The sequence below is a fragment of the Pithys albifrons genome, chromosome 29 (genome assembly GCF_047495875.1).
Source record: "Pithys albifrons albifrons isolate INPA30051 chromosome 29, PitAlb_v1, whole genome shotgun sequence".
Classification (NCBI taxonomy): Eukaryota; Metazoa; Chordata; class Aves; order Passeriformes; family Thamnophilidae; genus Pithys; species Pithys albifrons.
Genome location: NC_092486.1, coordinates 410,919 through 479,371, shown reverse-complemented (window position 1 = coordinate 479,371; position 68,453 = coordinate 410,919). Strand labels below are relative to the sequence as shown.

At 52.7% G+C, this 68,453-nt stretch overlaps 3 protein-coding genes across 6 annotated transcripts in view; all 3 read right to left on the bottom strand.

Annotated features, from left to right (window-relative positions):
- Nucleotides 1-14,129, bottom strand: part of LOC139683632 (serine/threonine-protein kinase pim-1-like) — a 17,169-nt gene extending 3,040 nt beyond the window's left edge. The window contains exons 1-18 of the mRNA XM_071578951.1: nucleotides 13,906-14,129; nucleotides 13,677-13,827; nucleotides 13,359-13,565; nucleotides 13,173-13,223; nucleotides 12,600-12,966; nucleotides 11,773-11,949; nucleotides 11,361-11,495; nucleotides 9,807-11,113; nucleotides 9,073-9,145; nucleotides 6,971-7,212; nucleotides 6,436-6,506; nucleotides 5,993-6,124; nucleotides 5,711-5,819; nucleotides 5,437-5,565; nucleotides 4,007-4,106; nucleotides 2,945-3,087; nucleotides 1,882-2,017; nucleotides 1,212-1,273 (exon numbers count right to left, since the gene is read on the bottom strand). Coding sequence (XP_071435052.1) covers nucleotides 11,389-11,495; nucleotides 11,773-11,949; nucleotides 12,600-12,966; nucleotides 13,173-13,223; nucleotides 13,359-13,565; nucleotides 13,677-13,827; nucleotides 13,906-14,129 — 1,284 coding nt within the window. The 3' untranslated portion in view covers nucleotides 1,212-1,273; nucleotides 1,882-2,017; nucleotides 2,945-3,087; ... (7 more) ...; nucleotides 9,807-11,113; nucleotides 11,361-11,388. The remainder of the gene's footprint in view (nucleotides 1-1,211; nucleotides 1,274-1,881; nucleotides 2,018-2,944; nucleotides 3,088-4,006; nucleotides 4,107-5,436; nucleotides 5,566-5,710; nucleotides 5,820-5,992; nucleotides 6,125-6,435; nucleotides 6,507-6,970; nucleotides 7,213-9,072; nucleotides 9,146-9,806; nucleotides 11,114-11,360; nucleotides 11,496-11,772; nucleotides 11,950-12,599; nucleotides 12,967-13,172; nucleotides 13,224-13,358; nucleotides 13,566-13,676; nucleotides 13,828-13,905) is intronic.
- Nucleotides 14,130-44,289: 30,160 nt separating this feature from the next.
- LOC139683672 (protein transport protein Sec16B-like) lies at nucleotides 44,290-59,185 on the bottom strand. 4 transcript variants are annotated; one of them, XM_071579026.1, is made up of 12 exons: nucleotides 57,998-59,185; nucleotides 57,264-57,336; nucleotides 55,162-55,403; nucleotides 54,627-54,697; nucleotides 54,184-54,315; nucleotides 53,902-54,010; nucleotides 53,628-53,756; nucleotides 52,197-52,296; nucleotides 51,156-51,298; nucleotides 50,093-50,228; nucleotides 49,423-49,484; nucleotides 44,290-47,569 (listed from the first exon to the last, which is right to left on the bottom strand). In XM_071579026.1, the coding sequence occupies exons 3-7, from the start codon at nucleotides 55,220-55,222 to the stop codon at nucleotides 53,746-53,748; spliced, it is 384 nt and encodes a 127-aa protein (XP_071435127.1). In that variant the 5' UTR covers nucleotides 55,223-55,403; nucleotides 57,264-57,336; nucleotides 57,998-59,185; the 3' UTR covers nucleotides 44,290-47,569; nucleotides 49,423-49,484; nucleotides 50,093-50,228; nucleotides 51,156-51,298; nucleotides 52,197-52,296; nucleotides 53,628-53,745. The 4 variants fall into 3 exon arrangements, with proteins under 4 accessions (XP_071435127.1, XP_071435129.1, XP_071435130.1 ...); XM_071579029.1 differs by lacking the exons at nucleotides 54,627-54,697; nucleotides 55,162-55,403; nucleotides 57,264-57,336; nucleotides 57,998-59,185 and adding an exon at nucleotides 54,423-54,524; XM_071579027.1 differs by lacking the exons at nucleotides 53,628-53,756; nucleotides 53,902-54,010; nucleotides 54,184-54,315; nucleotides 54,627-54,697; nucleotides 55,162-55,403.
- A 29-nt stretch (nucleotides 59,186-59,214) lies between these two features.
- Nucleotides 59,215-62,308, bottom strand: LOC139683631 (serine/threonine-protein kinase pim-1-like). The gene is made up of 7 exons (XM_071578949.1): nucleotides 61,868-62,308; nucleotides 61,550-61,756; nucleotides 61,364-61,414; nucleotides 60,791-61,157; nucleotides 59,964-60,140; nucleotides 59,552-59,686; nucleotides 59,215-59,304 (listed from the first exon to the last, which is right to left on the bottom strand). The coding sequence occupies exons 1-6, from the start codon at nucleotides 62,306-62,308 to the stop codon at nucleotides 59,580-59,582; spliced, it is 1,350 nt and encodes a 449-aa protein (XP_071435050.1). The 3' UTR covers nucleotides 59,215-59,304; nucleotides 59,552-59,579.
- Nucleotides 62,309-68,453: the final 6,145 nt, after the last annotated feature.

Genomic DNA, 68,453 nt, shown 5'->3' with positions numbered 1-68,453 from the left:
GTTTTCAATGATGTTACTGCTTCCCCTTTGCTTAGATGAGACAGGGGAGAGAGACTGGGGGTGAAGATGTCGATCCTGATTCAACCAAACCAGCATATTATATGGAGATTCCCAAGTACCCTTTGGCACAAGTGGTAACCCAGAATCATAATTGTTTGGGTTGGAAGGGACCTTAAAGATCAACCCAATCCACCCCCTGTCGTGGACAGGGACACCTTCCACTAGACCAGGTTGCTCCAAGCCCTGTCCAACCTGGCCTTGAAAACTTGCATAGGATGGGGTGGCTACAGCTTCTCTGGGCAACCTGTGCCCGAGTCTCACCACCCTCAGGGGGAGATTTTCTTCCTAATATCTAATCTAAACCCACCCTCACTTTGAAGCCTCTCACCTTTGTCCTATCACTACAGTTCCTGATGAAGAGACCCTCTCTGGCTGCCCTGTAGGCCCCTTCAGACAATGGAAGGTGCTGTGAGGTCTCCACACAACCCTCTCTACTCCAGGCTGAACAGCCCCAACTTTCTCAGCCTGCCTCCATAGAGGAGCTGCTCCAGCATCCTTATCAACTTCATGGCCTTCCTACAGACTTCCTCCAACAGTCCTCATGTCCTTCTTATGTTGGGGACACAACTGTACTCAATGTTTCAGTTGGGGGTCTCCTGAGAGCACAGTGGAGGGGGACCTCCAGGACTTCTACCCAGCCTCTGGGTATATGCAGCTTTTTGCTCAGGAAATAGCTTTTCTTTTTCTCTTTGAGTGGCCAGAAACACACTGGTGTGACCAGTGCAATACAGACACAACTGGGTGCAACACACCATGGCCCACACTGGATGAAGGCACACATTGTGTCTGACCCTGCAGTGCTCAAGTCTCAGGAGACAAAAAGCACAGGAAAGCTTAACCACAGGTTGACCCAGGGCTTTAGACATACAAAGAGAAGCAAAAAAATCATTTTTTGGGACATCACTATCAAATAAGGTCAGACATACAAACCACAGGGAACCCACACCATATGAATATTCAGAAAAAAAACCCAAAACATCTCCCCTAATCCAGATCAACCCACACTGCATCAAAGGGGCTGGGATCCCACCCCAAAGTTAGATGTGGCCTCTGCAGATAACACAAAACCCCAGGTCCCGAGAGGCTGCCTTGAGCTCACATCTCCTCCAAAAGGAGACAGCCAGGAGGACACAGCTCCTGGACCTGCATACCTGGCCAGGGGCCCTGGGAAGGCTCGTAGCTCCTCCAGTTCTTTTGGGCCATGAAGGGTTGCCTGGGAAACAGAAGCCAGGTCAGCAGCTGGACTCCAGCAAGCAGGACAGCCCCAGCTGGGCGAGCTGAAAGCCAGTGCCTTGGCCAAGGGCTCAGTGGTGCCAGGGAACTCCTTCTCTGGGCTGTCTTAAGGTAACACCAGAGCACAGACCCTGAACCATCACATGCACCCAGTGCCAAGGTCCAGGAAAGAAACGCCTGCTGAGATGGCATCTGCCTCCTCTGGGAAGAAAACCAGGAGACTGGAAGGCTGTAGCAGACTCAGGGCATGGCTACGGCCTCTGCACTGGAGCACCTCAGGAAGGCGAGTGCAGTTGTCCCTCCCAGAGTTCCAGAGCACATCTGTCCCCATCAGAAGGGATCACTGGGAGCAGGTCACAGGTGCCAAGGGTTACAGAGATGGAGGCTGAAAGCAACATCCAGGTGCAGACTCCAAAGTCCATGTGGGATGGAGAAGATGGGAGCAGGGGACAAGAAGGCTGCTAAGGAGGCAGTTTGAGTGATCAATGGTGTTTGCATCGCTCAGGGCAAGAAAAGCCACTCCAGGGAGGGGACTGAGGGTGTTTTGGGGCTCCAGGTTGTGTCAGACCTGAAGGCAGTGCAGCTCACCGTGGGCCAGCTGCCCCTCAGCAGAGGGGTGGGGACATACCAGCACCAGCTTGGCCTCCAGCTCCGAAGCGACGTGTGCGGCTGTGAGAACGTGAGGGGAACCACCGGGGTCGGGGGGTGGACACCAAGGGACCCCCTGCAAGGACACAAAGGCCACTGTGAGTCCCCTCACACTGACCTGTAAGCACTTAGAGAGCACAGCTGCCTGTCTCCAACACTGTCAAGGCCACAGAAAGAACTTGCCAGAAGAGAAGCCACCCCAGCAGGAACTTGACATAAGCACAGGGCAGGAATTTGCCAGAGAAAGGGGTTAATGCCAGGCCTGGCAAGGGGAGATCTGCTTAGAAGATCCTGATCAATTCATTCAGACAAAAATTCCCACTGTAGCAAACTGAGAATGGAAGCAACTGATCACACACATCACCCCAGCTTATGGGAACAGCACCCATGACCACCCTGTGGGTACCCACAACTTGGACTGTATAAAGGTGCTACCCCCAGACGAACAATTGCAGGACCCCCACCACCCAGAAACCCAGGGTGAAGAAGGACCAACAGGACACCACTGGATCCACAGGTGGTGACTGTCATCTGCTTGGTATCTCTCTCTCTCCTCCCCAACACTCCCCTTCCTATGTGCTTCTCTTTCTCTTTACTTCACACTTACTGTTTGATAAAATCCACATTATTGACTCTGACATACAGTCTCCTTTGCACCTTCCTTCAGGCAGAAATGTGACTCAAGAATCCTATCAAAACATGACCTCACACCACATCCACTTTGGAGGACATGACCAGCTCCCACCTTATCCCACACCTTGAGCAGCCCTCTCCTGGCCTTCCTACGCAAGAGCGTCCTCAAAAGCAACAGACATGAACAACAGGTCTTGCAGCCCCCCGAGCAGAGCCCCCAGACCGTGCCACCACCCCACAGCCCCCCAGTCACGCCACTTGCCTGCACAACCTCCTCCAGGATCAGACCAAGCTGTGAGACAGCCAGTCTCCTCCCAACAGCCATTTATTCCCTTGCTGCCCCCTTGTCAGGCACCCCATCACGCCTCACCTCTTTGTTCTGCATTCCAGGTCCAGGGAAGCACAGGGACCATCATGGTCAGCACCATCACGGATGGACTGGCTGAGCTTGTGGCTGCTGCAGCTGAGCCCTGACTCGTGGCACTGCAGGAGCAGGCTGGGCTGGCCCAAAGGCTGCGAGGACAGGAGAACACAAACGTGCGTGAGAAACCAAGAACATCTCTGCTTTCCTCACTTAGGACAGTGGGACAGCTCTGCTGCTCCTGGAAAGTGCCCAGCAGGAGCAGAACAGCCACTTCCCTGCTCATGCCCTGCAGCACCTTGGGTTTATCCTGCCACATCCCTGCTCATACCCAACAGCTTTGAACAGTAATTTACATCAGCCATCTCTAGTCTGACAGCTCTCCTAGCCCTAACATGACCTCTTTTAAATTCCTTAAGGGGTGGTGACTCCACCATCTCCCTGGACAGTCTGTGCCAGGGCTGGACAGTCTGTGCCAGGGCTGGACAGTCTGTGCCAGGGCTGGACAAGCCTTTCGAGGAAGAAACTTTTCCTAATGACCGATCTAAACCTCTCCTGGCACAACTTGAGGCTGTTTCCTCCTGTCCTATCACTTGTTACTTGGAAGAAAGGAGAGTACAGCCCCTCAGCTGGGGAATGACAGCCCAGCAGCTGGAGCTCATAAACACTGACAACTCACTGTAATAATCCCCAGGGTCTGTCAGGCACTGAATGCAACACAGCAAAGTGGCCTTTTTCTCCTCAGCTGGAGTGGGGACACATGGATTGCTGCCCAGATCTCTGGGAAATCCCCAAGCCTCTTATGCCCCAGCCCTGCCCATGTTGGGGTTACTTCTTGGGACTGGCCACCAGCCTCCCCTCAACTTCTGAACTACTGCCAAGAGTTTCTCCCCCTGCCCCTTCCCTCCCAGAAGCCAAAATGTAGCTCTTCTCTCAGGAGTCCTGGGTCTGCATCCTGCAGATGGGAGCAAAGGGAGACACGCTGAAGGTCAGAGATTTTGGAACCAGCCGCAAACCTGCACATTTGGCAGCAGATGATCACAGCAGGTTGCCCAGACTCCCCACCCTTACCTCTCCTGCCCTGGAGGGTCCGTGGCCAGGTTGGGCCAGTAGCCCTTGGAGTAGCGCTGGTCCCGGTAACTCTTGCCAGAAGGCTCTCCCTGCCTCAGGTCTAGAGAGGGAATCAAGATTCAGCATTACCCCTCCAGATCAACAATGAAGTTGCAAAAGAAAAGGCACCAGTCGGGCAATCTGCCATGCACACTCCATTTGCTTCCAAATTATCCTGACATATTGGAGGCATAACACCGACCTGGACATGTTTGTCAACACAGCACTGATGTCCTTTCCTTTTTCCTCCCTCCCCTTCTGTTCAGCCCAGAAACTCCAGGAACAGCAAAAAGAGGCCCTGGCCACCCTGATCACATCATCAAGCTCAGCCTGGATCCAGGAACGACACAGGCTTTTAGCCATGGAAATGAAGATCAAACATCTCTTGGGTGCACCCGGATCCTGCTCAGATTTCCTGAATGCAAATGGCAGTCTGTGCTGGGCAGGTAGAACAACAGCCAGGAGTGTGGGCAGGAGAAAGCCCTGGATATGTGCAAGCCATGGCAGAAGAGCCCACCCTGAAGGAAACATCACTTATTTTGCAAGCAAGCTGCCCCCATGCCCAGAGGCCAAGGATAAGCTCCAACCTCTGTCACCATGCCAGGCCCCCCAGCCTGCTGCCAACAGGGCCACTCGCCGTCCCGAGTGCTCCCCGAGGCCACAGTGTGCGTGGGCAGGTTTGGGCACCACAGGCTGCTGCCCAGGCTCTGCCAGGCCACTGCTGCCGCCTCACCGCCACGCCCCCAGCTGCCCTTCTGACCAATGGGTGCTCGGACATTAACATAGACTGCAGTGCACCCTGGGTAGTGCTGGCGCCTCACCCTGACCTCAGGCATAAAGCCAGTAAGCCTTTATGTACCACCCAGGCACAAGCCACATGCAGAGGGACCTCATGGCTGAGCCCAGTGCAGGTCAGTGGCCTGGCCTTGGGGCACACCCGGAGGGTGAGTAGAGCTGTGAGTGTCTGTGGCCATGCAGGCACCACCAGCTCTGGGTGCACCACAACCTCTGGAAGCTTCGCCCCAGTTGTGTGTGACCTGCGGCCCTGCCTGCTGCCAATGGCACAAATAGCCCAAAGCACCCACAGCTGCTTTTTCCCACCTCTCTTCTATTCCTTTTATTGTCTAACACCCACAAAACCAGTGCACACCAAGCTCCACGGCTCCCCCTCTCTTCTTCATCTCCTGATACTTTCACACATTTCCTGCTCTGACACTCTGGGTCTTTCTCGACCAGCACAGAGTTTTCAAGAGAACATCTCTCTCCAAGCCCACCATCATCCATGTCACACACTGAGGACTTGCCCGGGACTGGCATGACCCTGCACAGCTGCAAAACAGCTTTGCCCATCCTTTCAGCTCCTCAAACCTGACAACAGTGCTGCCACTCACAGCTGCTGTGTTCCACTCCAGCCGAGGGCCAGCGATCCCAGTACAGCTTCCCAAGGGCTCACAGGACCTCCCGCATCAAAGAGGCTTTAGAAAGTTACAACCACTGTTTAGGAAGGACTCACTTCCAGGCTAAAAGAGCACAGAAAGGGACATGGCCATCAAGAGCTGGGCAATGGCACAGCCTCTGAACAAGTACAGAGGAAGAAGCAGCAGGTGATGGGGAGATGTGTCACCTGGGGTGTCACCAGGGCCAGGGCAGCATTTTGCCCCCTACCTGTGCTTCCAACATGGGGGGAGTCCAAGTCTGTCTCGGACGCGGCTTTGGAAGAAGTTTCCTCTGTGAGTTTCGACCAAAAGCAGCCAAACCACCTGAATCCAGAGCTCTGGACAATGGAGGTTGTCACAAAGCAAAAGAGAGGAAAAGCATGAGGAGGTGAGAATGCCATGGCCACCCAGACACCTGCTGGGAGTAGGCACCATTTTGCCATGGGCAGAGCTGGCACCAAGGACAGGCAAGCTCAGAGCATAAGGCTGACACCGGCTCCAGCATGTTCACCTTGGCCTCATGCGGCTTCTCCGCCTCCTCCTCGGCAGAGTCCTCAGCTGTGCTCTCCAAGGAAGGATGGCTGTCATCCAAGGAGACAGTGGAGGACTCTGGGACAGTCCCCATCCTCATCTTTAGCTCCTTCTGGCATCAGAGAATGAAGCTGCCACGTGCTGCTCCCAGAGGAGCTGCACAGAGCATGGTCAGAGTGCCATGATTAGGGGAGAGTATCCCTAAGGAACATCCCTTACATAGCTGGTGAGGAGCAGGAGCACACACAGCACGGTACAGCCAGGCACTCCAGTGGAGGGAGGCTGAAGAGGGCTCCCCTAATCTTTCAGGGACAGCTGACACCATGGATGGGAGCATTCTCTGTGAGTTCAGTGCATGGAATGACATGACAGCAAGTCCCAAATGCCCCCAGGACTCGCAATGGGATGGCCCCTCTGACTCACCTGCTCTGCTGGGAGGACTGGCTGCACCCTTCTGAGCAACAGCAGGTTACCACAGGGCTCCCCAGGTTCTCCTGTAGACCAGAGGGAAGGACACAGTCAGGGTATGACCCAAGGAGCCCTAATGTATCCATCAGAAGCATTTCCAGGGCTTCCATCATCCCATCCCACAGCATGGTCACCCTTTTACTGGGTAAGATGTTCCCCAAGAGATTCAAAAGGCCATTCTGGTCCCTGGTCCCTGCCAGCAACAGGGAGGTAAAGGCTGAACTGGTGCACCTTAAAGGCAAGTTCTAAAGTAGAAATCCTTCCCTGTGAGGATGGGGAGGCCCTGGCACAGGATGCCCAGAGAAGCTGTGGGTGCCCCATCCCTGGAGGTGTTCAAGGCAAGGTTGGACAGGGTTTGTAACAACCTGGTCTAGTGGAAGGTGTCCCTGCCCATGGCAGGGGGTGGAACGTGATGAGCTTTAAGTGCCTCCCCACACAAACCTTCTGGCATTCTGTGGGTTTTACAGAGAAACAAGGCAGCAACACTCACCTGCTGGCAGCACCAGCTGTGGAGGGGACTCAGCAAAACCCTCTCCTGGAGGGGTGGCCATCCCTTGTAGGGCTGCAGCTCTTGTCCAACACTGAGCACCAGCAATGCTGTGGCCTGAGCAGGTGCTGGGGACCAGAGGGACACATCCTCATGGCAGCTGGGTCCCTGGGGTGGCACCGGCTGGGACCACTGGTCATACTGGTAACCTTCACTCCAGGGAAGTTCATTGCCAGGCTCTCCATCTGCAAAAAGACCCTCAGGGATTTACAATTTTTATAATGCTTGTAATTCCATCAGGCAATTCTTGTCACATGCAATTCTCCCCTTCTCCCTTACACATCAGCAGGAGTTGGGGGAATGAGGAAAGACCACAGGCAGCAGGTGAGGGAGGAGGCAGGACACAGCACAGCAGCAGGAGCCTTTCAGAGGCTTCAAGGAAGGTGGGCTGGGAAAGACAGAGGGGAAAAAATCTCCTGGGAATGTGCCTGAGGTTGCAAAGGAACTCACAAGGGGAATGCCATGGAAAGAGCCCACGAGCAGCAGACACCAGCAGTTCAAAGGAGCCTGGGGCCTCCAGCCTGTTCCTCCATTCCTGTTGCACACCCTGAGCAGGAAAGAAAATTCACCAGGAAGCTTTATTGCTGTTCCACAGCAGCACCCAGGGATGGGTTGCTTGCTTGTAGCAGATTTATTCAGGGTTGGGTTTCTGTTTCAAAGGCTGTTTGAACAGGTGGCATTTGTTTTATTTTACACACATTGGTCCCAGGGGGGAATCCTGCTTATTCCAGCTTGGCAGCCTCCTGCCAGAAACATGCTGGGCACTGGGAAATTCCCCTCCCATTGCCTTGAGAAAAGGCAGGTAGGACCCACCCCTCACAGGGAAAGACTATGGCACCTCTTGGATGCAGTGCTACCAAAGCCTTTGCTTCACTGCCAGCATTGCCTCCAGCCCACTCAGGCTTGGCTTCAATGAGCTGCTCCCACATGGCCTGGAGATGCTTGAGACCCACAGGGATGTTCAGGGATATTCAACTTGATGCTGCCTGGCAAGCTCAGCTGGGAAGAGTCAGGCAGGACAGCCCAGGCTATAAGGATGGAGAGGGAGGTTGCCAGGTGGATCCCAGCTTGGCACCTGATTCAGGCTTTGCCTTTCCAAGATGGATGGATTCATCCATGGATGGCCATCACAAAGAACAAATGGGCCAAGCACTGGCAAAGGAAGCTGCAGAAACCACAGGGAGCAGACCTGACTGCTTGCAGAAGACAAGCCAATGGGATCATCACACCTGGGACTTCCTTCCAGGGAAGGAGGATCCCAGCCTCAGCCCTGAGAGCAGCAGAGGGCAATCAGGATTGATGACCCTTTTTACCGTCTGGCAGAGCTCTTTGAAAAGGAATTTGGCATCAGCAGGGAAAGGTGATAGTGGGATATTCCAATGGATGCACTGCCCAGCTGGGAAGGGAAAGCTCTCCTGTTCTTCCCTTGACACCAGAGTAGGATCATGTCCCTCATTGTGGTGTCTGTTGGCGCTCTGGGTGAACGGGCACTAGAGGGGTCACTGAGAGACAAAGCAAAACCATCAAAGAGGCAGCAGGGAGGGGGAAATGCTGGGGCTTCACCAACAGACACCCTGCAGCTCTGCACTCAGCAGGATGAGCTCCTTCCAAAATCCTCCACCCTCTAAGTGTGAAATCCCCTTACTCAGCTCCACTTTGCACCCTCACAGGACTGCTGAGAATGGGGCCAGCTCTCCTGAGGCTCAGCCAAGAGGCACTGCCCTCATCCAGCACCCACTCCCAGCTCCTCTTCTCCTCCCATAGCACCCACAGCACCCATCCCCTGAACCTCTGCTAATTAGGCCCAAATTACTCAGACTTTGCATAAGGATGTGAGGCTCAAGCCCTCACTTTTCAGCCCATGCCTGGGGGATGCAGCCAGGCAGGAGCAGCCTTTCAGCTCTTGGGGGGATGCAAGGAGCAAGAAGTAGCTGCTGGAAAAAAAACCAGGGAGTGGTGAGCTGCTTCCCAGCCCATGCCAGCACAGTGCCACACATGGAGAAGCCTCCTGGGGGGACCACAACCTCCTGCTCCATTGCCTTTACCTGCCATCAAAGGAATAGCACAGGAGAGCTCTGGCTGAGCAGGTGCCACCTCTGGAAGAAGGTCTTCTTCCACCTGCAAAGGAGTCAGAGGGAAAATGTGATAAAACAAAGAGAAAAAGGGTGGCACAGAGCAAAAGCTGAGGAAACCATAGAGCCAATGGAAAGGAAAGTGTGCTGCTTGTGGGTCTGGGGCTCACCGCCTGCCCCACACTGCAGGAGCCCAGGCTGCAGGTGAGACCCACACCAGCATGGACACAGCTCTGTCCCAGCAAGTGAGGGGGGCTGCAGCACCACGGAGAGCAGTCAGGAGGAGAAACTACATGAAAAATGCCACAAAACCAAAAGCAGGCAGGAAATATTAACAAGAACATTAATCAAAGGACCAGACACGGTCAAAGGACCCAGGAGTACACACAAACGGTAGCACCCCATCAGGGTCCTCTGCAACATCCACCCTGCAAGGGGAGATCTTCACTCACCCACCAGCCCCTGCCTGCCCTCCTTCAGCCAAAATAAGGAGGGTTTCTCCTCCTGTCAAGCTCTGCAGCCTTGGGCACTGTTAGCACTGAAGCTGCAGGTCCCACAGCAGAGACCACACCTTGGAGCTCATAGGCCAAGAGAGAAGACAGCAGGGCAACAACAAGCTTTGAACCTCCATCCCCATCCCCTCAGATTGAGGACAGAGGAGGAGGATGCTCCTGTAGACAAACCACAACACAGAACAGCTGTCCCACCTCGTGCTCACTCCTCCTTAACTCCCACTCCCGGCAGCAGGCTCAGAGCTTCTCCAGCAGGTCGGGCTCCAGGCTCTGCTCCTGCTCTGGCATTTCCAGGAGCAGAGGGTCAGAGAGCTTCAGCCATTCGGCCCGCTGAGGGTCAACAGGAATCATAACACATCAGATCCACAGGGATCAATAGCACATGGCTGGACACATGGGCTCAGGGAAAAATAGCTTCCCTTCAGAATATGGGGGTAACCAGCCTCTTGTGCAGGATTTATTCCCTCTCCCACACTGCCACAGGGGTGCTGACCCACCGGGTCTCAGCAGATCCACAGAAATGCCAAAATATCTGTGGCAAAGATGCTTCCCCCATCAAAGGGGCAGGTAACTATGACCATCCTTTCCTTTGACAAAAACAACTAGCTTTAATCCCACGTAACAGTCAGCCCAGGGCACTGCCAGGTTTGCAGGACACCCCACTGGGAACCCTGGAAAGAAGCCCAGCTTCCAGGGCTATGTATCAGCTCCTCACCTACCCCACCAGGATGGGTGGGAGCTGTTTGTCTGATCTGTACTTACAAGTCTCTGAGAAGATTTCACAGCCCCCCAGGCCTGTCCTGATGCTTAACATCCTTAGAGCTAAAGAGCTTAGTATCTTAGTGAAATCTTCTCTACTACCAAAGAAGCCCCTCTATACCTGCTCCCATGGAAGCTGCGGGGACAGCCAGGCAGCATCCCCAAAGAGCAGCCTCCTGCACCCACAGGGCTGTTATCACATCCCCTATACCCCTTCCTCCCTCCTGCATATCTTCCCTAGAAGAAATAACCCCAAGGCCTTCTTCAGAGGTCATCTTCCCTTCAATTTCTCATCCCCCCAACTCTCCTGTTCTGCACTCAACTGAAAACCAAACCAGCCGCTGCACAGGTTCTGCAGCCCCACCTTTGTGTTGGTTTCTGTCAGGCCCACTCCCCCTGCCCCAGCCCCTGCCCAGGGCTGGGTGAGGCTCTCGTTTCACAACCAGCCCAGACCACCCCTCCACCCCCTGCCAAGGAGCAGCTTGGCTGTGGGCTGAAGAATTAATAGCATTTCCCACCAGCAAAGGGGGGAACCTTCAATAGCCAGCCAGGCCCACATCTGGGAGCATCGCCCTGGGGGTGTACTTATCTGTAAACTAGGTGTGGAAGACAGCTTTGATGGTGGTGCCAGCTTCAAAGTCCATCATCCTCAGGTGGGCAGTGTCCAGGTCAACAAAGAGGCCTTGATGTCTCTGGCAGCAGGCCCACCCAATACAGCTTCTCCAAGGGCTCCTTCTCCATCCCTGTGGGCGAGACCAGGCTGTCAGCATTGTGCCAAGGGCTCCAGCTCTCAGCAAAGCAGGGCGAGCAAAACCAGGTTGGATGGTGGCCAGCAATGCATGGAAGACCAGGTGTCCAGCTCAGCTCCCACACTAAGAGGTGAGATGCGTGTTTCCATGTGCTAATCTACCCCTAGTGCCACACTTATGCCAGAAAAGTCTGGTTTTCTTTGCTTCTTATTGCCAGGAGATGTGTGGAGCGGTTACTTGCCAGGTCCCTCGATCAAACAAAGCACCTTCTAGGGCAGGTGCATGCCCTGCACCCAAGGATGGCAGAATAGGTCTTCCAGTGATGGTCTCTCTGAGGGGCGGATGGACAAACACCACTTGATGAGGTGTCGGCACTCTGGGGGAGAGAAACCAGAAACTGACGGTCAGCTGGAGAAGGATCCTGTCCCCTTTGTCCCACTGTCTGTGTGCCCAGGCCATTCTGGGGGCACTCAGAGCTGCATCCAAACTTCCCGATTACTTCTCTGTTTTGGAGGAGAGCAGGATGGCAGGACATGTGCCACCTCCTCCAGCCAACCAGGGGATATAAACAGCTTCAAGAGCAGGATCCACATGAGCCCGCTGCCAACTCCCAACACCATTATTCCCCCCATGCCACAAAGATGGGTATCCACCTCGAGAGACCGGTTGTGGGAACCGGAGCTGCCCCCCCGTGGTGCTCCAGCCTTGCAGGAAAGGGTGCTTCCCGCAGACCATCTGGTAGAGCAGGATGCCCAGGGACCAGATTGTTGCCCCCTCGCCGTGGTAGTATTTGTGGTGGATCCACTCCGGCGGACTGTATGACAGTGTTCCTATGGAATACAGACAGAGCTCACCAGGGGGATGCTTCCTGCTCCCAGACCCTCGCCTGAGCATCCCTGGGGATGTGGCACCTGCCCCACTGCCACACGCTGGGACCCGCTGCCTTCTCACCAGCACCTGACAGCAGCTTACAAACTCTGGGTTGTAGGAGAAGCCACCGGTGTCCAAGAGGGCAGCAGAAGTCCTGGGAAGGCCCAACCATTACCCACAAGGAACAAACCCACCCAGTGGTGAGGAAAAGCCTTGCCTTCTCCCTGCCCCACTGCACTGCCCTCAACAGTTAATCATAAGACAAGGCAAACAAGGGGAGCAGAGCAGCCCATGACCTTCCTGGCATGCACACCTAACCAGCTGCTGCAGGAGTTCTGAGCCCTCCTCTCTGCTACCCTCACAGGTGTTTTTATCAGGCTGGCTCCGCCCGGTACCCACTCCAGCCCAGGACGGGATGAGTGGTGAGGGCTGTCAGCAAGGCTGGGGACTGGCTTGCAATAGCTCACCCGCCCCATCCCAATCCTAAAGCAACTTGGCTGGAGAATTAATCCCATTCTCTCTCAGATTAATGGGGAATCTCCAGTGCAGCATGGCCATGCAATGCCTGAGGTGCCCGGTACCAGGAGCATCCCCCTGGGTGTGGGCTCACCTGCAAACTGGGTGTACACCCTGTCCCGAAGGAACGTGCCGCATCCAAAGTCAATGAGTTTCAGGTTGCCAGTGGCCAGGTCGAGGAGGATGTTTTCGGGCTTGATGTCACGGTGCAGGACGCCACAGCTGGTGCAGTGCTGTACAGCCTTCAGCACTTGACAGAACAGCTTCCAGGCCACCTCCTCTGGCAGGAACTTCCACTCCCGGATTAAGTGGAAGAGGTCCTGAGACCACTGTGGACGCTCCATCACCAACAAGAAAACGTTGGAGAGCTCAAACCACTCCAGGAGCTGGATGACACCAGGAAACCCAGTGGACACCTTGTTCAGCAGCACGATCTCCAGGGGCGCCCGGGTGCCGTCGGGCTGCGGGGGGACCACGATGTCGTCAGTGCCACTGATGATGTGTCACAGCTCTGTCTGGTACCCCTTACCCAGCCTGGGATGCTCCCGCACCGCACTGACCCCACGCCCGCTCTCCCTCCAAGCGTCCTGGCGGCTTCCACCCTCCCGGGCTCGGCTCCTCCCGTCCCGTCCCGCCCCGCTTGTTCCCGCTGGCCCCGCTCACTCACCAGCTTGCCCCAGTGCCGGATGCGATTCCGACGCACGAGTTTGATGGCCACCTGCGAGCCAAGGGGAGCAGCGGACTGAGCCCGCTGCCCGACCCGCACAACCCTCCTTCTCCTCCTCATGTTCCTCCTCCTTCTCTTCCTCCTCCTCCTCCTCCTCCTCCGCCCGCCGCCGGCCCCGCCACTCACCGGGGCTCCGTCCTCGAGTCGAGTCCCCGCATAGACTTTGCCGAAGCCGCCACTGCCCAGCAGCGAACCCATCCGGTAGCGCCTGTACAGGAGCTCCTTCGCCTTCCTTGCGGGCGAGACGTGGCCGGCAGGGTTCGACCCGGGGCCCGGCACGGTCCCCGAGCGCCCCTCGACCGCCTTGGGCTGGGTATCCCCGACCGCCTTGGGCTGGGTTTCCCCGACCGCCTTGGGCTGGGTATCCCCGACCGCCTTGGGCTGGGTTTCCCCGACCGCCTTGGGCTGGGTATCCCCGACCGCCTTGGGCTGGGTTTCCCCAACAGCCCCAGGCACCGGCCGCTCGCTGCTCGCGGCCGCGCTGCCGAGCGGCGGAGCTCTGGCAGGGGAAGCCGCAGACGAGGCGGCAGCGGCCGCGGCGCCGGTGTCCTCTGACAGCCCTGGGAGGCGCCGGGGCCGGGCCCGCAGCAGAGGCAGCGCTCGGGCTCGGGCTCGGGCTCGGGCTCGGGCTCGGGCTCGGGCTCGGGCTCGGGCTCGGACTCGGACTCGGACTCGGGATCGGGATCGGGATCGGGATCGAGGCCCGGGCCGGAGCCGGAGCAGGCGGAGCCAAGGGGCGGCGAGGCCGAGCCCGTCCCACAGCCAGCCGCAGATGCTCGTCCAGCAGCCCCGCAGCCGGCACGCCGAGACTCGGGCAAAGGCGAGAGCGCGCCGGGCCAGGCAGGGGCGGGGACGGGGCGGCCCCGACCCGGAGCGGGGGAGGGACACCGGGGCCATGGCCCGGGCCGCCAGGGGCAGGGGGAGACCGGGAAAGGGAGAGGGACACCGCGGGAGGGACAGCGGGAGAGGGACAATGGGAGAGGGTGCGGGACACCGGGAGAGGGACACCGAGGGTGCGGGGCACCAGAGAGGAAGAGGAGGAAAAGAGTAAAAGTCTGTGCGAGAGCGAATCGCTGCTGCCGCTGCTGTCGCTGCTGCCGCCGCTGTCGCCGCTATCGCCAAAGTGCCAGGGCCGTTTGTCCGTTTGTCCGTCGCCCGTTTGTCCCCGCGCGCCCCGGAGGCAACCCCTCCGCTCCGAAGCAGCCCCGGCAGGAGCCACCGACTTTTTCAGCTGCCTCTTCGCTTTATTAAATAAACTCTTTTGGCGGCAACCTTGCCCCTTGCCGCCGATGCTCAGCATCTCCCGGACCCATCCCGCCCGTTCGTCCTGCCCTGCCGTTGCTTCCTCCCATGCCAAGCGGACTTGTCCCTGTTCTTTGGGAAGGCATTTGCTCGGTGAGCAGCCCCGGGGCGTCTGGCCAGCGCCAGTCAGAGCAAGAGCCAGAGCCAGCCCGGGGAAGGGCAGAACAGGACGATGGGGAGGGAGAAATCCAGCCCCTTGGGGTCAGCGCAGCTCCCCAGCGGCACCAGGGCTGTTTGTGTTCTCCTGTCCGGTTACAGGGGGAAATTGGACACTGTGGAGAGAATTAAAAAGAATAGAAGTACAACACTGGTTTTGCTGCCATTTGGATGCCAGTCCATACTAATAAATCCAGGTTTAATTTGGAATGCACACGATTTAGCAGCTTTTGCAGTACACAATATTTAACAGCTCCCCTTCAAGGTACAATGGGAAAAGGGTGGGAGAGCAGGAGAAAAGGGGGACTGGGACCTCCAAACTGAGTGGGAAAGAAGGTGAGACTTTGAAACCGAGCAGGGCAGGGGGGAAGCAACACTCCCAAACTGAGCTGGGTGGGAGCTGGGGATTGTGGGGACGATGGGAAAGGGGTGCAAGATGGGAGAAAAGGGGTGTTGGACAGGGGGCAGGGGAGCAGAAGACAAGGGATTCTCACAGGGCTCCCCCCTGTCCTCCATCACTTGAGCCCAGGGGCTCTGTGGGGGATGGATCCACACTGGGGGGGTCCCCAAACTCCCTGTCCATCCCTGGGAGCTGATGGGCGTGTTCCCCCCACCCAGAAGTCAGTGCTGCAGCAGCTGTGGGGCAGAGTGGGGTGGCAAAAGGAGGTCCAGGGTGGGCCCCTGAGCTCCCACAATGTGCTGTGACAGCTGGGGGCTGCTGGGGGAGAGGAAGTGGCACCCCATGACCTGTGTCCCTGCACCCCCAGGCGTGTTTCAGTTCCCGGGAAAAGCTGAGTGTCACTTCTCAAAAGGCCCTGGCCTGGAGGATGGTGGACAGGTACAGCTACAACCAGGAGCAGCTCGGGCACCTCGTCAGTGATTTGGGAACTTTGGTGGGGAACAGCCCATGTGGGGAGACCCAGGCCAGGCACTGGAACAGCCAATGGGAATTTCTGGAGAACAGACAAGCTCAGGGGGACACGGACTGCTGACACAACTATGAGATCATGGCCATGTTCACCCAGCCTGGGCACCCCCAATTTTGGGGAAACCTCCCTCAGATCCCCCCAGAACAGCCAAGTCCTCAAAAACATCTCTCTGAATCCCCAAATTCCCCCCAAATCCCAATAACATGTTGGAGTTTACATGTCTTTGTCTGATTTCTTTATTTTTACCCCAGTTTGGGGTGGTTTTAAGGGATGAAATGAAAGAAATAAAAATCAAAGCCCAAAGAAAAGGATTTGTATGTCAGCATCATGTGAGTCTCCATGGGGTTGGGTTGGGTGGGTGCAAGAGCCTTTTTTGAAGAGGTTTCCACACCACTGTCTCCAAACTCTTGGTCTTTGCCCCAGTCTGTCACCCCTTGGCTGTAGAAGATGCTTGGGGGGCACAGAGAATTAGAATCATGGAATTATTTAGGTTGGAAAAGTCCTTAAAGATCATCCAGTGTTGCTTGATGGCACCAAAAGAAACAATTAGATGGAGCAGGAGAGACGTTTGGAGGTCAAAAGTCAACAAATCAGCTCTTCCCGATGAATTTCCAATGTCTGTCTGTGTCCCTGTGGATGTTTCTCCCTCTGTGTTCACCCAAGTGCCTACAGGGAACCAGGAGGATGTGGAGACCAGGAATGGATCCCAGTGTGGATCACCGGGAATGTGGGTCACCAGATCTGTTACCAGTGTGTGTCCTCCGATGGGTCACGAAGTTGGGGAGCAGCAAACAAAGCTCTTCCCACAGCCAGGGCACTTGTAGGGCCTCCCTTACTGGTGGCTGTGTCAGCATCTGGTCAAGGCACAGGGAAACTCTTCCAACACTCAGGACACTCACAGGGCCTCTCCACAGTGTGAATGCGCTGGTGGTTCATGAGGTTGGAGCTGTGGCTGAAGCTCTTCTCACACTCCCCACACTTGTACGGCCTCTCCCCGGTGTGGATGTTCCAGCGGGTGACAAGATTGGAGTTCTGGTTGAAGCTCTTCCTGCAGCTGGTGCAGCAGAGTGGCCTCTGCCCCATGCGCATGGGCTGATGCCTGAGGAGACACAAATTGATCTTAATCCAATTTCCACACTCAAAACACTCATAGGGCTGGATCAGGTTGGAGCTGCTGCTGAAGCCCTTCCCACATTCCCCACATGTGTAGGGCCTTTCCTCGGTGTGGGTGTTCTAGGGGCGGATCAGGTTGGAACTCCAGCAGAAGCACTTCCCACATTCCAAGCACTTGTACGGCTTCTCCCCAGAGTGAAGCCGCTCACAGACTTCCAGGTGGCAGCTCCAGCTGAAGCTTCAGCTGCCTTCCCCACACACGGTGGGTCTTTCACCCTTGGAGCACCCTGGGTTGGCTTTGGAGCCCCCACCACCACCCTACCCCACCCCCCAGGTATCTCCGTGGCTTTCCCTCCCCAGTGACTTCCTGCATCCTGGAGCTGTTCAAAACAGCCTCTGCCACCAGGTTCTGCTGGGGGGATTTGTCCTCTGTGCTCTCTGTGCTCAGCTTGGGGCCTGGGGCAGGAGGGAACAAGGACAGGCAGGGCATTTGCCTCCAGGCCACAGGGAAGGCCAAGGAGATCCCCCCAAACCCGGCCCCGGCAGGACGGCGTTGGCAGCGGGGCTGTCCTGCAACCGGGGCCATGCTGGGCTGGGAGATGCAGCGCAAGGGAGGGGCAAAAGGGCACTGACTTCCTCCTCACCTGCCTGGGGGTCCCGGGGCATCTTCCTCTTCCTCGCAGCCTCCTCCTCCACCCAGTCAAACTCTGGGACAGAGAAATTCTGGGTTTGGGGGAAAAAACAGATGTGAGCACATTGGGTTGGGGATTCCTCCTGCCCAAGTCCATCTCTAGAAGTTATGAGGTATCCTGTGTCCATAAAAACCTCCAAAACATCAAGATTAATCCCCAAAAGACCCTCCCAGGTGTTGCCCCTCTCTGGTCTCCTCAACTCGCTTTTCCTGTTCCAAGTGTCCATCGTGATAGAACAAAGCCTGCCATCCAGAGGGGTGGAAGACAGTCCTGAAAAGAAAAAGAGCTGTTCAAGGGCAGGAGATAGATGGAAATGGGATATGGCTTTGAGATCATATGGTATGAAATAAGGGGTGGAATGTGATGTGTTTGACAAACCCCACAACTCAGATTAAAGCTTTACTTTTATAGTAGGCCCAAGCCAAATTTAGTAGGCCTTGTAGGCCCCAGAGGCAGGATGGGTCAGCTGCCATTAAACAGCCTATGATGTATTTCAGATCATATGATGTCAAATCGGTATAAAAGCAATGGGGACGAGGAGTTTCTTTCTCTTCTCTTCATGGTCGCTGTTCAGGGAGGACATGCTGTGACCGTGTCAGAGCATTAGGCCTCACTGCCACCCCACTGCTACTTTATCTTGGGGAAGTGAACATTTTATTGTTAGCTTCTCTTTTTCTTCTGTTTGGGTATCTCTCGGGAGGTGAGTGGGGTGTCCAGAGTGGTGGATTTTGCCGTTCGGTGGGGAGGTGTAGAGTTGTTATTATCTTTTGCTTTTGTGGCTACGTGTTATATTGCATTTTGCTTTCAATTTTCTCTTTTCTTTGTAAATACAGAAACTCTTTCTGGTTTAAGTTTCAGTTTTTCCCTCCCTTTCCCTTGGAAGGGTGGGGAGAAGGCTGCATTGCTGTGGTGAATACTTGGCATTTTGTCAAGGTAAAACCACAACGCCTTGCCTTCCTTTGTCTTGCCTTGCCTTGCCTTGCCTTGCCTTGCCTTCCCTTCCTTTCCCTTCCCTTGCCTTGCTTTCCCTTGCCTTGCCTTGCTTTCCCTTGCCTTCCCTTGCCTTCCCTTGCCTTCCCTTGCCTCCCTTGTCTTGCTTTGCCTTGCCTTGCCTTTCCTTGCCTTCCCTTCCCTTCCTTTCCCTTCCCTTGCCTTGCCTTGCCTTCCCTTGCCTTCCCTTGCCTTGCTTTCCCTTGCCTTGCCTTGCCTTCCCTTGCCTTGCCTTGCCTTCCCTTGCCTTCCCTTGCCTTGCTTTCCCTTGCCTTGCCTTGCCTTGCCTTGCCTTGCCTTGCCTTCCCTTGTCTTGCTTTGTCTTGCCTTGCCTTTCCTTGCCTTCCCTTCCCTTCCTTTCCCTTGCCTTGCCTTGCCTTGCCTTGCCTTGCCTTGCCTTGCCTTCCCTTGTCTTGCCTTGCCTTGCCGTGCCTTCCCTTGCCTTCCCTTGCCTTCCCTTGCCTTGTCTTGCCTACTGTTCCACTGCCCTGCCTTGCTTGCCCTTCCCTTGCCTTGTATCGATGGATGAAAAAGCTACTAAATCAGGAATGCGGGTCTTCTGCTTCGAGAGGCACGGTGGCCATCGGCTAGCAGCTCTTTTAGGCCGCCTCTCGAAGGCTGGGATGGCTCCCTCTGCACCCAGCCCGGCACAGCCTCCCCAAGGAAGGACCACACTTGAGGCCAGGTGGCAGCAGAAGAAGCAAGCTTTATTGGGGTGCCCGGCTTGTAAAGGGTTCAGGGGATAGTTCCAGAAAATGGGAGGAGGAAGGGGAAGGGTCAAGCATCCTATTGGTCAAAACATGAGCAAAGGGGAGGTACAGAGAAAGGACCAATAGGGAACAGTGAGCCATAAAAGGAGAACTACTGCAGTGCACCAAACTGGGGCAATCAGGGTAGGGTTGGCAGGAAAAACCTAAGGGGGTTCTGGGAAGAAGAACTTGGATAGGGACTCCTATAGGGAAACATTATGGGTAGACCTGATGACCAACGCCATTAACAGGGGAGAAATCAATACATGAAAAGCTCAAGCCCACAGCCTCAGGCTCTCCAATTTCTGCGTCTTCGTCGACCCATCGCTTGTAGTACTTCTGCCACTTGATAAAGTCCTGGTCTATCCCAACATCTCCTCCTTTTTTATTTTCTATTACCGGGTAAGCCTGTGGCGGGGCCTGGAAGAACTTGATACTTTGAAAACACTTGAACAAACAAGGGAAAACACACATAAATAAGCAAATCACAAACGGAATTATCAGGAACCAAATTATAACCTTTTTAACAGTAGCTGACAAGCCCTAAAAAGGCAACCAACTAAACAAATCCTCTGGCCGTAACCCATCATCCTGCTTGATATCATGCACCAATGATTTTAATTGATTGATATGTGAATGGATGGAAGTGGAATGGTCCGAAAAATTAAGGCAACAAAGCCCTTCAAATTCCTGGCACCCATGGCCATTAACTAGAAGCAGGAAATCTATAGCTGCTCTATTTTGCAATAGAGCTTTCTTACTCTCTCGAGTATCCAATAACAGTTCCTCTAAGGCTTCACTAGTGGCATTGGCTTCCTTGGCAAGCCAACAACCCATCTTTGTTAGAAGGTCCAGGGCATGTACTGTACCAATCGCAGGAATGAGTGACCCCCTCCCAAATGTTTTTTCCTTTTGACCAAAACTGCATGTTAGAGTTGCACTCTGCTGTAAATTCATGCAGATGTTGCACACCTTCTAGCGGGTGAGGTTTAACTGTGGTTGCAACTGTTATCTTCGGTCAGGGGGTTGTCCTTGGTCGGGGAGTTGTCTTTGGTGGTGGTGTATGAAAGCTAAGGGGTGGTGCTAGCCCCTGGAAATACCTGCAGATCCTAAGGGACCTTTTGTGCAGTGATACCTGGGATTGTACATTTATTCCTTCACGGACCTGAGGCGGGCCCTCAGATCACATAAATACCGCCGGATTATAGAGTGTCAATTTTCCAAATGTACAAGGGCCCCCTGTTGCCATCCTAGGGATCATCTTCCATACTCTCTTACCACAGATGAGGAAAATCCCTTTGGGCAAGACCACTGATTCTGGGGGGACACGAATTCGATATGAGACCTCGTCCTTGCACCAAAAAAACTAAGATTGGCATAGGGCTGAGGTCACGTAACGTCCATCAGCTGTGCCTCAGCAATCTGCGACTGTGGTGTAAAGAAAAAGTGCAAAGGGGCCCTTACACTCCCCAAAATTTCCAGCTCCTCAGGCCTTTGCCATTGATACGTAAAGTTTTCTCTAATATGTAAGGTTCTATCAGGGCGAGTGAGGCAATCTATAAACGGGTTTTTAAAGTGGTCATGGTCATCACACCATGGGGCATATTGATTTCTAAACTCTCCCCATTCCCGTGGTGACCAAGGCAGACCCACTAGACACGTTTTAAATGGATTAGATGGATCTAAAGTTCATAAGCAAATGGAATCCGTATTCAGTGACTGTGCTAAACTCTGCCATATGTTCTGCTTAGAAAACATCACCCAAGTCGGAACCGGTGGAGTCAACAAAGTAGTAACTGTAGATGGGGTCGATTGTTGCCTTGCCTTGGCTTCATTCCACAGCAGCATCATGACTAAGGTGTAGATGAGAACTCTTTTTCCTCAGCGAACATAATGTCCAGGTGCCATTCCTCCTCTTCCTCTGTCCAGTTGACATTGGCGTTGTCCTGGTGCAAACGGACACAACGAGATGTTGCCCATCTTGGGCCGGACCCTGTGGAGACACAGACATGCCCTCTCTCCCATGTCAACAGAGGAACAGGGCCGACCCATTCCCCAGTCACCACATCTTTGTACCAGACCTTCACCTCATTCCTTTTCATCTTTCCCGCTCCAAAGTGTCTTTCAACAGGGGGAGCATCGTCGTGGAGCCCATTTAAGAAATTTAATACATACAGTGCCTTATTCAACCTCTCTTGAGGGGAGAGCCCTACCGCCGAATTCTCCTGCTTTTTTAACATGTTTTTAAGTGTAAGGTGGGCTCTCTATAATCGCCTGACCCTGTGGTGAGTGGGGAATTCCGGTGATATGGGAAATTCCCCACAGATTAAAAAATTTCTTCAACGAAGTGGAAACATGAGCCGGACCATTATCAGCCTTCACCCGTGTCGGGATGCCCATAACAGCAAATGCAAGGGAGAAATGCCGTTTAACATCCTTGGCTTTCTCCCCTGTATGCGCCGTGGCCATAATAAGTCCCGAACAGGTGTCTACCGACACATGTACTTAACGAAGGCGGCCAAATTGAGGTACGTGTGTCACGTCCATCTGCCAAAGGTCCAAGGGACTCAGTCCCCTGGGATTAACGCCCTCCGCTGGAACCGGGGTTACCTTTTGACAGTCCGGACAGGCAGACAGTATTGCCCTAGCCTGGCTGACCGAGAGATGAAACTGCTTTCGCAACACTTTAATGTTTTGATGGAAAAATTTAAGAGATAATTTGGCCTTCTCAAAATTATTAGGAATTGGAGCCAAGTTAACAGTAACTTCTGAATTTGCTGCCTCATCAGCCACCCTGTTTCCCTCCACCACAGGACCAGGGAGGTCTGTATGTGCTCTCACATGTTGGATGTAAAAGCGATGCTCCCTGTGGTGAACGACCCTTGAGAGAGTGGAAAACATTTGAAACAATTGCTGGTTGGAGATATCTTTCAAGTAACTGTTTTCAATTCTTGATACCACGCCCACTACATAAGAAGAATCTGATACAATGTTTAGAGGAGTAGGAAATAGCTGAAAAGCTCTTATAACTGCTGAGAGTTCGACCAGTTGTGAAGAGCCTGCAAGTTGGTGCACATCCTTGTGCCACTGTCCGTTGTCCAGCCAAGCAACCACGGCATTCCCTGTCCGGCCAGAACCATCCGTAAAAACCGTCTGAGCATCCTGTAGTGGGACCTGAGAATAAAATAACTGCAACCGAGGCTGAGAAATAGATAAGAACTGTAAAAACGGAATAGCTGGAGGGTGATACAATACTTTCCCAACATAATCTGTCATAACAGACTGGAAATCAAACATATGTATTTCATAATAACGTAATTGTGATTTAGTGAAGGGATATAAATAAAATCAGGGTCCTGCGTGGAGATTTCCCAAAATCTTAAGCATCCTTTGTGGCAAACTTTCGCCAACATCTCCGGACAGGTGGTAATTGTTTTAGAAAACTGAAAACTCAAGAAAATCCATTCCCACAAAAGAAACTTCTTCTCCTTATTATCCAACTGGCCTATGACACCATAAGGCTGTCTCTCCCCTCTAAAAATGATCAAAGCCGTGGGTAAACCGAGTCTCATCCGATGGACCTGCTGGGCTGAAAGGCGGGAGTTAATTTCCCGAAGGACTTTCTTTGCCTCTGGAGTAAGGGTTCTTGGAGAGGACAAACTTGAATCCCCCTTCAGTAGCTGAAACAGTGGTGAAAGTAAGTCAGTTGACAGACCCAAATAATTCCTAACCCAATTTATGTTTCCCAAAAGGGTCTGTAACTGGTTCAAAGTCCTGACAGTGGCCGGAATTGTTACCCTTTGTGGTGCGAATGTCTTGTCAAACAATAGCATGCCCAAATACTTCCAAGGGCTGGTAGTCTGAGTGTTTTCTGGTGCCACTTCCAATCCATTGGCCCCAAGGGCTTCCTTACCCGAAATGTGTGCTTGGGTTAACGTAGGTAAATCGACTGCCGAAATTAAAATGTCATCCATATAATGATAGATTATTGTACCTGGATGACGCCGCCTCACCGGCCCCAGTATTCCCGACACTACGGATTGGCAAATTGTCGGGCTGTTTTTCATTCCCTGTGGGAGGACAGTCCAGTGATAACGTTTGGAAGGCTCCGAGGCGTTCACCGATGGTACCGTGAACGCAAACCTGCGGGCGTCGTTAGGATGCAAATAGATGTTGAAAAAGCAATCCTTGATGTCGATGACGACTCGCGGCCAGTCCTCTGGGAGCGTCGCAGGGGATGGTAAGCCCGTCTGCAATGCTCCCATGGGCTCCATCAAACTATTGGCCTCCTGCAGGTCACGAAGGAGCCTCCATTTTCCCAAAGCCTTCTGGATAGTAAAGATAGGAAAATTCCACGGACTGTCCGTGGGGCCCAATCCCTTTTTCTCCAATTGTTCTCCAATTAAAATATTAATTTGCCGCAGTTTCTCTCCCCTCAGGGGCCACTGGTTCACCCAGACCGGGGTGTTAGTGGTCCAGGTGAGGGGAGGGGCCTGCGGCGCTCCAGTGGCCCCCATTACAAATTTGAAATTTGGAGCGACAGCCCCACTGAGATATGATATCTCTCCCCCACAAGGTTACCGGAATGTCGAGAACAAAGGGCCGGGACGAGGCAGACTTGCCCTCCGGTCCATGGATGAGAAGTGGAAAAACACTCTGATGAGGAACTTGTACCCCTCCAACACCCCTGATGTCAATAGATGGAGTGTTGGGAGGCCACGCTCGTGGCCAATCCTTGGATGCTACAATGGTGACGTCCACGCCTGTATCTAAAAGTCCATTGATCTTGTATGTCTTGCCCTAGATTAGGATAAGAAATTTTACACAACAACATTGGTCTGTCTACTGTCAGAGTGTGAACCCAGGCTGCCTGCACTGTATCTGTAGCAGATGGTTCTCTGGAGAGCGGGATCAGCTGGGCAACAGTATCCTCTGTATCGAGCTGCACTGGCTGGAAAGATGGTTTAACAAAAACAGAAACATTGTTAGCACTTTTGACAGATACCACTGTGGGAGCAACAAGCAGCCCCGTATCTGAGGCCTGGGATGTCCCCGTGACAAGGAAAGTCCCATTAAGTTCGTCTTCATTTCCAGCAGCAACCATTAAAACCATATGGAAGTCCCCTGTATTTAGGGTTTCTGACTGGGACACTGCCAGCCCCAGCTCACTCCGACTTGGGAGGGCTCTCCCTCCGGTATTGTCGGAAGAAGGCGTGCCCCGCCGGTCTCCAATGGGAAGGCATTTTGTGTCATCGCGCCGCCCGCAGCGCTCTGACTGGAGTTTCCCGGCGGCGACATTTTCCCAGCCGGGGCTGGTGTCAGGGGCCGACCCTGACGATCAAATTGGGATGGGCACTCGGTCGCCCAATGCCGGCCTTTTCGGCATTTGGGGCATAAGCCAGGTGGAACCGGCTTCGGTGCTTGCACTTTAGGACAATTGTTCTTAAAATGTCCAGGCTCTCCACAGTTAAAACATTTAGTATTGATAGGATTGGCCGCTGCTGCAAGGGCTTGAGTAACCTTTGCAACCTCCTTCACAAGCTGTTTGTTAGATTTGGCGAGGTGCGACCCAATGCTGTTCCCCACAGATTTCTGTGCATCTGCCAAAGTATTAGTGTAGTAGTTTTGGCTTTAGTCAGCATAGGTCCCCATTTAGGCCTCAGTTTTTAGCAGGCCTCAAAGGTTGTGACACAGATTAGAGGGGACAGGTATCATCTGACTTAAGCAGCCATAGAGGTATTTCATATCATCTGACATCATCAGGAAGTGTCGGGGAGTATAACAAGCAAGGGGGGAGGAGTCTCTCTTCTCTTCAGTCCCTGCTTCTGACCAGGACGGTTCCCGCTCCCTGACTGCTGATATCAGGCCCTGCTGCCGGTCCCACGTCTGTTTACCCGGGGACGTGAGCACATTCCTGTTAATTCCTCTTTCCCTCTTGCTGGGAGGTTTCCTTTGGGGAGGGGGTTTGGTTGGCTTGGAGTTTCACCTGTTAGCTGGGGCGACCTCGGTGAGCCTGTTGTTGTTTCCTGTCACTATGTGCTATTTCATATTCTGTGTTAAGCTCTCCTATTCTCTGTATAAATATAAAAACCTCACTGTGTCTAAAGCCTCGTTTCTGCTGTTTTCCCTCACTCTCCTGCTCTGGGAGTGGACTTTTTGACTGGGTACCAGGCAGTTGGCATTTTGCCAGCTCAAACTGTAACACCCTAATCCTAACCCTGACCACTGACCCTGTCATTGGCCCTAACCCTTACCCTGTCACTGACCTGAAAGGGGTCACATAATGATAGTCTCAGTTATAACCTAAGAATACTAAAAATGGTGTACTTTACCATTATTGCTTAAACTTTGCAATTTGGTAGCTCTTAGCTAAACATTGCTTGAAGAGAGGGAACGAAGAGTTAGGGAGATCAGCAAACTACACAGCTGTGGTTTGAATTAGTTTCAGTGACCAATACAGCCTAGAGAGGTAAATCACTGGGGGATTGTTTAGCTGGAGGTAGTTTAGGTTATCATTACCTAAAGACAGTTGATGGGGCCTTGTAACAACAACATATAAAACTATTAGTTCAGCACTCACAGATGGTGCACGTATAAGAGACTGTCAGTGTGGAGGTTCACACAGAGGAGAACCAGATGAAGGGTTCGTGGGATGAAGTAAAATGAGCACCTGAGACTTTGTAGTTCCAGATAACACACACTAGATGACAGTCTTGAACCATGGAAACAGACAGGACAAAATTACCAAAATACCTGTTGATTAACGAGCCAGGGAGGCATTTGGGATGTTAAAGTGTATAAAAACTTGCAACATCTTTGTTTCAGCAAAAGTGCTTATGGAGAAATATCTTCAGCACGACCCTGACAGCGAATAAACAGAAATGGTGGCATAAAAGTGCTGTGCTATTGAGTTTGACTTCTTTTTATCAAGCTCTAACCCTTAACCCTAATCCTTAACCTGTTGGAATTTTATATGGTATTTCACCTAGAAAGCAAGCCATATGCTGAACTGCCTATGTAAATAAGTGCTGTAGCCTTAAGAACTAATTAATGAGATCAGAAATGGCTGCTGCCGACTTTCTCAGCAGATGTGCATGGTCAGCCAATTATGAAGGGCTTTGTAATATAAACAACATTGTTAACCAATAATGAGTGCCAAAGTGTCAGCACCTGCGGAAGGTCACAGTCTTAAAGATGTATATTAGTGTGTGTGCATAAGAATAAAGGAGCCTGTTGCTGCTAACTTCTGTGAAGTCGTCTCTGCAGGTCACAAACCCGCCTCCCTACGGTTACATTAACCCTGTCCCTAACCCTAACACTGACACAGACAGTGACACTATAACTAACCCTAATCCTAACACTTAACCCTGTGTGGTAGTTTTGGCTTCAGTTTCAGCTGGGCCTCAGCCAGGCCTTTAGTTTCAGCAGGCCCAGAGAGGCTACATAGATTAAGAGAGACAGATGTCACCTGACTTAAGCAACCAAAGAAATATTTTATACCAGATGGTGCAAAACTGAGATATAAATACAGTAGAGTAGGAGCTGTTTCTCACTTTGCATCATGTCTGCAGTAGAGACAGGACACGCTGCTGACCTGTTGAGATGGGCCTTGCTGCTGCCATTGCTGTGTTGCATTTTGTTTTAATTTGGGGAAGTGAACATTTTGTTGTTATTCTTTCTTTCTGTTCCTTGCTTGGTGTCCTTTGGGGTGCTTTATAAATTTAGAGTGATAGAATCTGTTTTCAGTGGGAAGTAGAAAATTGTTGTTATATCTAACTTGTGTGTGTGTTATATTGTAGTTTTCTTTTAATTTTCTCCTTTCTGTATAAATATATAAACCTGGTTTGAGTTTCCAGTTTTCTCAGCAGGGGGAGGGAGGCTCTAACTCTCTGTATTGAGCAGCTGGCATTTTTCCAACTCAACCCAAGACACCCTGTCACTAACACTAACCATAAGACAAACCCTAACCCTGTGTCCTAGTTCAGCAGGTGTGACCAGTTATCACTGTGTGTGGGTGATCAAAGCTGTGTGTTCCACCCCTTCTATTCATTTCCAAGAACAATGGACCATTTGCAGCAGCTGCCCAGGGAGTCATTGGCACCTTCACACCCAGCCTGGGTGGGCGTGGCTGCTCATGAGCCATCAACAGTTCAGGGACACCCCATGACTCAGAGTTAATCACCCATTGTGTGAGTCCCCGCCCTGGGAGAGGGACTGGGTGCTCCCTGAGGGTACATAAGTGGTGGGTAAGAAGACCTTGGGAACCTCTCGTTGGATCCAGAGGAGCAGCAGGACCTCGACAGCAGGAGATCACCGCTCTTGACCAGACCACAGCCCTCGCCTGCACCAACAGGTTTCTTCACTTCCTTTTGCTCTGGACTTGGGGGGAACCACGGGGGTCTCAGCACAAGGGCAGACAAACCCCCTTGGGTTTGTGCCCCAGGACACTGGGTTATACTGCTGGGCTTTGTGAGTTGAAAGCAATTTCCCTTTTGTGCCAGTGTATTTATTGTAATATTGTCATTAAATTGTAGCTCTGACTTATAATCTCTCTCGTGTTGAGTTCATTTCTCCTGCTGGTTTACCTTTAAACCAGCACACTCTGTCACTAACCCTAACCCTGATCCTAGCCTTAAAACCAGCCCTGACCCTGTCACTAGCTGTAAGCACAACCCCAAATCCTAACCCCTAACAATAACCACTAACCTGTCACAGATTCTAACCCTAAACCAAACCTTAACTCTTATCCTAACTGTAACCCTAAATTCTAAATTTGTCAGTAATCCAATAACTCTAATCTGAAACCTGCCACTGACACTAAACGTAACATATAAGTCTGCTGTTAACCCTAATCCTTGCATTAACCCTGACCTTAAACCCTAACACCTGACGCTCACCATCACTGACCCTAAGCCTAACCCCTAACTCCTAACAATAACCCCTAACCCTGTCACAAATCATAAATCAAACCCTAACCCTGAACACCAACCTTGTCACTAACACTAGCCCTAACCCCAACCATGTCATAAATACCAACCATAACCCATAACGACGTCAATAAATCTAACCCTAATCCTGTCACTAATGCTAATTCTAACCCCTAACCCTGTCATTAATGCTAACCCTCACCTGGTCAGTAACACTAACCCCAACCTTCATCCTGACCTTAACTCTCACTCACCCTGTCACTAATTCTAACTCTAAGCCTCCACTCTAACCCTTAGCTCTGTAACTAACCCCAACCATAACACAAACACTACTGCTGTCATTAACCCTAACACAAACACTAACCCAAAACCTAACCCTAATCCTAACCCTAAAACAAACACTAATCCTGCCACTAACCCCAACACAGCTGCTGACCCTAATCCCTAATCTTGCCACTAGTACTAACCCTAACCCCAACCTTAGCCCTACCCTTAATCCAAATGGTCATTAACCCTAACCCCAATCCTGACCTTGCAGCCATGGCCCCACCCGGCCCATAGTGCCGCCTCCCACCAGAATGCCCTGCTACAGTTACAGGACAGGCTTGGGGAGGGTGTTTTGGGATGAGGTGGGTGTGGTTTACTGTGGTTTGTGTTGTGGTGTTATTTTTTTTGTGATTTAGGGTTCGGTAAGTGATTGGATGTGGGCTCATGTTGCTTTGGATATTGTTTATTTGTTGTTGAGTGTGGATGTGGCGATAACGAGTGTGCCTTTTTTGGATATTTTATTTTGGGTGTTTTAATTACAGGGTTGTAGTTGTTACTTCACAGTGTTTCCACCAGGGTGGCAGCACGTGTGCAGTTGTGCAGTTCCTCTCTTTCTTTGCTGCCTGGCAGTGTTGTGCAGGTTTCGGGGTTTCAGTTGGTATTTACCTGTTATCCCCTTGTTACAAATATATTTGTAAATCTAACTGTGGAAGTAGTTATGCTAAGGTTTACGGGGTTTAACTGGGCCTGTGGTGAGGTAACTTGAAACAGTAGTGGGGGCCCAGAAACTATTGGGAACTTGCTAGGAACAGCAGGACAATAATTAAAGCGATTAGTGAAGTAAATAGAACCTGAGGAAGAAAACAAACTGTTGCTTAAAGATAAGATTAGAATCAACATATGTAAAAGGTTTGGTGATGGGGGCCTAATTAACCAGAATCCTGTGCTAGACGAGCGTGGTAGATTTTTAACCCTTGGAGACAGACATCAATTGTATACATATAACCTATGTAACTGATTTATGAACGAGACCGTGTGTCTTTGTGCACGTACAACGCTGTAGGAAAGGTATAAAAGCTGTCTTCGAGAATGGCTCGTGGGAATCCTGGCTTAGGACAACAGTCCCCAGGTTTCCCGCGCCCAGCAAATAAAGCACCGCATAAACTGATACTCTGTCGGTTTGTGTTTCTGTGAACGGGCAACACACCGGTGCACTATTGCTGCTCATGGAACAACCACACGATGGGGGGGTAGGGTAGCAGAAGTCAAGGGCCATGACTAAACCAAACTAAACCAGCAAAATGGCAGCTCAAAGTTGGAAACGTCAATACCCTCAAAGGAATTGTGCCAGGGCACAAAGGTTTGGCTGTTCTTCCCCGTTCATGTGCAAACTCACTGGCACTGCACTCGAGAAGCAACACCAACTCCTTCTCAATTCCATGGACTAATAAATTTGATTGCACTCGTATCCTGCTGCATAATTGAAAACCTCTGGAAAAGCATAACTCACAGAAGGGCCAGGTGAGAGGTTGGGAGGTTGCTCCCACAAAAGAGGTGCGTGATAGAAATGGTCTTGCTGTCCTTTTCATTATCTGGGCACCTGCTTCCTTGCAGCACAAGTCCTAGGGGAAGTGTTTCATACTTAAACAAGAGCCTTTCCAGAAGTTAACTCTTCATAATTTGGACACCAACTCAACCATTGCAATGGCTGAGGGATGGCTCCCACACAATGTGCCAGGACAGAAAGCTGCTCCTGGCTCCTGCCACCAACCATCTGCATCCAAAGCACTGGGCCTACCTGCCTTCCTTCCCATGAAAAAGCACTGGGATACACTTTCAGAAGCCAGAAACCCCCAAAGTTGGCTACCATCTCCAATATTGCATAAGTCCAAGGATTGCTCCTACACAACAGTGGACTGGGAGAGACATTTCTTGTTGCAAGTTTTACCTCCCCATCCTACTGCAAGCAGTGAGACTGCATTGGTTACTACCCCAGGAAAGGCACTCTAATGCACTTCCTTGAATGCCCACCCTAGAATTGTGGGGCCAATTATCAAAACTTGTACATATGCCTTGGATTTTCTACACTACAGGTACTAGAACTAAAAGTCAGGGTTGCTCTTTCTGTCCACTGCTCTTTATATCCATATCCTCTGCACCTGGAACACTGGGCCCGGCTGTTTGGCTTTCTCCACTTCATTTTGCATTACTTACATACCAACTTTACTTAAGGACCCCTTTCTTGCTTTGCCTTTCCTACCCCTCCCTTGTCTTTTCTGGCCTTGCCTTCCCTTGCATACCTCTCACCTGCCTTGCCTTGCAAACCCTCCTCTTTCCTTTTTTGCCTCTCACTCCTTTGCTTTGCCTTGCCTTGTCTACTTCTCCTTTGGCTTTTATTGTCTTCCATACCCATCCCCTGCCTTGAATTTCCTTCCTCTCTCTTATCTTTGCTTTATCTTCCTAGATCTCCCTTGTCTTGCAGTGCTTTTTTGCACCCATCTTCTACCTCTATTTCCCTATCCCTTTTTTCCCTGGGCATGTCTTACTTTGCTTACACCTGCTTTGCCTTGCCTTCCCTTCCCTAAAATTTTCTGGTGTTGACTTGTCTCCCTCTTCATTGACTTCCATGGGTTGCCTTGCCCCGCCTCTTCTTCCTTAGCCTACCCGTACCTCGTTTTATCTTGCCCTCTTCTCTTGCCTTGCCCTGACTAGCACTGTCTACCTTGTGTACACCTCCCTAGCCTTGCTTTCCCTACTCTTGGGCTGCCTTGCCTTCCCTGCACCTCTCATTACTTGCCTTACCTTCTGCTCTCTTGCCTTGCTTTGCCTTGCCTACAACTTTCTGCCCTTCCCTTCCCTACTACTCTCCTGCCTTGCCCACCCCTCCTTTCCTCCTTGCCATCTGTCACTTTCAGTGCCTTGCCTGTCCATCCCCTCCTTTAATTTCGGGTAGCGCTTTCTTGCCTGGCCTTGCTTTGTGTTTTCTGCTCCTCCCCTTCCCTGGCATGGCAAGAAAGGGTAGGCAAGGCAGGGGTAAGGGAGGCACAGCAAGGGAAAGGCAGAAAGGACCAGGCGGTGGAGCAGTAGGCAAGGCAAGAGAAGGCAAGGCAAAGCAATGCTCAGCAAGGGAGGGACAGGCAAGGAGAGGCAAAGGGAAATGCAGGAGAGCCAAACTGAGGCAAGAAAGGGACAGGCAAGGCAAGAAGAGGCAAGGGACTCATGGGGCATGGTAAGGACAGGCAAGGTATGTGTAGGCAAGGGACAGAAGGAAAGGGTAGGCAAGGACAGACCCATGCAGGTATGATGCAGACAAGACAGAGATAGGTAAGGGAAGTCTAGGCAAAAAAAAGGCAAGGCTGGCATGGTTAGGAAAGGTAAAGCAAGGCAAGGGAGGGGCAGTCAAGAAGAGGCAAGGCAGGGGAGGGGAGAGAAAGGCACAGCTCGGCAGTAGGCAAGGAAAAGCAAGACAAGACAAAGGAGGCACAGGCAAGGCAAGGCAAGGCATGGGTGGGTTAAACAAGGCAAGGCAAGTCATGGGTAGTCAAAGCAAAGCAAGGAGGGTGGGGTAGGCAAGGCAAGACAAGGCAATGTTGGGAGGTGTGTGGAAGGAAAGGCAAGGAAGGAGTAGTCAAAGCAAGACAAGGGAAAGTGGGGAGAGGAAGGCAGGGCAAGCTGAAACTGAGTGCAGAGGGTGCTGAAGATTGGGGAGATGATGAGAAAGAAGAAGGAGGTGGGGGAAAAGGGGAGTGGCACTTCCAGGCTAAGTGTCAAGGGGGCCTGAGGATTGGGGAAATATGGGGAAAGGGTGTGAGAGAGGGGAAATAGAGAGTAGGGGACCCCAAAATTCATTAGGAAAGTGCTGAGACCCTGAAACTAGGAGAGCAGGGAAAGGAAATGCTCCCAAAGAGAGCTGGGGGACAGCTAGGAACAGTGAGAACAAGGGGAAAGCCGTGGGAGAAGGGGGAAAAGGGATTGGATGGCAAGCTGTGGGATGGTGGGAAGTTGGATTCATGAAGGTCACTCCCTTCCTCCATCCCTTGAGACCTGGAGAGGTCTGCTGTCCCAGCCTGGGTGTTGGCTGATGTCAACCTCCTGTGGGGACAAAGAGGGGACAGAGATGGGGAAATACCGGGAGTGAGACCCCCCTACATGTGAGAGGGGAAAGCCAGTTTTCTTCTAAGAGTGGTGGTGGGCTTGTGTTGTACTGGTTTAATCGGTGGGTGGGTGGGAGTGGTCTTCTGTACCCATTGTTTTTGGTTTTCTGTTCATCTCTTCTTGTTACCCCTGTTTTCCCCTTCCCTTTTCCCCTCCCCTTTCCCTTTTCCCTATTGTCGGTGCAAATAGTATACACATAATTGTAGGTATTTAGAGAATATACACACACATATATATATACTGACTTGGCTCAGCTTCTTTCAAGGATTTTCCCTTTCCTTTTCCCTGCTTTGGGGAGCAGGGGGAGAAGGAGAGGGGAAAGAAAGTTGGCTCGAGCTAGAGGCCAGGACAAAACCAAGACAAAGGGTCCAGGGAGCAACTGGGGAGGGAGTATGGGGCATCCAGAGTACACTGGAAAGGGACTGGGAGGGGGTTTGGGAAGTTCTCAGGGGGCTGAGAACAAATAGAAGGGGGTTGGAGGGCCTTAAGGGTGCTTGGAGTGTGTTGGAGTGTCCTAGTGGGGGTGGGGGTGGATTTGAGGGATCCCAAAGGGGCAGGGAGGAGGATACAGGGGGTCCTGGATGGGCTGGGGGTGACTGGGAGGAGGTTTGGGTACATCCTGGAGGGCCAGTGAGAAGTTTTGGAAGGTCTAGACCCGCCCAGCCCCCCCTCCCTCGAGCTGCTGCCAGACACCGCCCGCCGCAAATGCTGACAGGGACCGGGGCTTCGTGTTGGACTTCATCTTCCTGGTGCTGGGCCTCAGCTTCCACCTGAGCCAGAAGGTGTGGGGTCCCTGGGGGTCCTGTTCTCCTGTGTGCCCTCCCAGGGACCCCCCACACACACTCAGTGTCACCCCCTTTTCTCTCCCCGCAGAGCTCCTGAATCCCCTGTGGCTGCAGCCCCTCTCTGTGGCCTCAGGTCCAACCTGGACCACCCACCCCCATCCTCGCACTGATTTGGGGGGGGGGGGGGTCATATGTCCCCCCCCAGCCCTATTTTTATTTTAACACCACCCTGCTGCTCCCACTGTTCCCAGTAAAACTTCCCAGTTCTCCCCAGTCCTGGCTACTGGTCATGAGGGGACCCCATGGGAAGGAGCCGAGGTTGGGTAGGAGCAGAACCGGCCCCAGGAGGGATCAGGAGTGGGGACTCCTGTGCATCCCCCATGTTACAATGAGATAATACAGAGATGCAATAAATAATGTTCCTCCACTGTTACTCTGTCAAAAACATCCCATACAAAGGTTATCTGTCAACATTTTCCTAAAAGCTGACAAACGTCCTGCCAGAGCATCCTGCTGGAGCCTGCCTGCCATAAAGACTCCTGCTATTGTGCTTGTAGCTACGTGCTAAAAATCACATCCAAACTCTTTTGAACACTCTGAAAACTCAGAGCAGACACCTCGAGAATTCAGAGAGGGAAAAGGAAAGAGAGAAAACCCGTTGCCATAACGGACAAATCCTTCCCTACTTCCCCCTATGAGAAATAAATAAACAGGTTTTTTTCAAGCAAATGAATTAAAAATTACTAACAACAAGGGGAAATGTATGCATTTTAAAGGGTTCTTTTTACTAACATACAGGCAGCTCGTGGATTTGTACCAGGAAACAGGGACTGCGACATTAATGCAAATGAACCAAAACCCATCACCAGGTGGCCCCTATTGAAGGAGCCATTTTTATCTACACCCCGCCTTTATCATTCCATAACCAATCAGAGGGGAGGGAACACCCCTCTAGTGACGGCACAGGGTGGGGTTTGGTAGCCTTTAAGAGGGGGAAAATTGAATTTTGGGGTGTGCTTTGGGGATTGGATTTTAGCCAGGGTACCACAACACGTAAGTAAACCTTTCTTATTGCCTATTTTCTTTGCTCCACAACCTCTGTTATCATCGAAATTTTTAATAAATAGAGAACTTTTCTCACACCCCTCTCTCACCTCCTCATCTCTCTCTGCCAGCTGAGCTGCTGCTGTGCCGGGACCGACACTCTCCCAGCCCGGGGAAAGCCCAAATTTTCTCCCACGCTGTCTGTGGGAGTTACTGCTACCATAGTTTTTGAAAGCCTCTCTACATCAGGACCTGACTTTGCTCAGCCCAGGAAACCAACAAAACACCTTCTCCTGATCGACAAATCTACATATCCAAAGACTGCACTCCACACCCCCTGGGGGCAGAGATATCGATCACAAGCACCAAAGAAAGAGAACAAAACAAAAAAAAAAAAGTAGAAGCTGTTTTCCCCCTCAGGGTATCTTGGTAAAAATGTAGCTTCTCCTAGTAAGCTTTTTCCTTGCTTCTAAAAGTAACTTTAGCTTTACCCCAACCTTTTCTTATCTCTCTCTTTCTGCATCTCTTAGCAATTAATAAAAAAATCAGGCGTTGGTATGAACAGTTAAAGTAAACGAACTTTCGTGGAGAGAAAGGACTTCACCAACCAGCTTATGAAGTTTGTAGTGCAGACCTTTTATTTCACACAGCACACGGTTTATACAGGGTTAGAGGTACATCTGATTGGCTAAAAAGGTCTCACCCCAACACCCTAGAACTTCTAATTGGTTAAAAGCCCATCTCTCACAAGTCCAGTGTTTGCATTATCTCATCCCGATGTTTTGAGGTCCATGTCTGGAGATCAGGAAGGCAGTTGAGACGTTCTCATGAAAACACTTGCAAGGAGTGACCGTCGCCTACAAGCAGCAGGTGTGTGTCCTTGCAGGCTGAAGTATCAGCGTGATTCTCACGGAGCTGAAGCAGTTTGGATTGCTCAGAAATTAACATCTCACAACAAAGTATAACCCAGCCCCCTGGGGCACAAGCACAAAGGGGTTTGTTACTCCCTGTGCTGAACCCTCTGTGGTTCCCCCAAGTCCAAAGTAAAAGTCCAAAGTGGAAAACCTGTTGGTGCAGCTGACAGTCGCAGGCTGCTTGAAAGTGGTGGTCTCCTCCTGTCGAGGTTTTTGGTCCTCCTCTGGATCTGATGAGTGACCCTGAGGTCTTCTTACCCCAAGATATGTACCCCCAGGTCCAGGTGGGAGCACCCAGTACCTCCCCCAGGGCAGAGAGTCACACAAAGGGTGATCTAACTCTGTGTCATGGGGTATTTTGGAATAGTTGATGGCCCATTAGCAGACACGCCCAATCAGGCTGGTGTGAAGGTGCTAACGACTCCAGGGAGGGGAGCTATCACAGCTGTTACCTCACACATGTCTTTCACACCCAGCTCGCAGTCTGAGGGGTCAGCTGTGTCCTGGGCAGCTGCTGCAAATGGTCCATTGTTCTTAGGCAATGAATAGAGGGGGTAGAATACATAGCTTTGATCACACACAGTGATAAACCAGTCCCACCTGCTGAACTGGGACATTATCCACCCCTTATTCTACACTATCAAGTCATTCCTAAATTAATAGTCTTTTTTTAACTATATACATATGTATATATACACATACACACACATATATACAATGAAACATTACAAACTCTTCTCACCCAAAATTAGGTCCCCCTGTGGTACACAACATGTTTCTCCATCTTTTTGCATTACCCACCAAATGCAACCAGGTCCCTGAGCAAAAACAATCTCTCGGATGGGTTTGCCTTTGTTTGAGGTGGGACTCACCCAAACAGTCTTTCCTAACATACCTCTCATATGGACCACAGGGACTTTATCTCCATCTACAGTATTCAAGAGCTCTGATTGGGCAGGGCCAGCTCGATTGATGGAGCCTCGGGTGTTGACCAACCAGGTGGCCTTTGCCAAATGCAGCTCCCAGTGTTTGAAAGTTCCCCCACCCAACACCTTTAGGGTGGTTTTCAGCAGTCCATTACACGCTCAACTTTCCCAGCAGCTGGAGCGTGGTAGGGGATATGATACACCCACTCAATGCCGTGCTCTCTGGCCCAGGTGTCTATGAGGCTGTTCTTGAAGTGGGTGCCGTTGTCAGACTCTGTTCTCTCTGGGGTGCCGTGTCTCCACAGGACTTGTTTCTCAAGGCCCAGGATGGTGTTCCGGGCAGTGGCGTGAGATACGGGGTGTGTCTCCAGCCATCCGGTGGTTGCCTCTACCATGGTCAGCACGTAGCGCTTGCCTTGGCGTGTTTGGGGAAGTGTGATGGAGTCAACTTGCCAGGCTTCCCCATACCTGTATTTCGACCACCATCCACCATACCACAGAGGCTTCACCTGCCTGGCCTGCTTGATGGCGGCACATGTGTCACAGTCATGGATAACCTGTGAGACACCGTCCATGGTTAGATCCACCCCTCGGTCACGAGCCCATCTGTATGTCGCATCTCTGCCCTGATGACCAGAGGCATCATGGGCCCATCGGGCTAGAAACAATTCACCTTTATGCTGCCAATCCAGATCTACCTGAGAGACTTCAATCCTGGCAGCTCGATCCACCTGCTCGTTGTTACGATGCTCCTCCTTAGCCCGGCTCTTGGGTACATGAGCATCTACGTGACGGACCTTCACACTCAGCTTCTCTACCCGGGCAGGGATGTCCTGCCACATCTCAGCCGCCCAGATGGGTTTTCCTTTGCGCTGCCAGCCGGCCTTTCTCCAACGCTCCAGCCATCCCCACAGAGCACTGGCCACCATCCACGAGTCAGTGTAGAGGTAAAGTCTTGGCCACTTCTCTCGTTCGGCGATATCCAAGGCCAGCTGAACAGCTTTCAGCTCTGCAACCTGACTTGATCTACCTTGTCCTTCGGTCATTTCTGCAGCTCCCCATGTAGGACTCCATACAGCTGCTTTCCATTTCCAGCCTGCCCCTACAATGTGGCAGGAGCCATCTGTGAAGAGACCATATCGCTTCTCCTCTTCTGGTAGCTGGTTATATGGTGGGGCCTCCTCAGCTCGTGTCACCTGCTCCTCTTCTTCTTCAGAGGACAATCTGAAACTCTCACCTTCTGGCAGTTGGTGATGATTTCCAAAATCCCAGGGCAATCAGGATTCCCTATCCGGGTTCGCTGCATGATCAGAGCAATCCACTTACTCCATGTGGCATCAGTGGCATGATGGGTAGAAGGAGCTTTTCCTTTGAACACCCATCCCAGCACTGGTAGTCGGGGTGCCAGGATGAGCTGTGCCTCAGTGCCAGTCACTTCTGAGGCAGCTCGAACTCCCTCATAAGCTGCCAGGATCTCTGTCTCAGTTGGGGTGTAGCTGGCCTCAGATCCTTTGTATCCCTGACTCCAGAATCCCAGTGGTCCTCCTCGGGTCTCCCCAGGTACTTTCTGCCAGAGGCTCCAGGATGGGCCGTTCTCCCCAGCTGCAGTGCAGAGCATGTTTTTCATGTCCTGTCCTGTCCTGACTGGCCCAAGGGCTACTGCGCGGGCAATCTCCTGTTTAATCTGCTCAAAGGCTTGTTGTTGTTCAGGGCCCCACTGGAAATCATTTTTCCTCCGTGTCACAAGGTAGAGAGGGCTTACAATCTGACTGTACTCAGGGATATGCATCCTCCAAAAGCCCACGGTGCCCAGGAAAGCCTGAGTTTCCTTCTTGCTGGTCGGTGGGGACATAGCTGCTGTTTTGTTGATCACCTCTGTTGGAATCTGGCAACGCCTGTCTTGCCACTTCACTCCTAGGAACTGAATTTCCTGAGCAGGTCCCTTGACCTTACTGCGTTTAATGGTAAAACCAGCTCTTAGGAGAATCTGGATTATCTTCTTTCCTTTCTCAAAAACCTCCCCTGCTGTGTTCCCCCATACAATGATGTACAGTAGATGTTCTGGAGCCTCACCCTTTTCCAGTGCAGTCTGGATCAGTCCATGGCAAATGGTGGGACTGTGTTTCCACCCCTGGGGCAGTCGATTCCAGGTGTACTGCACCCCCTTCCAGGTGAAAGCGAACTGCGGCCTGCACTCTGCTGCCAACGGAATGGAGAAAAAGGCATTGGCAATGTCGATGGTGGCACCACTTGGCTGCCTTGGACTCCAGCTCATACTGAAGCTCCAGCATGTCCGGCACAGCGGCACTCAGGGGGGGTGTGACCTCATTGAGACCACGGTAATCCACCGTCAGCCTCCACTCTCCACTGGACTTTTGTACTGGCCATATGGGGCTATTAACGGGTGAGTGAGTCTTGCTGACCACCCCTTGGCTCTCCAGCTCACGAACCATCTTGTGTATGGGGGTCACAGAGTCTCGGTCAGTGCGGTATTGCCGACGGTGCACTGTGGCTGTGGCCAGCGGTACCAATTGTTCTTCAACTTTCAGCAGTCCCACAGCAGAAGGGTCCTCTGAGAGGCCAGGCAAGGTGCTCAGCTGTCTGATTTCCTCTGTCTCCACAGCAGCTATGCCAAAGGCCCAACGCAGTCCCTTTGGGTCTTTGAAATACCCACTCCTCAGGTAGTCTATGCCAAGGATACACGGGGCTTCTGGACCAGTCACAATGGGGTGTCTGTGCCATTCCTTCCCAGTCAAGCTGACTTCAGCTTCCAGTACAGTCAGCTGTTGGGATCCCCCTGTCACCCCAGAAATAGAGATGGATTCTGCCCCGACGTATCCTGATGGCATCAACGTGCATTGTGCACCAGTGTCCACTAAAGCTTTGTATTTCTGTGGGTCTGATGAGCCAGGCCACCGAATCCACACAGTCCAATAAACCCGATTGTCCCTCTCCTCTACCTGGCTAGAGGCAGGGCCCCCCTAGTTCTGGTCATGGTATTCACTGCGCTCTCCCTGTGAATATGACCGGGAGGTTCCTACAAGAGGATCGGGTATGACATCATCATTCCTATCCTGTCTGGAGCCTTGCCCACGAGAGACCAGAGCAGCCTTCAACCTTGAAGAAGTCCCTGTGTTAGTTGTGCCTCTTTGCAATTCACGTACTCGAGCTGCTAAGGAAGAGGTGGGTTTCCCATCCCACTTCCTCATATCTTCTCCATGCTCATGGAGGTAAAACCACAGATTGCCACGTGGAGTGTACCCTTTCTCCTTAGCTGGAGGACGCCTGGTCCTGATGGCAGAGACTCTCGTTTGTTCTGGAGAGATATGGAAGAGTCCTTCCTTAATCTTCTCTTCCAGTTCAGCCAGTTTTGTTTCCACAGCTGAGACGTGGGCTCGTAATGGAGCAGTGACAGTGTCTTCATAAATCCTGAGTTTGCTGACCAGTGCCCCCACCTTGTCCTCTCCTTCTCTCCACTGCAACGTTGGGAGGTAGCGAGAATACATTTCTGGCCCAAGCTGTGCAAATTTTAACCACATCTGGGACGTGCATTGGACACCATCTGGACTTTTAGGCAATCTCTCATCCTCTGAAAAGATTATCTCCAGTACGGCCAGTTCCCTTAAGCACCGGATACCTTGTTCCATCGTGTTCCACTGACCTTGCTGTACGTGGAGGTCCTCCTTACAAAGATATCTCTCCCTCACACTTGACAACAGTCGCCGCCAGAGGCTGAGAGTTTCCTGCCTCTTTCCAGTGCCCTGATCAATGACCACATCTCGAGACAGGGATCCCACCTGCCTTGCCTCACTCCCCTCTAGAATTGTATCATTGGCTGTGGCATCCCAGATTTGGAGCAGCCAGGTCAAGATGGACTCATTTGCCTGTCGTGTGAACTCTCTCCTGAGCTCACGCAGCTCACCCAGGGATAGGGACCGGGTGATTATTTCTGACTGTTTATTCTGCTTGATGTGAAGGTCCTGACTCTTCCTTGTCATTCACTACACGAACTGATTTGGTCTTTGATTTTCTATTCTGGACAGGGGTGACTGATTTCAGTTTCTGTTGTCCTTCTGGCTCCTCCACGGTTTGGGTGGACATGATGCTGATGATCTGTTTCCTTTTCTCTCTGGCTCAGACAAGGTTTCGGTGGACATGTGACTGGTTGATTGATTTCTTTGACTCTCTGGCCCAGCTGTGGTTTTGTTGGACATGGTGCTGGTTGATTGATTTCTTTTCCTCTCGGGCTCAACTGTGGTTTTGGTGGACATGGTACTGGTGGATTGCTTTATTCTCCTCTCTGGCTCAGCCGTGGTTTGGGTGAACATGGTGCTGGTTCATGTATCTCTTCTTCCCTCTGGCTCAGTTGTAGTTTGGGTGGACATGGTGCTGGTTGATTGATTTCCTTTCCTCTCTGGCCCAGCCGTGGTTTTGTTGGACATGGTGCTGGTTGATTGATTTCTTTTCCCCTCTGGCTCAGCTGTGGTTTGGGTGGAGATGGTACTGAGTGATTGATTTCTATTCCTCTCTGGCTGTGCTGTGGTTTGGGTGGAGATGGTGCTGCTTAATTGGTTTCTTTTCTTCTCTGGCTCAGCTGTGGCTTTGGTGGACAGGATGCTGGTTCACTGATTTCTTTTACCCTCTGGCTTCACTCTGGTTTGCGTGGACATGGTACTGCGTGATTGATTTCTTTTCAGCTCTGGCTCATCTATGGTTTGGGTGGACATGGTGCTGGGTGATTGATTTCTTTTCAGCTCTGGCTCATCTATGGTTTGGGTGGACATGGTGCTGGGTGATTGATTTCTTTTCCTCTCAAGCTCAACTGTGGGTTTGGTGGACATGGTGCTGGATGTTTGATTTGTTTTCCCCTCTGGCTCAGCTGTGCTTTTGGTGGACATGACGCTGGTTGATTAATTTCTTTTGCCCTCTGGCTCAGCCGTGGTTTCAGTGGACATTGCGCTGGTTGATTGATTTCCTTTCCTCTCTGCCTCAGCTGTGGTTTGGGTGGACACGGTGCTGGTTGTGTATCTCTTCTTCCCTGTGGCTCAGCTGTGGTTTGGGTGGACACGGTGCTGCTTGATTGATTTCTTCTCCTCTCTGGCTCAGCCATGATTTTGGTTGACATGGTGCTGGGTGATTGATTTCTTTTAATCTTGGGCTCAGCTGTGGGTTTGGTGGACATGGTGCTGGATGTTTGATTTGTTTTGCCCTCTGGCTTGGCTGTGCTTTTGGTGAACATGGTGCTGGTTGATTGATTTCTTTTGCCATCTGGCTCAGCCATGGTCTGGCTGGACATGGTTCTTCTTGATTGATTTCTTTCCCTCTCTGGCTCAGCCGTGATTTGAGTGGACATGGTGCTGGTTGTGTATCTCTTCTTCCCTCTGGCTCATCTATGGTTTGGGTGGACATGGTGCTGGGTGATTGATTTCTTTTGCCTTCTGGCTCAGCTGTAGTTTGGGTGGACATGGTGCTGGGTCATGTATCTCTTTTTCCCTCTGGCTCAGCCATGGTCAGGTTGGACATGGTCCTGGTTGACTGATTTCTTTTGCCCTCTGGCTCAGCTGTGGTTTGGGTGGAGATGCTGCTGCTTAATTGGTTTCTTTTCTTCTCTGGCTCAGCCGTGATTTGGGTGGACATTGTGCTGGTTGTGTATCTCTTCTTCCCTCTGGCTCATCTATGGTTTGGGTGGACATGGTGCTGGGTGATTGATTTCTTTTCCTCTCAGGCTCAGCTGTGGTTAAGGTGGACATGGTGCTGGTTGATGGATTTCTTTTCCTCTCAGGCTCAGCTGTGGTTTGGGTGGACACGGTGCTGGTTCATTTATTTCTTTTGACATCTGGCTCAGCTGTGGTTTGGGTGGACATGGTGCTGGTTGTGTATCTCTTCTTCCTTCTGGCTCAGCCATGGTCTCGGTGACATGGTGCTGGTTGATTGATTTATTCTCCTCTCTGGCTCAGCCGTGGTTTGGGTGAACATGGTGCTGGTTGATTTATTTCTTTTGCCTTCTGGTTCAGCCGTGGTCTGGGTGGACACGGTGCTGGTTGTGTATCTCTTCTTCCCTCTGGCTCAGCTGTGGTTTGGTTGACATGGTGCTGCTTGATTGATTTCTTCTCCTCTCTGGCTCAGCTGAGGTTTGGGTGGACATTGTGCTGGTTGTGTATCTCTTCTTCCCTGTGGCTCAGCTGTGGTTTGGGTGGATATTGTGCTGGTTGTGTATCTCTTCTTCCCTCTGGCTCAGCTGTGGTTTGGGTGGATATTGTGCTGGTTGTGTATCTCTTCTTCCCTGTGGCTCAGCCTGATTTGGGTGGACGTGGTGCTGGTTGTGTATCTCTTCTTCCCTGTGGCTCAGCTGTGGTTAAGGTGGACATGGTGCTGGTTGTGTATCTCTTCTTCCCTGTGGCTCAGCTGTGGTTAAGGTGGACATGGTGCTGGTTGTGTATCTCTTCTTCCCTCTGGCTCAGCCGTGGTTTGGGTGGACATGGTGCTGGTTGTGTATCTCTTCTTCCCTGTGGCTCAGCTGTGGTTAAGGTGGACATGGTGCTGGTTGTGTATCTCTTCTTCCCTGTGGCTCAGCTGTGGTTTGGGTGGACATGGTGCTGGTTGTGCATCTCTTCTTCCCTCTGGCTCAGCTGTGGTTTGGGTGGAGATGCTGCTGCTTAATTGGTTTCTTTTCTTCTCTGGCTCAGCCGTGATTTTGGTTGACATGGTGCTGGGTGATTGATTTCTTTTAATCTTGGGCTCAGCTGTGGGTTTGGTGGACATGGTGCTGGATGTTTGATCTGTTTTGCCCTCTGGCTTGGCTGTGCTTTTGGTGAACATGGTGCTGGTTGATTGATTTCTTTTGCCATCTGGCTCAGCCATGGTCTGGCTGGACATGGTTCTTCTTGATTGATTTCTTTCCCTCTCTGGCTCAGCCGTGATTTGAGTGGACATGGTGCTGGTTGTGTATCTCTTCTTCCCTCTGGCTCATCTATGGTTTTGGTGGACATGGTGCTGGGTGATTGATTTCTTCTCCTCTCTGGCTCAGCTGTAGTTTGGGTGGACATGGTGCTGGTTGTGTATCTCTTCTTCCCTCTGGCTCAGCTGTGGTTTGGGTGGACATGGTGCTGGTTGTGTATCTCTTCTTCCCTCTGGCTCAGCTGTGGTTTGGGTGGACATGGTGCTGGTTGTGTATCTCTTCTTCCCTCTGGCTCAGCTGTGGTTTGGGTGGACATGGTGCTGGTTGTGTATCTCTTCTTCCCTCTGGCTCAGCTGTGGTTTGGGTGGACATGGTGCTGGTTGTGTATCTCTTCTTCCCTCTGGCTCAGCTGTGGTTTGGGTGGACATGGTGCTGGTTGTGTATCTCTTCTTCCCTCTGGCTCAGCTGTGGTTTGGGTGGACATGGTGCTGGTTGTGTATCTCTTCTTCCCTCTGGCTCAGCTGTGGTTTGGGTGGACATGGTGCTGGTTGTGTATCTCTTCTTCCCTCTGGCTCAGCTGTGGTTTGGGTGGACATGGTGCTGGTTGTGTATCTCTTCTTCCCTCTGGCTCAGCTGTGGTTTGGGTGGACATGGTGCTGGTTGTGTATCTCTTCTTCCCTCTGGCTCAGCTGTGGTTTGGGTGGACATGGTGCTGGTTGTGTATCTCTTCTTCCCTCTGGCTCAGCTGTGGTTTGGGTGGACATGGTGCTGGTTGTGTATCTCTTCTTCCCTCTGGCTCAGCTGTGGTTTGGGTGGACATGGTGCTGGTTGTGTATCTCTTCTTCCCTCTGGCTCAGCTGTGGTTTGGGTGGACATGGTGCTGGTTGTGTATCTCTTCTTCCCTCTGGCTCAGCTGTGGTTTGGGTGGACATGGTGCTGGTTGTGTATCTCTTCTTCCCTGTGGCTCAGCTGTGGTTTGGGTGGACATTGTGCTGGTTGTGTATCTCTTCTTCCCTGTGGCTCAGCTGTGGTTTGGGTGGACATTGTGCTGGTTGTGTATCTCTTCTTCCCTGTGGCTCAGCTGTGGTTAAGGTGGACATTGTGCTGGTTGTGTATCTCTTCTTCCCTCTGGCTCAGCTGTGGTTTGGGTGGACATGGTGCTGGTTGTGTATCTCTTCTTCCCTCTGGCTCAGCTGTGGTTTGGGTGGACATGGTGCTGGGTGATTGATTTCTTTTCCTCTCAGGCTCAACTGTGGTTCTGGTGGACATGGTGCTGGTTGATGGATTTCTTTTCCTCTCAGGCTCAGCTGTGGTTTGGGTGGACATGGTGCTGGTTCATTTATTTCTTTTGACATCTGGCTCAGCTGTGGTTTGGGTGGACATGGTGCTGGTTGTGTATCTCTTCTTCCCTCTGGCTCAGCCATGGTCTCGGTGACATGGTGCTGGTTGATTGATTTATTCTCCTCTCTGGCTCAGCCGTGGTTTGGGTGAACATGGTGCTGGTTGATTTATTTCTTTTGCCTTCTGGTTCAGCCGTGGTCTGGGTGGACACGGTGCTGGTTGTGTATCTCTTCTTCCCTCTGGCTCAGCTGTAGTTTGGGTGGACATGGTGCTGCTTGATTGATTTCTTCTCTCGGGCTCATCTATGGTTTGGGTGGACATGGTGCTGGGTGATTGATTTCTTTTCCCCTCTGGCTTCACTGTGGTTTTGGTGGACATGGTGCTTGTTGATTGATTTCTTTTCCTCTGTAGCTCAGCTGTGGTTTTGGTGCACATGGTGCTGGTTCATTGATTTCTTTTGCCCTCTGTCCCAGCTGTGGTTTCAGTGGACATGGCACTGGTTGATTGATTTCCTTTCCTCTCTGCCTCAGCTGTGGTCTGGGTGGACACGGTGCTGGTTGTGTATCTCTTCTTCCCTCTGGCTCAGCTGTGGTTTGGTTGTCATGGTGCTGCTTGATTGATTTCTTCTCCTCTCTGGCTCAGCTGAGGTTTGGGTGGACATGGTGCTGATTGATTCTATTCTTTTCTTCCCTGTGGCTCAGCCTGATTTTGGTGGACATTGTGCTGGTTGTGTATCTCTTCTTCCCTGTGGCTCAGCTGTGGTTTGGGTGGACATGGTGCTGGTTGTGTATCTCTTCTTCCCTCTGGCTCAGCCGTGGTTTGGGTGGACATGGTGCTGGTTGTGTATCTCTTCTTCCCTCTGGCTCAGCTGTGGTTTGGGTGGACATGGTGCTGGTTGTGTATCTCTTCTTCCCTCTGGCTCAGCTGTGGTTTGGGTGGACATGGTGCTGGTTGTGTATCTCTTCTTCCCTCTGGCTCAGCTGTGGTTTGGGTGGACATGGTGCCTGTGGATTTGCTCCTTTTCCCCTCCTCCTGACGATGCTGTTCCACCCCAAGCAGTGTCCGGTGGGCAGTGCCAGGGCCCAGCAGGTTGCTGTGAGCTGCCCATCTCTGGGGCTGCCAGAGCTTTTGCCTTTCACACAGCTGATTATTTTAACAGGGTCCTGCAGCTGTTCAGGGGTGAATTTCCAGATCACTTGAGGGGAGAAACTCTCCAAACACTGGCCCATGTCCTCCCACTTTCCGTGCCACTCAGCATTATCAGCTCCCAGAGCAGACCTCCAGGAAGCCTCCCTAGCAGGCCCCTCTTCTGCCCCCAAGCATCTTGTAGATGGTACAGACAAGACAAAGCAACACCAACAACATTATGCCATCCTTAACATCAAAAGGAAATGCAATATTCTCAAAGACTGTTGTAGCAGATCTGAAGGGTGAGAAGGAAGTGAAAGGGTTGAAATAACCCTTCCCTCCTGTTCCCCCCCAGGCTGGGTGCGATTTTTAATGAGACCCCAGAGGTACCAACCCAAGCCAGGACAGGCAAACAGGACTGAGGATACACTCACAATGAAACTCACTGCATCTCATGCTATGATGACAGAAACATAATATATAAATAAAGCAATTTTGATCCCTATCCCTGATCTTAAAAGGAGCATCAAAACAGGCAAATAATTCCCCCTACGTGGAAATATGAACAGGCTCAGGTACAACATCCACATGAACACCCCAAGCAACGTGGTGATTAGGGAGCTTCTGTTCCCAAATACACAAATGTCTAAAATGAAATTGTAATTCTGACTTCTCTCTCGAGCCCAACGTTGGGTGCCAAAAGATGTGCTGCTTTAAAGGTAAACTGGCAGGAGATATGAATGCAACTCAAAAGAGATTCTAAGTCAGAGTTACAATTTAATAACAATATTACAATAAATGCAATGGCACAAAGAGAAAATTGGGTTTAACCCACAAAAACCCAGAAGTCTAACCCAGCCCCCTGGGGCACAAGCACAAAAGGGTTTCTTAGCCCCTGTGCTGAACCCCGTGTGGTTCCCCCAAGTCCAAAGTAAAAGTCCAAAGTGGAAAACCTGTTGGTGCAGCTGACAGTCGCAGGCTGCTTGAAAGTGGTGGTCTCCTCCTGTCGAGGTTTTTGGTCCTCCTCTGGATCTGATGAGTGACCCTGAGGTCTTCTTACCCCAAGATATGTACCCCCAGGTCCAGGTGGGAGCACCCAGTACCTCCCCCAGGGCAGAGAGTCACACAAAGGGTGATCTAACTCTGTGTCATGGGGTATTTTGGAATAGTTGATGGCCCATTAGCAGACACGCCCCATCAGGCTGGTGTGAAGGTGCTAACGACTCCAGGGAGGGGAGTTATCACAGCTGTTACCTCACACATGTCTTTCACACCCAGCTCACAGTCTGAGGGGTCAGGTGTGTCCTGGGCAGCTGCTGCAAATGCTCCATTGTTCTTAGGCAATGAATAGAGGGGGTAGAATACATAGCTTTGATCACACACAATGATAAACCAGTCCCACCTGCTGAACTGGGACAATATTGAAATACTAATGTGAGTGTGTGCAGCACCTCCCAGAGTTACCTGTGACACCAAACTGTGCTTGACATGGAGCTTTCTTGGCTCTTCTAGGGCAACGAGTTTACTGAAGAGCATGGAGAGCTTGAGCACTCTCCTTACAGTCAAGTTCCATTGGCAGAGGAAAGTTGCCATGTCACAGGTCTCTGTGTAATGGCTCAACTCCTTTTGACCTCATTTCAACTGTTCCAACAGCTCATTTCAAAGTGCCAGCTGGATTTCAGTCTGGTTCTTTTCCACCCTCTTAACCTTCTGGAGCTGGCAGGGGTTTGCTATTTTTAAGATATCAGTGCAAATCATGATACTGTTCTGGTCTCTCATGTACAGGTGTCTGGGCTCAATCTTTAAGTAAAAGTAACACTTCTTCAGAAGATTAAATTTGTTCTGGTCATGCTGGAGAAGGTGAGGGTTCACGTAATTGTGAAGGAAATCCAAAATAAGGGGTTTTTTGTCATGTGCTGCTCCATGGTGGCATTGTCTTGCCATTCTTCTCTGGGCACAGTACTCTCCAAACTGGTTTCAGTCTCATTCAAAACTTTAGCCAGGCTTCCAAAGCTCAGGTGCTGCGTAGGAAGGAATAATAATAACATTAAGAATCAAAGGAAAAGCATCCATGAGGGAGTATACTCATGGCTATAACTCTTCTCTCTTAATTAAAGCTTAGCTTATATAGATGGGAAAGAGCTACTAGACTAGATGTAGTTCCAGTGGAATTTTGCTTTAGAGTTGTATGGTTTCTAATATTTTGTATTGTCTACTTTGATGTATTCCCACCAACTGGTGTCCTTCGATCCCTCCCCTTAAGAGGTTCTACCTCTGCTTAATATATTCACTGACAGGAACCATTCTCTGAGACACTGCCAAAATTTCTCCCTTATTATCTTCTGTTTCATTCTAATTAGCTGCTTTTGTACTCCTGTAAGCAATTTCTTTCCATTCTTCTGCCTCTCTGGAGATGTCTACTTTTCTCTGTTTTAATCTGCCAGACTGCTGAGATTTGAGACCCATCTGTTCAACCAGCTCCTACAGCTGCATAATCACCTTTGGTGTTTCAAATGAACCCTCTGCCCCCATGGGAGCTGGTATGCAGCAGGCAGAGCAATGCAATATGCTGAGTGCCACCTCATGACAACTGCCAAGGGGAATTGACAGTGTTTTCCTTGCACTTCTACCTTCAGCAGTGGGTTGACAGTCACAACGTGACTGTTTTCAATGATGTTACTGCTTCCCCTTTGCTTAGATGAGACAGGGGAGAGAGACTGGGGGTGAAGATGTCGATCCTGATTCAACCAAACCAGCATATTATATGGAGATTCCCAAGTACCCTTTGGCACAAGTGGTAACCCAGAATCATAATTGTTTGGGTTGGAAGGGACCTTAAAGATCAACCCAATCCACCCCCTGTCGTGGACAGGGACACCTTCCACTAGACCAGGTTGCTCCAAGCCCTGTCCAACCTGGCCTTGAAAACTTGCATAGGATGGGGTGGCTACAACTTCTCTGGGCAACCTGTGCCCGAGTCTCACCACCCTCAGGGGGAGATTTTCTTCCTAATATCTAATCTAAACCCACCCTCACTTTGAAGCCTCTCACCTTTGTCCTATCACTACAGTTCCTGATGAAGAGTCCCTCTCTGGCTGCCCTGTAGGCCCCTTCAGACAATGGAAGGTGCTGTGAGGTCTCCACACAACCCTCTCTACTCCAGGCTGAACAGCCCCAACTTTCTCAGCCTGCCTCCATAGAGGAGCTGCTCCAGCATCCTTATCAACTTCATGGCCTTCCTACAGACTTCCTCCAACAGTCCTCATGTCCTTCTTATGTTGGGGACACAACTGTACTCAATGTTTCAGTTGGGGGTCTCCTGAGAGCACAGTGGAGGGGGACCTCCAGGACTTCTACCCAGCCTCTGGGTATATGCAGCTTTTTGCTCAGGAAATAGCTTTTCTTTTTCTCTTTGAGTGGCCAGAAACACACTGGTGTGACCAGTGCAATACAGACACAACTGGGTGCAACACACCATGGCCCACACTGGATGAAGGCACACATTGTGTCTGACCCTGCAGTGCTCAAGTCTCAGGAGACAAAAAGCACAGGAAAGCTTAACCACAGGTTGACCCAGGGCTTTAGACATACAAAGAGAAGCAAAAAAATCATTTTTTGGGACATCACTATCAAATAAGGTCAGACATACAAACCACAGGGAACCCACACCATATGAATATTCAGAAAAAAAACCCAAAACATCTCCCCTAATCCAGATCAACCCACACTGCATCAAAGGGGCTGGGATCCCACCCCAAAGTTAGATGTGGCCTCTGCAGATAACACAAAACCCCAGGTCCCGAGAGGCTGCCTTGAGCTCACATCTCCTCCAAAAGGAGACAGCCAGGAGGACACAGCTCCTGGACCTGCATACCTGGCCAGGGGCCCTGGGAAGGCTCGTAGCTCCTCCAGTTCTTTTGGGCCATGAAGGGTTGCCTGGGAAACAGAAGCCAGGTCAGCAGCTGGACTCCAGCAAGCAGGACAGCCCCAGCTGGGCGAGCTGAAAGCCAGTGCCTTGGCCAAGGGCTCAGTGGTGCCAGGGAACTCCTTCTCTGGGCTGTCTTAAGGTAACACCAGAGCACAGACCCTGAACCATCACATGCACCCAGTGCCAAGGTCCAGGAAAGAAACGCCTGCTGAGATGGCATCTGCCTCCTCTGGGAAGAAAACCAGGAGACTGGAAGGCTGTAGCAGACTCAGGGCATGGCTACGGCCTCTGCACTGGAGCACCTCAGGAAGGCGAGTGCAGTTGTCCCTCCCAGAGTTCCAGAGCACATCTGTCCCCATCAGAAGGGATCACTGGGAGCAGGTCACAGGTGCCAAGGGTTACAGAGATGGAGGCTGAAAGCAACATCCAGGTGCAGACTCCAAAGTCCATGTGGGATGGAGAAGATGGGAGCAGGGGACAAGAAGGCTGCTAAGGAGGCAGTTTGAGTGATCAATGGTGTTTGCATCGCTCAGGGCAAGAAAAGCCACTCCAGGGAGGGGACTGAGGGTGTTTTGGGGCTCCAGGTTGTGTCAGACCTGAAGGCAGTGCAGCTCACCGTGGGCCAGCTGCCCCTCAGCAGAGGGGTGGGGACATACCAGCACCAGCTTGGCCTCCAGCTCCGAAGCGACGTGTGCGGCTGTGAGAACGTGAGGGGAACCACCGGGGTCGGGGGGTGGACACCAAGGGACCCCCTGCAAGGACACAAAGGCCACTGTGAGTCCCCTCACACTGACCTGTAAGCACTTAGAGAGCACAGCTGCCTGTCTCCAACACTGTCAAGGCCACAGAAAGAACTTGCCAGAAGAGAAGCCACCCCAGCAGGAACTTGACATAAGCACAGGGCAGGAATTTGCCAGAGAAAGGGGTTAATGCCAGGCCTGGCAAGGGGAGATCTGCTTAGAAGATCCTGATCAATTCATCCAGACAAAAATTCCCACTGTAGCAAACTGAGAATGGAAGCAACTGATCACACACATCACCCCAGCTTATGGGAACAGCACCCATGACCACCCTGTGGGTACCCACAACTTGGACTGTATAAAGGTGCTACCCCCAGACGAACAATTGCAGGACCCCCACCACCCAGAAACCCAGGGTGAAGAAGGACCAACAGGACACCACTGGATCCACAGGTGGTGACTGTCATCTGCTTGGTATCTCTCTCTCTCCTCCCCAACACTCCCCTTCCTATGTGCTTCTCTTTCTCTTTACTTCACACTTACTGTTTGATAAAATCCACATTATTGACTCTGACATACAGTCTCCTTTGCACCTTCCTTCAGGCAGAAATGTGACTCAAGAATCCTATCAAAACATGACCTCACACCACATCCACTTTGGAGGACATGACCAGCTCCCACCTTATCCCACACCTTGAGCAGCCCTCTCCTGGCCTTCCTACGCAAGAGCGTCCTCAAAAGCAACAGACATGAACAACAGGTCTTGCAGCCCCCCGAGCAGAGCCCCCAGACCGTGCCACCACCCCACAGCCCCCCAGTCACGCCACTTGCCTGCACAACCTCCTCCAGGATCAGACCAAGCTGTGAGACAGCCAATCTCCTCCCAACAGCCATTTATTCCCTTGCTGCCCCCTTGTCAGGCACCCCATCACGCCTCACCTCTTTGTTCTGCATTCCAGGTCCAGGGAAGCACAGGGACCATCATGGTCAGCACCATCACGGATGGACTGGCTGAGCTTGTGGCTGCTGCAGCTGAGCCCTGACTCGTGGCACTGCAGGAGCAGGCTGGGCTGGCCCAAAGGCTGCGAGGACAGGAGAACACAAACGTGCGTGAGAAACCAAGAACATCTCTGCTTTCCTCACTTAGGACAGTGGGACAGCTCTGCTGCTCCTGGAAAGTGCCCAGCAGGAGCAGAACAGCCACTTCCCTGCTCATGCCCTGCAGCACCTTGGGTTTATCCTGCCACATCCCTGCTCATACCCAACAGCTTTGAACAGTAATTTACATCAGCCATCTCTAGTCTGACAGCTCTCCTAGCCCTAACATGACCTCTTTTAAATTCCTTAAGGGGTGGTGACTCCACCATCTCCCTGGACAGTCTGTGCCAGGGCTGGACAGTCTGTGCCAGGGCTGGACAAGCCTTTCGAGGAAGAAACTTTTCCTAATGACCGATCTAAACCTCTCCTGGCACAACTTGAGGCTGTTTCCTCCTGTCCTATCACTTGTTACTTGGAAGAAAGGAGAGTACAGCCCCTCAGCTGGGGAATGACAGCCCAGCAGCTGGAGCTCATAAACACTGACAACTCACTGTAATAATCCCCAGGGTCTGTCAGGCACTGAATGCAACACAGCAAAGTGGCCTTTTTCTCCTCAGCTGGAGTGGGGACACATGGATTGCTGCCCAGATCTCTGGGAAATCCCCAAGCCTCTTATGCCCCAGCCCTGCCCATGTTGGGGTTACTTCTTGGGACTGGCCACCAGCCTCCCCTCAACTTCTGAACTACTGCCAAGAGTTTCTCCCCCTGCCCCTTCCCTCCCAGAAGCCAAAATGTAGCTCTTCTCTCAGGAGTCCTGGGTCTGCATCCTGCAGATGGGAGCAAAGGAGACACGCTGAAGGTCAGAGATTTTGGAACCAGCCGCAAACCTGCACATTTGGCAGCAGATGATCACAGCAGGTTGCCCAGACTCCCCACCCTTACCTCTCCTGCCCTGGAGGGTCCGTGGCCAGGTTGGGCCAGTAGCCCTTGGAGTAGCGCTGGTCCCGGTAACTCTTGCCAGAAGGCTCTCCCTGCCTCAGGTCTAGAGAGGGAATCAAGATTCAGCATTACCCCTCCAGATCAACAATGAAGTTGCAAAAGAAAAGGCACCAGTCGGGCAATCTGCCATGCACACTCCATTTGCTTCCAAATTATCCTGACATATTGGAGGCATAACACCGACCTGGACATGTTTGTCAACACAGCACTGATGTCCTTTCCTTTTTCCTCCCTCCCCTTCTGTTCAGCCCAGAAACTCCAGGAACAGCAAAAAGAGGCCCTGACCACCCTGATCACATCATCAAGCTCAGCCTGGATCCAGGAACGACACAGGCTTTTAGCCATGGAAATGAAGATCAAACATCTCTTGGGTGCACCCGGATCCTGCTCAGATTTCCTGAATGCAAATGGCAGCCTGTGCTGGGCAGGTAGAACAACAGCCAGGAGTGTGGGCAGGAGAAAGCCCTGGATATGTGCAAGCCATGGCAGAAGAGCCCACCCTGAAGGAAACATCACTTATTTTGCAAGCAAGCTGCCCCCATGCCCAGAGGCCAAGGATAAGCTCCAACCTCTGTCACCATGCCAGGCCCCCCAGCCTGCTGCCAACAGGGCCACTCGCCATCCCGAGTGCTCCCCGAGGCCACAGTGTGCGTGGGCAGGTTTGGGCACCACAGGCTGCTGCCCAGGCTCTGCCAGGCCACTGCTGCCGCCTCACCGCCACGCCCCCAGCTGCCCTTCTGACCAATGGGTGCTCGGACATTAACATAGACTGCAGTGCACCCTGGGTAGTGCTGGCGCCTCACCCTGACCTCAGGCATAAAGCCAGTAAGCCTTTATGTACCACCCAGGCACAAGCCACATGCAGAGGGACCTCATGGCTGAGCCCAGTGCAGGTCAGTGGCCTGGCCTTGGGGCACACCCGGAGGGTGAGTAGAGCTGTGAGTGTCTGTGGCCATGCAGGCACCACCAGCTCTGGGTGCACCACAACCTCAGGAAGCTTCGCCCCAGTTGTGTGTGACCTGCGGCCCTGCCTGCTGCCAATGGCACAAATAGCCCAAAGCACCCACAGCTGCTTTTTTCACACCTCTCTTCTATTCCTTTTATTGTCTAACACCCACAAAACCAGTGCACACCAAGCTCCACGGCTCCCCCTCTCTTCTTCATCTCCTGACACTTTCACACATTTCCTGCTCTGACACTCTGGGTCTTTCTCGACCAGCACAGAGTTTTCAAGAGAACATCTCTCTCCAAGCCCACCATCATCCATGTCACACACTGAGGACTTGCCCGGGACTGGCATGACCCTGCACAGCTGCAAAACAGCTTTGCCCATCCTTTCAGCTCCTCAAACCTGACAACAGTGCTGCCACTCACAGCTGCTGTGTTCCACTCCAGCCGAGGGCCAGCGATCCCAGTACAGCTTCCCAAGGGCTCACAGGACCTCCCGCATCAAAGAGGCTTTAGAAAGTTACAACCACTGTTTAGGAAGGACTCACTTCCAGGCTAAAAGAGCACAGAAAGGGACATGGCCATCAAGAGCTGGGCAACGGCACAGCCTCTGAACAAGTACAGAGGAAGAAGCAGCAGGTGATGGGGAGATGTGTCACCTGGGGTGTCACCAGGGCCAGGGCAGCATTTTGCCCCCTACCTGTGCTTCCAACATGGGGGGAGTCCAAGTCTGTCTCGGACGCGGCTTTGGAAGAAGTTTCCTCTGTGAGTTTCGACCAAAAGCAGCCAAACCACCTGAATCCAGAGCTCTGGACAATGGAGGTTGTCACAAAGCAAAAGAGAGGAAAAGCATGAGGAGGTGAGAATGCCATGGCCACCCAGACACCTGCTGGGAGTAGGCACCATTTTGCCATGGGCAGAGCTGGCACCAAGGACAGGCAAGCTCAGAGCATAAGGCTGACACCGGCTCCAGCATGTTCACCTTGGCCTCATGCAGCTTCTCCGCCTCCTCCTCGGCAGAGTCCTCAGCTGTGCTCTCCAAGGAAGGATGGCTGTCATCCAAGGAGACAGTGGAGGACTCTGGGACAGTCCCCATCCTCATCTTTAGCTCCTTCTGGCATCAGAGAATGAAGCTGCCACGTGCTGCTCCCAGAGGAGCTGCACAGAGCATGGTCAGAGTGCCATGATTAGGGGAGAGTATCCCTAAGGAACATCCCTTACATAGCTGGTGAGGAGCAGGAGCACACACAGCACGGTACAGCCAGGCACTCCAGTGGAGGGAGGCTGAAGAGGGCTCCCCTAATCTTTCAGGGACAGCTGACACCATGGATGGGAGCATTCTCTGTGAGTTCAGTGCATGGAATGACATGACAGCAAGTCCCAAATGCCCCCAGGACTCGCAATGGGATGGCCCCTCTGACTCACCTGCTCTGCTGGGAGGACTGGCTGCACCCTTCTGAGCAACAGCAGGTTACCACAGGGCTCCCCAGGTTCTCCTGTAGACCAGAGGGAAGGACACAGTCAGGGTATGACCCAAGGAGCCCTAATGTATCCATCAGAAGCATTTCCAGGGCTTCCATCATCCCATCCCACAGCATGGTCACCCTTTTACTGGGTAAGATGTTCCCCAAGAGATTCAAAAGGCCATTCTGGTCCCTGGTCCCTGCCAGCAACAGGGAGGTAAAGGCTGAACTGGTGCACCTTAAAGGCAAGTTCTAAAGTAGAAATCCTTCCCTGTGAGGATGGGGAGGCCCTGGCACAGGATGCCCAGAGAAGCTGTGGGTGCCCCATCCCTGGAGGTGTTCAAGGCAAGGTTGGACAGGGTTTGTAACAACCTGGTCTAGTGGAAGGTGTCCCTGCCCATGGCAGGGGGTGGAACGTGATGAGCTTTAAGTGCCTCCCCACACAAACCTTCTGGCATTCTGTGGGTTTTACAGAGAAACAAGGCAGCAACACTCACCTGCTGGCAGCACCAGCTGTGGAGGGGACTCAGCAAAACCCTCTCCTGGAGGGGTGGCCATCCCTTGTAGGGCTGCAGCTCTTGTCCAACACTGAGCACCAGCAATGCTGTGGCCTGAGCAGGTGCTGGGGACCAGAGGGACACATCCTCATGGCAGCTGGGTCCCTGGGGTGGCACCGGCTGGGACCACTGGTCATACTGGTAACCTTCACTCCAGGGAAGTTCATTGCCAGGCTCTCCATCTGCAAAAAGACCCTCAGGGATTTACAATTTTTATAATGCTTGTAATTCCATCAGGCAATTCTTGTCATATGCAATTCTCCCCTTCTCCCTTACACATCAGCAGGAGTTGGGGGAATGAGGAAAGACCACAGGCAGCAGGTGAGGGAGGAGGCAGGACACAGCACAGCAGCAGGAGCCTTTCAGAGGCTTCAAGGAAGGTGGGCTGGGAAAGACAGAGGGGAAAAAATCTCCTGGGAATGTGCCTGAGGTTGCAAAGGAACTCACAAGGGGAATGCCATGGAAAGAGCCCACGAGCAGCAGACACCAGCAGTTCAAAGGAGCCTGGGGCCTCCAGCCTGTTCCTCCATTCCTGTTGCACACCCTGAGCAGGAAAGAAAATTCACCAGGAAGCTTTATTGCTGTTCCACAGCAGCACCCAGGGATGGGTTGCTTGCTTGTAGCAGATTTATTCAGGGTTGGGTTTCTGTTTCAAAGGCTGTTTGAACAGGTGGCATTTGTTTTATTTTACACACATTGGTCCCAGGGGGGAATCCTGCTTATTCCAGCTTGGCAGCCTCCTGCCAGAAACATGCTGGGCACTGGGAAATTCCCCTCCCATTGCCTTGAGAAAAGGCAGGTAGGACCCACCCCTCACAGGGAAAGACTATGGCACCTCTTGGATGCAGTGCTACCAAAGCCTTTGCTTCACTGCCAGCATTGCCTCCAGCCCACTCAGGCTTGGCTTCAATGAGCTGCTCCCACATGGCCTGGAGATGCTTGAGACCCACAGGGATGTTCAGGGATATTCAACTTGATGCTGCCTGGCAAGCTCAGCTGGGAAGAGTCAGGCAGGACAGCCCAGGCTATAAGGATGGAGAGGGAGGTTGCCAGGTGGATCCCAGCTTGGCACCTGATTCAGGCTTTGCCTTTCCAAGATGGATGGATTCATCCATGAATGGCCATCACAAAGAACAAATGGGCCAAGCACTGGCAAAGGAAGCTGCAGAAACCACAGGGAGCAGACCTGACTGCTTGCAGAAGACAAGCCAATGGGATCATCACACCTGGGACTTCCTTCCAGGGAAGGAGGATCCCAGCCTCAGCCCTGAGAGCAGCAGAGGGCAATCAGGATTGATGACCCTTTTTACCGTCTGGCAGAGCTCTTTGAAAAGGAATTTGGCATCAGCAGGGAAAGGTGATAGTGGGATATTCCAATGGATGCACTGCCCAGCTGGGAAGGGAAAGCTCTCCTGTTCTTCCCTTGACACCAGAGTAGGATCATGTCCCTCATTGTGGTGTCTGTTGGCGCTCTGGGTGAACGGGCACTAGAGGGGTCACTGAGAGACAAAGCAAAACCATCAAAGAGGCAGCAGGGAGGGGGAAATGCTGGGGCTTCACCAACAGACACCCTGCAGCTCTGCACTCAGCAGGATGAGCTCCTTCCAAAATCCTCCACCCTCTAAGTGTGAAATCCCCTTACTCAGCTCCACTTTGCACCCTCACAGGACTGCTGAGAATGGGGCCAGCTCTCCTGAGGCTCAGCCAAGAGGCACTGCCCTCATCCAGCACCCACTCCCAGCTCCTCTTCTCCTCCCATAGCACCCACAGCACCCATCCCCTGAACCTCTGCTAATTAGGCCCAAATTACTCAGACTTTGCATAAGGATGTGAGGCTCAAGCCCTCACTTTTCAGCCCATGCCTGGGGGATGCAGCCAGGCAGGAGCAGCCTTTCAGCTCTTGGGGGGATGCAAGGAGCAAGAAGTAGCTGCTGGAAAAAAAACCAGGGAGTGGTGAGCTGCTTCCCAGCCCATGCCAGCACAGTGCCACACATGGAGAAGCCTCCTGGGGGGACCACAACCTCCTGCTCCATTGCCTTTACCTGCCATCAAAGGAATAGCACAGGAGAGCTCTGGCTGAGCAGGTGCCACCTCTGGAAGAAGGTCTTCTTCCACCTGCAAAGGAGTCAGAGGGAAAATGTGATAAAACAAAGAGAAAAAGGGTGGCACAGAGCAAAAGCTGAGGAAACCATAGAGCCAATGGAAAGGAAAGTGTGCTGCTTGTGGGTCTGGGGCTCACCGCCTGCCCCACACTGCAGGAGCCCAGGCTGCAGGTGAGACCCACACCAGCATGGACACAGCTCTGTCCCAGCAAGTGAGGGGGGCTGCAGCACCACGGAGAGCAGTCAGGAGGAGAAACTACATGAAAAATGCCACAAAACCAAAAGCAGGCAGGAAATATTAACAAGAACATTAATCAAAGGACCAGACACGGTCAAAGGACCCAGGAGTACACACAAACGGTAGCACCCCATCAGGGTCCTCTGCAACATCCACCCTGCAAGGGGAGATCTTCACTCACCCACCAGCCCCTGCCTGCCCTCCTTGAGCCAAAATAAGGAGGGTTTCTCCTCCTGTCAAGCTCTGCAGCCTTGGGCACTGTTAGCACTGAAGCTGCAGGTCCCACAGCAGAGACCACACCTTGGAGCTCATAGGCCAAGAGAGAAGACAGCAGGGCAACAACAAGCTTTGAACCTCCATCCCCATCCCCTCAGATTGAGGACAGAGGAGGAGGATGCTCCTGTAGACAAACCACAACACAGAACAGCTGTCCCACCTCGTGCTCACTCCTCCTTAACTCCCACTCCCGGCAGCAGGCTCAGAGCTTCTCCAGCAGGTCGGGCTCCAGGCTCTGCTCCTGCTCTGGCATTTCCAGGAGCAGAGGGTCAGAGAGCTTCAGCCATTCGGCCCGCTGAGGGTCAACAGGAATCATAACACATCAGATCCACAGGGATCAATAGCACATGGCTGGACACATGGGCTCAGGGAAAAATAGCTTCCCTTCAGAATATGGGGGTAACCAGCCTCTTGTGCAGGATTTATTCCCTCTCCCACACTGCCACAGGGGTGCTGACCCACCAGGTCTCAGCAGATCCACAGAAATGCCAAAATATCTGTGGCAAAGATGCTTCCCCCATCAAAGGGGCAGGTAACTATGACCATCCTTTCCTTTGACAAAAACAACTAGCTTTAATCCCACGTAACAGTCAGCCCAGGGCACTGCCAGGTTTGCAGGACACCCCACTGGGAACCCTGGAAAGAAGCCCAGCTTCCAGGGCTATGTATCAGCTCCTCACCTACCCCACCAGGATGGGTGGGAGCTGTTTGTCTGATCTGTACTTACAAGTCTCTGAGAAGATTTCACAGCCCCCCAGGCCTGTCCTGATGCTTAACATCCTTAGAGCTAAAGAGCTTAGTATCTTAGTGAAATCTTCTCTACTACCAAAGAAGCCCCTCTATACCTGCTCCCATGGAAGCTGCGGGGACAGCCAGGCAGCATCCCCAAAGAGCAGCCTCCTGCACCCACAGGGCTGTTATCACATCCCCTATACCCCTTCCTCCCTCCTGCATATCTTCCCTAGAAGAAATAACCCCAAGGCCTTCTTCAGAGGTCATCTTCCCTTCAATTTCTTATCCCCCCAACTCTCCTGTTCTGCACTCAACTGAAAACCAAACCAGCCGCTGCACAGGTTCTGCAGCCCCACCTTTGTGTTGGTTTCTGTCAGGCCCACTCCCCCTGCCCCAGCCCCTGCCCAGGGCTGGGTGAGGCTCTCGTTTCACAACCAGCCCAGACCACCCCTCCACCCCCTGCCAAGGAGCAGCTTGGCTGTGGGCTGAAGAATTAATAGCATTTCCCACCAGCAAAGGGGGGAACCTTCAATAGCCAGCCAGGCCCACATCTGGGAGCATCGCCCTGGGGGTGTACTTATCTGTAAACTAGGTGTGGAAGACAGCTTTGATGGTGGTGCCAGCTTCAAAGTCCATCGTCCTCAGGTGGGCAGTGTCCAGGTCAACAAAGAGGCCTTGATGTCTCTGGCAGCAGGCCCACCCAATACAGCTTCTCCAAGGGCTCCTTCTCCATCCCTGTGGGCGAGACCAGGCTGTCAGCATTGTGCCAAGGGCTCCAGCTCTCAGCAAAGCAGGGCGAGCAAAACCAGGTTGGATGGTGGCCAGCAATGCATGGAAGACCAGGTGTCCAGCTCAGCTCCCACACTAAGAGGTGAGATGCGTGTTTCCATGTGCTAATCTACCCCTAGTGCCACACTTATGCCAGAAAAGTCTGGTTTTCTTTGCTTCTTATTGCCAGGAGATGTGTGGAGCGGTTACTTGCCAGGTCCCTCGATCAAACAAAGCACCTTCTAGGGCAGGTGCATGCCCTGCACCCAAGGATGGCAGAATAGGTCTTCCAGTGATGGTCTCTCTGAGGGGCGGATGGACAAACACCACTTGATGAGGTGTCGGCACTCTGGGGGAGAGAAACCAGAAACTGACGGTCAGCTGGAGAAGGATCCTGTCCCCTTTGTCCCACTGTCTGTGTGCCCAGGCCATTCTGGGGGCACTCAGAGCTGCATCCAAACTTCCCGATTACTTCTCTGTTTTGGAGGAGAGCAGGATGGCAGGACATGTGCCACCTCCTCCAGCCAACCAGGGGATATAAACAGCTTCAAGAGCAGGATCCACATGAGCCCGCTGCCAACTCCCAACACCATTATTCCCCCCATGCCACAAAGATGGGTATCCACCTCGAGAGACCGGTTGTGGGAACCGGAGCTGCCCCCCCGTGGTGCTCCAGCCTTGCAGGAAAGGGTGCTTCCCGCAGACCATCTGGTAGAGCAGGATGCCCAGGGACCAGATTGTTGCCCCCTCGCCGTGGTAGTACTTGTGGTGGATCCACTCCGGCGGACTGTATGACAGTGTTCCTATGGAATACAGACAGAGCTCACCAGGGGGATGCTTCCTGCTCCCAGACCCTCGCCTGAGCATCCCTGGGGATGTGGCACCTGCCCCACTGCCACACGCTGGGACCCGCTGCCTTCTCACCAGCACCTGACAGCAGCTTACAAACTCTGGGTTGTAGGAGAAGCCACCGGTGTCCAAGAGGGCAGCAGAAGTCCTGGGAAGGCCCAACCATTACCCACAAGGAACAAACCCACCCAGTGGTGAGGAAAAGCCTTGCCTTCTCCCTGCCCCACTGCACTGCCCTCAACAGTTAATCATAAGACAAGGCAAACAAGGGGAGCAGAGCAGCCCATGACCTTCCTGGCATGCACACCTAACCAGCTGCTGCAGGAGTTCTGAGCCCTCCTCTCTGCTACCCTCACAGGTGTTTTTATCAGGCTGGCTCCGCCCGGTACCCACTCCAGCCCAGGACGGGATGAGTGGTGAGGGCTGTCAGCAAGGCTGGGGACTGGCTTGCAATAGCTCACCCGCCCCATCCCAATCCTAAAGCAACTTGGCTGGAGAATTAATCCCATTCTCTCTCAGATTAATGGGGAATCTCCAGTGCAGCATGGCCATGCAATGCCTGAGGTGCCCGGTACCAGGAGCATCCCCCTGGGTGTGGGCTCACCTGCAAACTGGGTGTACACCCTGTCCCGAAGGAACGTGCCGCATCCAAAGTCAATGAGTTTCAGGTTGCCGGTGGCCAGGTCGAGGAGGATGTTTTCGGGCTTGATGTCACGGTGCAGGACGCCACAGCTGGTGCAGTGCTGTACAGCCTTCAGCACTTGACAGAACAGCTTCCAGGCCACCTCCTCTGGCAGGAACTTCCACTCCCGGATTAAGTGGAAGAGGTCCTGAGACCACCGTGGACGCTCCATCACCAACAAGAAAACGTTGGAGAGCTCAAACCACTCCAGGAGCTGGATGACACCAGGAAACCCAGTGGACACCTTGTTCAGCAGCACGATCTCCAGGGGCGCCCGGGTGCCGTCGGGCTGCGGGGGGACCACGATGTCGTCAGTGCCACTGATGATGTGTCACAGCTCTGTCTGGTACCCCTTACCCAGCCTGGGATGCTCCCGCACCGCACTGACCCCACGCCCGCTCTCCCTCCAAGCGTCCTGGCGGCTTCCACCCTCCCGGGCTCGGCTCCTCCCGTCCCGTCCCGCCCCGCTTGTTCCCGCTGGCCCCGCTCACTCACCAGCTTGCCCCAGTGCCGGATGCGATTCCGACGCACGAGTTTGATGGCCACCTGCGAGCCAAGGGGAGCAGCGGACTGAGCCCGCTGCCCGACCCGCACAACCCTCCTTCTCCTCCTCATGTTCCTCCTCCTTCTCTTCCTCCTCCTCCTCCTCCTCCTCCGCCCGCCGCCGGCCCCGCCACTCACCGGGGCTCCGTCCTCGAGTCGAGTCCCCGCATAGACTTTGCCGAAGCCGCCACTGCCCAGCAGCGAACCCATCCGGTAGCGCCTGTACAGGAGCTCCTTCGCCTTCCTTGCGGGCGAGACGTGGCCGGCAGGGTTCGACCCGGGGCCCGGCACGGTCCCCGAGCGCCCCTCGACCGCCTTGGGCTGGGTATCCCCGACCGCCTTGGGCTGGGTTTCCCCGACCGCCTTGGGCTGGGTATCCCCGACCGCCTTGGGCTGGGTTTCCCCGACCGCCTTGGGCTGGGTATCCCCGACCGCCTTGGGCTGGGTTTCCCCAACAGCCCCAGGCACCGGCCGCTCGCTGCTCGCGGCCGCGCTGCCGAGCGGCGGAGCTCTGGCAGGGGAAGCCGCAGACGAGGCGGCAGCGGCCGCGGCGCCGGTGTCCTCTGACAGCCCTGGGAGGCGCCGGGGCCGGGCCCGCAGCAGAGGCAGCGCTCGGGCTCGGGCTCGGGCTCGGGCTCGGGCTCGGGCTCGGGCTCGGGCTCGGACTCGGACTCGGACTCGGGATCGGGATCGGGATCGAGGCCCGGGCCGGAGCCGGAGCAGGCGGAGCCAAGGGGCGGCGAGGCCGAGCCCGTCCCACAGCCAGCCGCAGATGCTCGTCCAGCAGCCCCGCAGCCGGCACGCCGAGACTCGGGCAAAGGCGAGAGCGCGCCGGGCCAGGCAGGGGCGGGGACGGGGCGGCCCCGACCCGGAGCGGGGGAGGGACACCGGGGCCATGGCCCGGGCCGCCAGGGGCAGGGGGAGACCGGGAAAGGGAGAGGGACACCGCGGGAGGGACAGCGGGAGAGGGACAATGGGAGAGGGTGCGGGACACCGGGAGAGGGACACCGAGGGTGCGGGGCACCAGAGAGGAAGAGGAGGAAAAGAGTAAAAGTCTGTGCGAGAGCGAATCGCTGCTGCCGCTGCTGTCGCTGCTGCCGCCGCTGTCGCCGCTATCGCCAAAGTGCCAGGGCCGTTTGTCCGTTTGTCCGTCGCCCGTTTGTCCCCGCGCGCCCCGGAGGCAACCCCTCCGCTCCGAAGCAGCCCCGGCAGGAGCCACCGACTTTTTCAGCTGCCTCTTCGCTTTATTAAATAAACTCTTTTGGCGGCAACCTTGCCCCTTGCCGCCGATGCTCAGCATCTCCCGGACCCATCCCGCCCGTTCGTCCTGCCCTGCCGTTGCTTCCTCCCATGCCAAGCGGACTTGTCCCTGTTCTTTGGGAAGGCATTTGCTCGGTGAGCAGCCCCGGGGCGTCTGGCCAGCGCCAGTCAGAGCAAGAGCCAGAGCCAGCCCGGGGAAGGGCAGAACAGGACGATGGGGAGGGAGAAATCCAGCCCCTTGGGGTCAGCGCAGCTCCCCAGCGGCACCAGGGCTGTTTGTGTTCTCCTGTCCGGTTACAGGGGGAAATTGGACACTGTGGAGAGAATTAAAAAGAATAGAAGTACAACACTGGTTTTGCTGCCATTTGGATGCCAGTCCATACTAATAAATCCAGGTTTAATTTGGAATGCACACGATTTAGCAGCTTTTGCAGTACACAATATTTAACAGCTCCCCTTCAAGGTACAATGGGAAAAGGGTGGGAGAGCAGGAGAAAAGGGGGACTGGGACCTCCAAACTGAGTGGGAAAGAAGGTGAGACTTTGAAACCGAGCAGGGCAGGGGGGAAGCAACACTCCCAAACTGAGCTGGGTGGGAGCTGGGGATTGTGGGGACGATGGGAAAGGGGTGCAAGATGGGAGAAAAGGGGTGTTGGACAGGGGGCAGGGGAGCAGAAGACAAGGGATTCTCACAGGGCTCCCCCCTGTCCTCCATCACTTGAGCCCAGGGGCTCTGTGGGGGATGGATCCACACTGGGGGGGTCCCCAAACTCCCTGTCCATCCCTGGGAGCTGATGGGCGTGTTCCCCCCACCCAGAAGTCAGTGCTGCAGCAGCTGTGGGGCAGAGTGGGGTGGCAAAAGGAGGTCCAGGGTGGGCCCCTGAGCTCCCAATGTGCTGTGACAGCTGGGGGCTGCTGGGGGAGAGGAAGTGGCACCCCATGACCTGTGTCCCTGCACCCCCAGGCGTGTTTCAGTTCCCGGGAAAAACTGAGTGTCACTTCTCAAAAGGCCCTGGCCTGGAGGATGGTGGACAGGTACAGCTACAACCAGGAGCAGCTCGGGCACCTCGTCAGTGATTTGGGAACTTTGGTGGGGAACAGCCCATGTGGGGAGACCCAGGCCAGGCACTGGAACAGCCAATGGGAATTTCTGGAGAACAGACAGGCTCAGGGGGACACGGACTGCTGACACAACTATGAGATCATGGCCATGTTCACCCAGCCTGGGCACCCCCAATTTTGGGGAAACCTCCCTCAGATCCCCCCAGAACAGCCAAGTCCTCAAAAACATCTCTCTGAATCCCCAAATTCCCCCCAAATCCCAATAACATGTTGGAGTTTACATGTCTTTGTCTGATTTCTTTATTTTTACCCCAGTTTGGGGTGGTTTTAAGGGATGAAATGAAAGAAATAAAAATCAAAGCCCAAAGAAAAGGATTTGTATGTCAGCATCATGTGAGTCTCCATGGGGTTGGGTTGGGTGGGTGCAAGAGCCTTTTTTGAAGAGGTTTCCACACCACTGTCTCCAAACTCTTGGTCTTTGCCCCAGTCTGTCACCCCTTGGCTGTAGAAGATGCTTGGGGGGCACAGAGAATTAGAATCATGGAATTATTTAGGTTGGAAAAGTCCTTAAAGATCATCCAGTGTTGCTTGATGGCACCAAAAGAAACAATTAGATGGAGCAGGAGAGACGTTTGGAGGTCAAAAGTCAACAAATCAGCTCTTCCCGATGAATTTCCAATGTCTGTCTCTGTCCCTGTGGATGTTTCTCCCTCTGTGTTCACCCAAGTGCCTACAGGGAACCAGGAGGATGTGGAGACCAGGAATGGATCCCAGTGTGGATCACCGGGAATGTGGGTCACCAGATCTGTTACCAGTGTGTGTCCTCCGATGGGTCACGAAGTTGGGGAGCAGCAAACAAAGCTCTTCCCACAGCCAGGGCACTTGTAGGGCCTCCCTTACTGGTGGCTGTGTCAGCATCTGGTCAAGGCACAGGGAAACTCTTCCAACACTCAGGACACTCACAGGGCCTCTCCACAGTGTGAATGCGCTGGTGGTTCATGAGGTTGGAGCTGTGGCTGAAGCTCTTCTCACACTTCCCACACTTGTACGGCCTCTCCCCGGTGTGGATGTTCCAGCGGGTGACAAGATTGGAGTTCTGGTTGAAGCTCTTCCTGCAGCTGGTGCAGCAGAGTGGCCTCTGCCCCATGCGCATGGGCTGATGCCTGAGGAGACACAAATTGATCTTAATCCAATTTCCACACTCAAAACACTCATAGGGCTGGATCAGGTTGGAGCTGCTGCTGAAGCCCTTCCCACATTCCCCACATGTGTAGGGCCTTTCCCCGGTGTGGGTGTTCTAGGGGTGGATCAGGTTGGAACTCCAGCAGAAGCACTTCCCACATTCCAAGCACTTGTACGGCTTCTCCCCAGAGTGAAGCCGCTCACAGACTTCCAGGTCGCAGCTCCAGCTGAAGCTTCAGCTGCCTTCCCCACACACGGTGGGTCTTTCACCCTTGGAGCACCCTGGGTTGGCTTTGGAGCCCCCACCACCACCCTACCCCACCCCCCAGGTATCTCCGTGGCTTTCCCTCCCCAGTGACTTCCTGCATCCTGGAGCTGTTCAAAACAGCCTCTGCCACCAGGTTCTGCTGGGGGGATTTGTCCTCTGTGCTCTCTGTGCTCAGCTTGGGGCCTGGGGCAGGAGGGAACAAGGACAGGCAGGGCATTTGCCTCCAGGCCACAGGGAAGGCCAAGGAGATCCCCCCAAACCCGGCCCCGGCAGGACGGCGTTGGCAGCGGGGCTGTCCTGCAGCCGGGGCCATGCTGGGCTGGGAGATGCAGCGCAAGGGAGGGGCAAAAGGGCACTGACTTCCTCCTCACCTGCCTGGGGGTCCTGGGGCATCTTCCTCTTCCTCGCAGCCTCCTCCTCCGCCCAGTCAAACTCTGGGACAGAGAAATTCTGGGTTTGGGGGAAAAAACAGATGTGAGCACATTGGGTTGGGGATTCCTCCTGCCCAAGTCCATCTCTAGAAGTTACGAGGTATCCTGTGTCCATAAAAACCTCCAAAACATCAAGATTAATCCCCAAAAGACCCTCCCAGGTGTTGCCCCTCTCTGGTCTCCTCAACTCGCTTTTCCTGTTCCAAGTGTCCATCGTGATAGAACAAAGCCTGCCATCCAGAGGGGTGGAAGACAGTCCTGAAAAGAAAAAGAGCTGTTCAAGGGCAGGAGATAGATGGAAATGGGATATGGCTTTGAGATCATATGGTATGAAATAAGGGGTGGAATGTGATGTGTTTGACAAACCCCACAACTCAGATTAAAGCTTTACTTTTATAGTAGGACCAAGCCAAATTTAGTAGGCCTTGTAGGCCCCAGAGGCAGGATGGGTCAGCTGCCATTAAACAGCCTATGATGTATTTCAGATCATATGATGTCAAATCGGTATAAAAGCAATGGGGACGAGGAGTTTCTTTCTCTTCTCTTCATGGTCGCTGTTCAGGGAGGACATGCTGTGACCGTGTCAGAGCATTAGGCCTCACTGCCACCCCACTGCTACTTTATCTTGGGGAAGTGAACATTTTATTGTTAGCTTCTCTTTTTCTTCTGTTTGGGTATCTCTCGGGAGGTGAGTGGGGTGTCCAGAGTGGTGGATTTTGCCGTTCGGTGGGGAGGTGTAGAGTTGTTATTATCTTTTGCTTTTGTGGCTACGTGTTATATTGCATTTTGCTTTCAATTTTCTCTTTTCTTTGTAAATACAGAAACTCTTTCTGGTTTAAGTTTCAGTTTTTCCCTCCCTTTCCCTTGGAAGGGTGGGGAGAAGGCTGCATTGCTGTGGTGAATACTTGGCATTTTGTCAAGGTAAAACCACAACGCCTTGCCTTCCTTTGTCTTGCCTTGCCTTGCCTTGCCTTGCCTTGCCTTGCCTTGCCTTCCCTTCCTTTCCCTTCCCTTGCCTTGCTTTCCCTTGCCTTGCCTTGCTTTCCCTTGCCTTCCCTTGCCTTCCCTTGCCTTCCCTTGCCTCCCTTGTCTTGCTTTGCCTTGCCTTGCCTTTCCTTGCCTTCCCTTCCCTTCCTTTCCCTTCCCTTGCCTTGCCTTGCCTTCCCTTGCCTTCCCTTGCCTTGCTTTCCCTTGCCTTGCCTTGCCTTCCCTTGCCTTGCCTTGCCTTGCCTTCCCTTGCCTTCCCTTGTCTTGCTTTGTCTTGCCTTGCCTTTCCTTGCCTTCCCTTCCCTTCCTTTCCCTTCCCTTGCCTTGCCTTGCCTTGCCTTGCCTTGCCTTCCCTTCCCTTGCCTTGCCTTGCCTTCCCTTGCCTTCCCTTGCCTTGCCTTTCCTTGCCTTCCCTTCCCTTCCTTTCCCTTCCCTTGCCTTGCCTTGCCTTCCCTTGCCTTCCCTTCCCTTCCTTTCCCTTCCCTTGCCTTCCCTTGCCTTCCCTTGCCTTCCCTTGCCTTGTCTTGCCTACTGTTCCACTGCCCTGCCTTGCTTGCCCTTCCCTTGCCTTGTATCGATGGATGAAAAAGCTACTAAATCAGGAATGCGGGTCTTCTGCTTCGAGAGGCACGGTGGCCATCGGCTAGCAGCTCTTTTAGGCCGCCTCTCGAAGGCTGGGATGGCTCCCTCTGCACCCAGCCCGGCACAGCCTCCCCAAGGAAGGACCACACTTGAGGCCAGGTGGCAGCAGAAGAAGCAAGCTTTATTGGGGTGCCCGGCTTGTAAAGGGTTCAGGGGATAGTTCCAGAAAATGGGAGGAGGAAGGGGAAGGGTCAAGCATCCTATTGGTCAAAACATGAGCAAAGGGGAGGTACAGAGAAAGGACCAATAGGGAACAGTGAGCCATAAAAGGAGAACTACTGCAGTGCACCAAACTGGGGCCAATCAGGGTAGGGTTGGCAGGAAAAACCTAAGGGGGTTCTGGGAAGAAGAACTTGGATAGGGACTCCTATAGGGAAACATTATGGGTAGACCTGATGACCAACGCCATTAACAGGGGAGAAATCAATACATGAAAAGCTCAAGCCCACAGCCTCAGGCTCTCCAATTTCTGCGTCTTCGTCGACCCATCGCTTGTAGTACTTCTGCCACTTGATAAAGTCCTGGTCTATCCCAACATCTCCTCCTTTTTTATTTTCTATTACCGGGTAAGCCTGTGGCGGGGCCTGGAAGAACTTGATACTTTGAAAACACTTGAAAAAACAAGGGAAAACACACATAAATAAGCAAATCACAAACGGAATTATCAGGAACCAAATTATAACCTTTTTAACAGTAGCTGACAAGCCCTAAAAAGGCAACCAACTAAACAAATCCTCTGGCCGTAACCCATCATCCTGCTTGATATCATGCACCAATGATTTTAATTGATTGATATGTGAATGGATGGAAGTGGAATGGTCCGAAAAATTAAGGCAACAAAGCCCTTCAAATTCCTGGCACCCATGGCCATTAACTAGAAGCAGGAAATCTATAGCTGCTCTATTTTGCAATAGAGCTTTCTTACTCTCTCGAGTATCCAATAACAGTTCCTCTAAGGCTTCACTAGTGGCATTGGCTTCCTTGGCAAGCCAACAACCCATCTTTGTTAGAAGGTCCAGGGCATGTACTGTACCAATCGCAGGAATGAGTGACCCCCTCCCAAATGTTTTTTCCTTTTGACCAAAACTGCATGTTAGAGTTGCACTCTGCTGTAAATTCATGCAGATGTTGCACACCTTCTAGCGGGTGAGGTTTAACTGTGGTTGCAACTGTTATCTTCGGTCAGGGGGTTGTCCTTGGTCGGGGAGTTG

Bases quoted from the DNA above. Each gene is read 5' to 3' on its own strand.
- LOC139683672 (XM_071579026.1), bottom strand. From the start codon at position 55,222: ATGGCCACCCCTCCAGGAGAGGGTTTTGCTGAGTCCCCTCCACAGCTG. The intron at 54,316-54,626 runs GTGAGTCAGAGG...CTCTGATGCCAG, and splicing joins CAGTCCTCCCAGCAGAGCAG to AAGGAGCTAAAGATGAGGAT. The intron at 54,011-54,183 runs GTGAACATGCTG...TCCATTGTCCAG, and splicing joins AGAAGCTGCATGAGGCCAAG to AGCTCTGGATTCAGGTGGTT.
- LOC139683631 (XM_071578949.1), bottom strand. From the start codon at position 62,308: ATGGCCCCGGTGTCCCTCCCCCGCTCCGGGTCGGGGCCGCCCCGTCCC. The intron at 61,415-61,549 runs GTGAGTGGCGGG...CTTGGCTCGCAG, and splicing joins GACTCGAGGACGGAGCCCCG to GTGGCCATCAAACTCGTGCG. The intron at 61,158-61,363 runs GTGAGTGAGCGG...GTCCCCCCGCAG, and splicing joins TCCGGCACTGGGGCAAGCTG to CCCGACGGCACCCGGGCGCC.